The sequence below is a fragment of the Quercus robur genome, chromosome 3 (genome assembly GCF_932294415.1).
Source record: "Quercus robur chromosome 3, dhQueRobu3.1, whole genome shotgun sequence".
Classification (NCBI taxonomy): Eukaryota; Viridiplantae; Streptophyta; class Magnoliopsida; order Fagales; family Fagaceae; genus Quercus; species Quercus robur.
In genome coordinates this window covers 23,856,219-23,928,307 of record NC_065536.1, presented here as the reverse complement: position 1 = coordinate 23,928,307, position 72,089 = coordinate 23,856,219, and the positions used below count along the sequence as shown (strand labels likewise).

Genomic DNA, 72,089 nt, shown 5'->3' with positions numbered 1-72,089 from the left:
TTATTGTAAAAATATTGTGAAAATGTTGTGAACGTATCATTTCTCTTTCATTTTTTATTATGCCTATGCATTGGGGGCCTATATATTTCATCTCTTTGAAGTTAATTTGGTGCTGCTGCATAGAGTATCTGATTTATTGGTTGTTTGGAGGGATTAATTTGGTAAAACGCTTGTCCACTGTGTGGAATTTAGCTCCTTCATGTCTAATGTGGCTAGTGGGGGAGTGGAATACCCATACCATTGAAGCTGTTGAAGTTTTGGAAGTGTAGTTTAGGCTTCACTTCTAGGATTACTTTGTGAATGGTCAACTGTCCTGGGTCGCAGCGACAGTGGAACTGTCACTGAGTATGCTATTTGATATCCTTTAGTTGTAATTCTTTGGATACAAGTCTTTAGGCTATCGTGTGCTTTGTATTGTTCATGTGGTAGTTTTTTGTGAATATCATTTACTTATTAAAAAAACAAGGCATTAGATGGCTATACATCAACATGTCTGACACCACAATTTGTGTTCATTGGAGTACTTGTGAATGGAGTCTAATTATCTGGTTAGACAATTATCATAACATATCTTCTGTATGTATGATCAACCTGAACCCTCTTTGGCTGAACGTGAAGTATTTATGGTTGCTGTGTAGCTAATTACCATAGTGAGTTGCTGCTTCGAATTCCTGTAACACTATCTATTTAGAGTTCTGTAAGATTGAACTTTTAGGATTTTATTATATTAATTCCACACACCCCCCCCCCCCCCCCCCCCCCCAAAAAAAAAAAAAAGTTTCTGCCATTTAGGTCAGGATTTTGACCAGATTTGATTTAGGAAATATAGCTTGTGGTTGTTTGGGCTTTTAGTTTACAGAAGAGATCTAAGTTGCTTTTTGGGGGTGTGACACATTTGACTTTGAGAAATTTTAGCTTTAAAGCTTTTCCTTATTGGTCAGTTGCCTTTGTAGTTGCAATTGCATTGATTTTTCTAGTGTGATTGCATGGTTTTTCTTTCATTCTCTTCCTGCTCCCCTCCTTTTTTCTCCTTTCATTTTCTCTTGTTCTTTTCCTGCTTTTTAAAAGTTCAATTCTGTTCTACTTCCAGAACATAAAAAGAACTGCTTAGACATCCCCATCAAACTCTAAATATTTTCTCAAAGCCTTTCTGTTTTAACCATTCATGCATAAGCTATTCAACAGCAAGCCAAGCCATTCGTCTCTCATTTTAGTCCAAGTTTTGGTGAATCCTGTATCAGATTGGTATTGTAGCAGAAATCTTGAGGTGTTAGACACTGTACAGAAATATGGGTGAATTACTTGAGGCCTTGGAGGAATCCAATGTAGATTATGAAGTTCCCAAGAAGAGAAAATTGGCTTTGAAATGTGAATGTGGGGGCATATTACAGGTTTTTTTTGACAAGTAATAAAGTTTTATTAAAAAAGAGAATTTCTTCATGTCCACAATGATGTACATAAAGTCTCTACAGAAATTGCAAAGAATCAATTGGAGAAGCTAAGAGATTTGTGAAACTCAAAATTGGAATTACAATGTGAAAATCCCCAAGCCGAAAACCACTCAAACAAGGTTTGAATCAGTAAGGATCTCAATTGATCTAGGGAGCTCTCAGTATCCTTAAGCGTGCAGGAATTGCTTTCTTTCCACGCTAATCACATCAAACATGAAGGTGCTACATTCCAAATTTCCGAACAGTGCTTCCTAAACTAATTCCTCTACTCAAAGAAAAGGGATGATACTGTTAGAGGTATTACCCACTGAACCCCAAACATGTACTTCATTCCACAAAGCATAAGGAACATCATAATGAAGCAATAGATGGTTCACCATTTCCCCACTGCACTGATACAAGCATCACCGATTTACTAAAGATAAGCCCTTCTTGGCAAGGTTTTCAATAGTAAGAATTTACCTCAAGCTGGAGTCCACAGAAAGAAAGCTGCCCTCTTGGGGGGCCTTGACTTGCCATATACCCTTGCTCTTCTGGGGGAAATTAATGCCATTAGCATTGCGGATAGCTTTATAGAAAGAACAAATATCAAACTTCCACTCCCTACTAGACACCATTTCATCTTATCACCCCCCTGGTAGGCACCTATGCCTAGGAGTGAATATGGTTTAAGAAGGAATTCACCATCTCCACCTCCCAATCATGAAAATCCATTTGAAAGCATACATTCCAGCTGGTAACCTCCCCATCCAATTGAGAATCTAATAGATCAAAGACTGAGGCTTCCCTATCAATTGTGTAGGCTTCCCTATCTTTTAGGGGCTGCTCCTGTTTTTTTTTTAGCTGTTTTTTTTTAGTTCTTTTTTCCTTTGTTCACTACCGTGAACCCTTTGTGTTTTTCTTGATTCTCTTTTATTAATAATATTCTCTTCTTACTTATCAAAAAAAAAAAAAAAAAGATGACTACACCATTGATCATACTAGGACCTTACATGAGCACCATCACCTACCTCAAAAGCCACATGCTGGAAAAAAAAGTGTCCCATCCTTCTCTAATACTGCTTCATAGGCTACATCCATGTGATTCTCTACCTGGTTTTGTAATCCATCCATCCCATTTGTCCCCATATTTCTAGGCCATAACTCGGCTCCACATATGATTAACTTCATGCCCAAAACGCCATAACCATTTCCCCAACAATGCTTGATTGAAATTCCCAATCTTCCCAATCCCTAAGCCACCAACGTCAATAGGAAAACATACCTTATCCCACACCACCAATGAGTATTTGAATACCTCCTCTGAAGCACCCCACAAGAAACTGCCTAAATCCTTTCTAATCTTTTCATCCATTGATTTTGGAATAGTAAAGAACAAGGGGTAATACGCATGTAAGCTCGAAAGCATTTAATCTTCTCCATTATAGGATTCCATACAATAATAGCCTTGAAAGATGCCCCCGAAGGCATTGCCAAATAAGTCATTGGCAAAGAGCCAATTCTACAACATAAAATATCCGTCAATTCAGCCATATTATCTACCTGGCCTACTGGGACCACTTCAAGGCAAATCAATACCATTCTGATATACAGAAGCTGCTCCCTAGAGGCATCTCAAAAAGAGAATGGTGCAAATAAGAGATGTGAGACACTTAACCCCTAGAGGCATCACTTCTATTGGATGTTTGGATGATATATGTTTTTTGAAGGAGTGATATTTATATCAACCTGACTATCACAGCAAAGTCGTATATGTTACTAACTTTTGGTCATGGAGACATGCAGCGGTCTTCTCATCTTGGAAGTCCTCTAGCTGCTGTGTATTCAACTAGTGCAAGTGACTGTGCAAGTTGAGGAGTGTGCCAGAAATTGCCATTGATGCAGGAAGCACAAAGAAAATTTTATTTCAATTTTGCTTTATTTCTTTTTGGAAGTCAATTGTATTTTTATTTTAGGTATTAGTAGTTAATTAGGTTCATTATTATTTTTATTTAACTTCTCAGAGTATAATTTTTGTAATTCAATAATTGGAATTTCCCAAGTCAATAACAATTAGGGTTTCCTATTGTCAGTTAGAACTTGGAATAATCCTAGGGGTTCAAGTGATAACCTGATGGTAATGGCATCTTTTGTGGTGCCATGTGTATAATTTGAATCCGTACCCATGAATTGGTCTAATTTCCATCATCAGTTACGACTTAGAAGAAGAACCTAGGATGTGAAAGCCCTTATTTAGTTCACAGCTGAGTGCGTGTTTGAAACAAGCTTGTTTGGCTTTTTGCTGATTTTCTTTTGCTGAAAGTGGGCTAGAGTAAGCTTGTACTTTGAAAAAGTGAGAAAAAAGTTAGGTTTTAAAAAGCTTGACTTAAGCACAGAAAAGGCTAAATGAAGCTAAATGCTAAAAGCAAAAGCTTGTACACAAAAGGACACTAAATTGCTGTGAAGGACACCAAGTTATAGTTTTATGAATGATAACTTGATTAATTATAATATTACCCACTTTCAATCTTAATTCATGATATGGTTAAAAGTAATAATAAGAAGACAACAACCACAACAGCAATAATTTACAATCATTTCCTCAGATGAGAAAGGCTACTTGACCGGAGTAGGGCTTACAACCACAATCTTAGGCTTAATATGCGTTTTTTGTTTATATTCATTTTATTTAAAAATTTTCAAAGTGCCTTCTGTTTCTAGTATCATTGAGCACTAGCTTTTGTTGTGCCTCATTGCTAGTTATGGAACAATAGATTATGAGCACTATGCAACGTTTTTTTTTTTTGGTGTAGGGATGCATTTGTTCAGTATTGGGTCATTGGAAATAAGTTGACAATGGATATAGCAACCCAAATGTATACCATCTTGAAGCAACCGGATATCAAATTCCTTACTCAGGTAATTTGTTTTGTTGTATATCTCTATTTATTCTCCTTTTTTTCTTCTTTCTTTTTTTTTTTTTTTCTTTTTTTTTTTAAATTCAAAATGTGAGATACATTTGCAACATAGTATCTTGACAGTTGCATTCATTAACTACTTTATTATTTTTTGTATTAAATAATTATCAGATTTTTTATTGATGTTTTGTGACTTATTACCATAATCCCTATTTCTCCATTGTTTAAGAATTTCCAACTTGACAACAGGATGACTTCAAACCTGTTCTTCGTGAACTTTTAGCAACTCATCCAGGGTTGGAGTTCTTACAGAGCACACCAGAGTTTCAGGAAAGATATGGTTCGTTCTCAACCTATTAGTCAGCTTTAGATGTTTCTTGAGTTCGATGCTGTCATAGACGTTTTTTTAGTTTTATCTAAAAAGGTATCATCCTCCCATTATAATATGTCGGCCATTGCAGTTTCTCCTCCATCTCAATAAAATTTTATTATATGTATGCGCGCGTGTGTTGGCCTTCAGGTTCAGATATTTTTTTTATTATTAGCTGGTCCAATTGTGTATAGATTGATGGCACTCAAATTATCTAAGTCTTCAATTTGTATTCTATGTTTACATTTCATAGATGGTGTTAGACTGTTAGTTCAGTGTGTCTTCTCTCTGAGGTTTTATTTTTATTTTTTTAATGTTTTATAATCTTCATATTAGAAGTAGTAACTTTTTCAAAAATATTAGATTGTTAAAAAATGAAGACTACTCTTTGCATCAACCCCTCGAACTCTCAAAAAATTAAAATTAGACTTCTTTTGATGACCAATCTAGGAGGCAGACACTTTAAGAGGCTAACCACGTAAGTGTTTGATACATATTGAACATGGCCAGTTATAACTTGGAGTCTTGGACATGGCAGCAATTTTTTTAATGATTTTCTTTAAATAAAACAATGAAATGGATACTTTTGGGAGATGGTGCAACATATGCATTTAATCAGAGCATCCACAGTGTCATCGAGTGGGATGAACAATACTGATGGAGGCACTAGCAGAGCCCACCTCATCAATATCTCTTTCATGCACATTTTGAAGGGGCCTGTAGGAAATTCCTTTGCTGCCCACCAACAATGAAGGAAAGGTCATAGAATCTTGCAGATTGCTGTAATGCCATAAACCTCAGTATATTGAACTCCTGATCAGGGACTGATGAAATTTACTTACCACAGGGAGAGAGAATGAGAAATGAAGTCAATCTAGTTGTTGCTCTATGATCAGCAATCATTCTAGCCTTTTTTTTTTGCCTGTGTTATGGTGCAAGGAGTTTCTTGTGGCAAGGCCGATACTGCCATTTCTACCTAGAATGGTAGCTTTTGAGAAGATCAATTGTTGAATGTGAGAATCTGTTAAGATTTGGTTAAGATATTCTGTAATTACAACAGATAATGGTGTTTCTGGTTGATTTCAAGACAACCGGGTCTCCTAAGAAAGATGGAAGAGATTAGAGATGAATAAGAGAACAAATGTAGTGTTTGGAATTTTTTTTTTTTCAATGCCTTCTCTTACTGTTACAATCAGACTTATACCCTCAAGCTCAACTAAGACTAACTACGGTAACTAACTCTGTTGTAGCTAACTTTGATCCCCTTTGCCAGCTAGCATAGGTATATGTAACTAACTACCAACAACTTCCAAGCCATGTGCTTAATACAATACCAGCACGTCCAATACAATTCCCATCTAACTACTAGGCCAATTATACAACTTGGCAGCTATTACAAAATGTTAACCAATATTCTGACAGTATCACCTATAGCTTGTAAGAATTCCCAAGGAATTATGGCTTGCTATTTTATGGGGATATTAGCTTCATATTGGTTCATTTGGATGGGAATTTTTAAGGAGGAATTGGTTTTCAGTTTTTAGCGGAAGTGGCTTGAATAATGAAAAGTACTGATTATTTCTATATATGACATGCATGGATGGATTTAAGACTTATTAATATGTGGGTTTGAAATGATTAAGTGATGATGTTAATTCAAATTCATAATGCAAGTGATTTTGTTGGGGGTAAAACCCTTAAGCTCAAATCCATTATTTTTTTTTTCAAAATACTTATAAAGAAATTTATACTAGCAATTGTTTATTTAAATCACTTGATTTTAAATTCTTAAATCCAATTGTAACCTATATGTTGGCTTTCATATTTTATCCAAATTGCTTTAGCTTTTTATAAAATGTTACCTTAGAAAACCTTTTGATTTTTGCTTGATTTATAGTTAAGCTGTTGGTTTATAAGTAGCTAATATTTGTTATTTCCATACAATCAATTCCTTTTGATGTGTTATGGGTTTGTGTCCTAAATTTCTTTGACCTTTTTTTTTTTTTTTTTTTTTTTGGGGTGGGGGGGTTGGTTTATGAAACCCTATTAGAGTCACTCATGGCTGTAGTTTATTAGGATGGGATGAGATTGATTTGTGCAACACATTAACTCTGATATTGGCTATGGTTTTGGCATGATGGTGGGTATGGAGATCTGTCTTTAAGGGGGTGGCTTTTCTTGTTTTGTATGCTAGCTCCACTGATAGAGATTCTTAAGTGGAATCCTCGTTGGTGAGATGGGGAGGGGTGTGGGGGACAAAGAAGTTGGGACATAAGATTCCACTGGGACTAATGACTAGGCATTAGAGTTGGTGGATTCATTCCTTCATCTTTTAGATTCTCATACCCCTGTAAAAAGGGTGGTGACCAAGTGAAATGGAGGTTAAAGAGGAGTGAGAGTTTAGTGTTTGTTCATATTAAGGGGATCAAGTGCTGTCCTTTTTCCTTGGAAAGGCATTTGGGGTGTTAAGGCTCCATGGAGGGTATCCTTTTATGTTTGGACAATGGCATGGGGGAAGATTCTTACTAAGAGGGTATATGATTGTGAGTTGGTGTTGTTTGTGTCGGTGTAGTGGGAAGGTGGTGGATCATCTATTGATACACTGCATGATTACTTTGAAGTTATGGAGCGTTGTTTTTAGGTCATTTGGGCTTTAGTGGGTTTATCGGAAGAGGTCATAGATCTATATTCGGTTGGAATAATTGGTTTGGAAAGCATTTGTTGGATATATGGAATATAGTTCCGTTATGTCTGATGTGGACTGTATGGAGGGAATGAAATTTGCGAGCTTTTGAAGATATGGTAAGTACAAGGATGCAATTGTTAGCATCTTTCACCACTTCTTTATATGAGTGGTCTTGCACTTGGGGCTTCACAACTAGCCATTCTATTGTCTTTTATACGAGGAGTCATTATCATTGTATATGTAATTCTTTCGTGATGTAATTTTTTAGGAGTTCTTGTTCATGAAGTAGTCTCTTTTTTATAAAGTTATTCTTACTTATAAAAGAAAGTATGATGCTCATAGAAAAAAAAAAAAAACAGTTTACATAGGCTGAGATAGAATCTTTGCATGAGGCTGACTGTTAGACTAGTCCACTTGAAGTCCTGTGCCTAAATTATTTTTGATAAGAAAATGTATTTATTCCACCTTAAGTTTAATGTCCCAATAGCAAGCTCATGCTGCTAAACTCGGTTCCTAAATTATTTTGGCGTCTAAATTTGAGTTCTATTTGCTCTAGTGCAAAGATGTGATTGTTTCTTACTTGATGCAACTTTTTAACTTAAAATATTATTGCAATGGGCCAGCTGAAACTGTAATATACAGAATATTTTACTACATAAATAGATCGGGGAATGGTCAACTTACACTCAGGGAGCTGAAACGTGGAAACTTAATTGATGCAATGCAACACGCAGATGAGGAAGAAGACATCAATAAAGTTTTGAGGTATACCAATTGAAGGCCTGTCTTAGTTTGTCATCAAATAACTTATGGATAAATAGGGATATTAATCATAGGACCAAACTTATGTACAATACTTTAGGTGTTGCTCCTTAGGTTCTCCTCTTATGATTTTGCCACGTGACCACTTAACTAAAAAATACACTTTTATTTTATGAGAAAAATGCTACATGGCAGAATTTTAAGAGGGGAACTTAAGGAATAGCATCTAAGTACTGTCCCTAAGTTTTTTCCTTAATCATAAATTACATTTCACAAAATCAGGAATATATTTTTGGAATCATTTAGTGCACAATATTAGATAAATTTTTAAACATTTTTTGCCCTTTTTTTTCTTTCTTATCTCATCCTTTACAGGTACTTCTCGTATGAACATTTTTATGTTATATACTGCAAGTTTTGGGAGCTGGATACGGATCATGATTTTTTGATCGACAAAGAGAACCTTATCAGATATGGTAACCATGCGCTTACCTACCGGATTGTTGATAGAATATTTTCTCAGGTTTGTGTCAATTGGTGTTCTTGCTTTACATCACTTTACCTGCTGTTTATGGGAAGAAAAGTTTTCTTCCATCGAATGCTTCCGGTTTCTCTCTTATTCTCTTTGTTTATTTTTTTCAATTATCTCATTTTGTTGAAGCTTTGACTAGTCTCTTTTGCTTATTTCTTTTAATACCTTCTCAGGTTTCAAGGAAGTTCACTAGTAAGGTTGAGGGGAAGATGGGGTATGAAGATTTTGTGTACTTCATACTGTCAGAGGAGGATAAATCATCTGAACCTAGTCTCGAGTATTGGTAGGTTTGCACTTCTTATTTGCACCAGTCGCTAGTTTGCATGCTCAAATTTTATATCTAGGCGAGTGTAATCATGAGTAAGGAAGCAAATATGAAATGGGACATCTAAGTGGAGCATATAATGCTGATTTGCATGATTGGCAGCGAAAGGAAAGTTTGGTTGAATTCTTGCAATGTTAAGAAAGTCCTTGAATCAAGTATATCAGTACAAAGTTTGATTTCCCAAGGGCTAAATTTAACTTATGTGTGAAAAAGGTTATAAAGAGCTATGACGAAAGTTCATACTATCAGTTTGAAGTTCAATTTTGTAAGCATTTGGTCTTTTCTTCTTAGAGAATGGAAAAAGACAAATTGAGTGTGCAAGATGGGATGGAAAATTAATTACAATACTGTGAACAGCACATTAGTCACTGCTTACCCAGACTATGCGAATGTTATCTAATGCAATTTTGTTTGAACTTTTCTGTTAAAATATATGTTGTAGAGTTCTAGTGGAGATTTTTGTGTTATTTAGCCTAAAATCTTAGCATTTTTTTTTTTTATTATAAAAAAGAACCTTTATCAGGCTTCAGTTTTAAAATGCAGAAGTATGAGTTCTGTAAGCTATGATTATTACCCATCTTCCAAAGAATGGGAGAGGCAGCTATAGTACTTGAATGTTAGAGCAACCTGAGTGGCATCCCTTCTTCCTCTTTTATAGAGTTTCTAGACTTTTTGAATCTTTGTTTGTATTGGGAGTAGCTAAGATGACACATTGTGGATTTGAACTCTCTCCTTTTTTGAATAAAATTATCTTACTTATTGATAAAAAATTTTAATTCCTGGTTCTCATGTTATCCTGAATTTGCATTGTACTTGCCAAAAGCAGTTTGGAAATTATTGCTTTTTGGTGCCATATTTATGTCAATTTTCTTTTTAAATTCGCTTCTAATAGAAGTTGCTTCAGAACTAATTTTTTATGCAATAAAACCTGTCTTTACATTGTCTTAAAGATATACATTTTCTTCATGTTTGCTCAGAATCACCTATACAATATATATCTTTTTGGAGGGGATAGGTAGAGAAAGAGATCTTTTGATTTCTTTTTGAACCTTCAAAACATTTTCTTTCATGGATGACCACTCTGAAATTTTTTGATATCTTTACAGAGTTTATTATGCTATCAGTTGCGATGTATTTGTGACATTAAATTGTCTTTTACAGGTTCAAATGCATAGACCTGGATGGAAATGGGATTCTGACACGGAATGAGCTGCAATTCTTCTATGAGGAGCAGTTGCATCGAATGGAATGCATGGCCCAAGAGCCTGTGCTCTTTGAGGATATATTGTGCCAAATAATTGACATGATTGGACCTGAGGTTCACTTTTTCCTCTTTTCTTCTTTTACTGATGGTTTTGTTTCCCTTTCTTGAATGTTAGGGTTTGTGTGGGAACATTTTCTAAGAGAAACAACTTCTAATAACCATTAATATTTTATTGCATACCAATGCCCTGATTTCTAACGTCCTTCTTATAGAGTACATGTGATGCTCCACAATGTCCCAGAACTCTCTCTCTTGTCCCTTTATTTGGGCCTGGGGCTTTTGGGAAATTATTGCAATTACAATTTTTGTAAAAATAGTGCAGATTTCTTTTGAAATCATCTCTTGAAGACTTGATTCTTGAGCTTGAAACCGTGTCTTGAAGACATGATTTTAAGGCTGATCTGACTAAGTCGTGTTAAGAAAAAAATAAAATAAAAGCTCAAACAGTTTTTGTCCTCCCAAACACAAACCTACATGTACCCCTTATCTTCCTCATCATGAGACCCATTCTATTTCTTTCCCAAACACAAATCTACCCCTGCCCACCACTGTTGGATTGCCCCCAGCTAAATGAATTAAGGGGCAAATGAGGTTGCCATTACCATGGGTTCTTCTCGAACTGCTTCACATCGCAGTAGAGAGCAAATTATAAATACAATACTGTACTTGTACCGGCCAGTTATATGGTGCATTTAACCACTTGGAATGTACTGCTTTAAACACTGGTTTGTTTCAGCCACTACTAGCTGTTTCTGTCGATTTCCACTGATGTACAATCATATCTTTCTCTTTTTCTCTTTTTGTTTTTGGGATATGATAGCTTATGGTGAACTCAGTTTGCCATTAGTAGCCAATGTTCCTTGAATATATCTTCAAAGGCATCATTAACTGGAGATTATTTTACTGTGCCTGACATGAAATTTTCATGACTGCAGAATGAGAGCTATATCACACTGCATGACCTGAAAGGTTGTAGACTTTCGGGAAGCGTATTCAATATCCTTTTCAACCTTAATAAATTTATGGCCTTTGAAACTCGTGATCCATTTCTCATTCGTCAGGTACTTGAAATGTTTCTAGTTTTTAATCATTGCTTGATGATACATTAGGATAAAAGTGTGATTCTGTATTGCTTGCCATTTTTTGTGATAGAAAGATGTTGTGATGTGAACAGGAACGAGAAAATCCAACATTGACAGAGTGGGATCGCTTTGCACATAGAGAATACATCAGGCTTTCAATGGAGGAAGATGTTGAAGATGCCTCTAATGGAAGTGCAGAAGTTTGGGATGAATCACTTGAGGCTCCTTTCTGAGTTTAATTAGGTAGGCTATGTCAGTTTCTATGACGATTCCTTTATATATATTTAAGGAGGTGTGCACATGAGATAATTTTAACATTAGTGTTAAGTCAGTTGAATTTTAAATTAAAATTTCTGGCGTGCAGATATACATGTAAACATGCATAAATGCGTGCATGTGATTATTCAAGTTGGCTATTGTATATGTCATGGTTTCTTGCTGGTAGGGTTTAGAATCCTGGTGATGGAAATATGTAGTCCACTATATATATGAAATATTATGTACTGCTTATTTCATGCCCTCGTAGCATGGAAAGTAATTTGGGTTCCGACACATAGTTGGTTCTCTAAAACCAGTGGTAAGACTTTATCATGTTGGATGACTTGACTGGTCTCATTTTCCTCAGTTCTCTCTCTCACTGTAATCTTGAGTTCTGTAGTGTAGATTCGTTGGTGGAAGACAAATATTGCTGATTTAAGAACTGACGCTAAAAATATTGCTAATGGTGCTGATTTTTTTGGCCTATACAAATTGTTAAGTAACTGTTATTCTAATGGTGGTGCTTTACTCTGTACACGTGACAACTTGCATAAGGTTTTTTCATTACTGAGATGCTAGTATGGCATGTGTGTAATATTGCTCACCTTAAGTAAATAGGTAATAATAAGGGTAATATAGTAATAATGTCCTCACTATGCGCTCTCCCATGTAGCTATTGCTTTCTTTGCACTTAAAGGTGGACTCAGAAAGTTAAAAGTGGAGTGCAAATTCTGGAGTTGTGTGGCCCTCATAACAAGTTATGCCTTTATTATTACTCTTATTTTTCCCTGTTTTTCCAATTACTTAATTAGAAGTTAACCCTAAATGTATTTGTTCTTGTTAACTACAGGTTCTAACGAGGAAGCTCCGAATTCTTCTTAAATTGGCCATCCATCAAAGAAACTGTTTTACTCAGGATTATTTCTTAAATGGACTATGCAGACACTTGACCTTATCAGATGGACATTCTGGGCTTGGCTGTGTGGAATGAATTTTTGTTGTGCTGGAGTTGAAAATATTCAGATCTTTGTGTGCATTGAACTGACAAACATTGGGGAGAGTTACAAAGGAAAATTCCTTTACATCATACCAAGATGTCTCATGGAGGTGATTATATAATCCCAGGTTGACGTAGTTCAGGACATTAAGTGTATTTGATTATTTTCCTTATTTTAATTATGTTAAGTTGTAAGTTATCATTCATGTCTTTCCTCCCAAGTTAGTGGATGGTTCTTTCAATACTTCCATTTGTATGGTAATGTGCTGGTCAGTGTCATAGCAATTTTGGCTTTCACTCTGGTTATTTTTAAATTTGATTCAGTCAATTTCTGTGTGTTTGCTGATCTATGATATGTGTATAAGAAAAAGGAATCACCTAGTAGTTTAATGATCATTTATTAATTAATGGCACAAAAAAAAGGGAGAGAGAGACTGTCTTCTATGATGGCAATCTCCAAACGAGTTAAAGATCATTTGTACAAGGAGCAGCAGGTAGTGTAGATTTTGACCATCATTTGATTGAACAAAATCTCAGGATTTGATTTGACTTGACTTGATTGATCGAAAGATGTTTGACTGCCCTTCGACATTGACTCGATCAATTGAGGATCAGGTTGATGTGTTTTAATTTCCAGAAGTTGGTTGTGCTTGAAATTTTGTACCCTATTTGCGTAAGTATACTGTTTATATCGTTATGCAACTTCCAAGAGGCTGGAGAGGCTATTTATCGTGGACCTTGGAAAGAAAATCTAAGCCTAATAGTCTCGTACAAGGCAGTTAGTTCCAGAGTGAAAAATTAAGCGAAAGTTTTTTTAACATGGTGTTTGTTGCCTTAGAGCTTATCAAGCTTGAAATCATAGCACCTAGCGTGTTATTAAACCTCTAGAAGTCAAGGTTTTGGTCATGGACTTGAATACATCATCTGTGAAGGTGCTCATGTATAAAAGAAAGGTTTTAGAGTTGTAGAGGGTTTTTGCAGTAAGTTTATCTACATAGTAGAGTCTAGGATTAAAGCTTTTAATTTAGATGGTAAAACTTCTCTTGATATAATGGATTGTTTCATTGGGGTTTGTTACCCTCGTAGTTGTTTTTTCTTTGAAAACATTTTCAACTGTTTACATTGTCCCCGTATCACTGTTTCTTGATTATTGTTTTGCTCATCTGTTTTACAGTTTTGGTGCCTTGCTGGTTTTGTTCATTAAATTAATATAATTGGAATCACATAACTAAGTTAATTGATTAACTCGCTGCTGCTTAATCGTTTTGGCGTCAAAATTGTTCTTTTCACTTTATGTTATCTCAATATAGTTTTGTAGCCTAAAACTTCAAAGGTAAGTTGAAAGCAAGAATCTCAAACAATTTCACCTGCCAGAATGAACTCCCAATTGGTGAAGCTGAACCCTCGTCCTTTATATGCAACAACCAATCCTAGCAATCAACCGTATGTTCTTTACAAAAATTTACTGAATCTATAGACTGAAAGAACATAGGGCCTAACTTTACCACAAACATTTTCTTACCTGTTAGTTGTCTAACCACATTAAGGGTGTGTTTGTTTTGAGATATTTTAGAGAGGATGGAGAATTTAGGAGAGAAAAGTGGAGAGAAAGAAGTTTTAATGGGTGTCTGGTTGGAAGGGAGAGTGGGAAAAAATGTGATGGAGCCCAGGTGTTTTCTCCTTGAACCACCAAAAAGTTCTCTCTCCAAAATAGGGAGAAAACTGGGGGGAGAAGCTCACTAACATGAGCTGCCCAAAATGCCCCGACACATTCTTCTTTGCTAACATTTTTTGTTTCTTCTTTGTCACTAATCTATGCACATTCATGTTGTTTTGGATTTTTTGTTTTATCTCACTTTTTTTCTTTTTCTTTCTTTTGTTTTTATTACTTTTCTTCCATAGTTCCTTTCTCCCTTTGTTTTTCTTTCTCTGTTACTAATCTGTACACGTTCATGTTATTTTGGGCTTTTTTTTCATCTCATTTTTTCTTTTTTCCTTCTTTTGTTTTTATCACTTTCTTCTATAGATCCTTGCTTCTTGTTGTTGTGTTGTGTTGTGTTTTTTTTTTTTTTTTTTACCAGTTTTTGGATCTAGGCTGTGCCTTTGAAATAATAATTAAAAAAAAAAGTGAAATGTCCATACATAATTTTTTAAATAAATAAATATGTATAAAAAATTGTATTGCCTTTTGTTTTATTTAATAGGGACATAATTGTAAATTTATACCAATTTCATTTTTCATAGTTTTCTATCTCTCCACTTTTCCATCCTCTCAACCAAACACATATGAGAGAAAACTGAATATTTTCTATACTCTCACTTTTCCAACCCTCCAACCAAACGGACCCTAAATGTCAAAATCACCTTTTGTGTGTGTGTGTGTTGCATTGAACCAATTCAAATGAACTCCAAATGGGATTGAAGAACTTGGTTTGAAAGAACAACTTGCCAGGAGGGTAGCTCAACTTGTTGACACTTCTTGGTGTTCCCAACGAAGACATCCATGGTTCAAATCCTTCATTTCCCATTATAACTATCAATTTATCAAAAGAATTAGGTTCTAAAGTAATACACATCCAAAGAAGCAAATGTTCCCCAGAAGCACCACCACATCAATCCCAAAATCAGACCCAATTCTTGATTTTTTTTAATATCAAACACAAAATTAGATGTATCTGAGTAGAAACCAATTCTAGGTCAACCTTGGTCCCTTAATTGTGCTTTCATATTACTTAAGGTGAATCTCAAGATGCTTCAACTAATTTGAAGTGATTATCTAACTTTGCAGACTAGGTTTGTGATCTGGAAATACTTACTTAATAGGACTTTGAGAAATACGCGAGTTAACAATGATCTTTGAGAAATACGCGAGTTAACAATGATCTTTGAGAAATACGCGAGTTAACAATGATAATGAGAAATCCTAAATAATTAAGTTATAAGCCTAAATTATCGAGCTTAAGTTATCAGGCCTAAGTTAATAGAAATAATTCAAAGTGCATCAACTTGAAATCAATCATCTCAAAGTAAACTATTCTAGAGGAAATCATCTCCAAATAAAGTAAATTGTAGGAAATGTAAATGGTTTAAATCAAAGTGATAACTCCAACAATATATTGATTCAGAATAAGCAGTAAATCAGAAAACAACTAATGATTGCATCAAACTACTTTAATACTTGATTGAATAGTAAAATGAGTACAAAGGAAATACACTTTAATATACACTAGTTTGATTTGCCTACAAACTACTTGATCTCTAATTCAGTGATCTTAGACTTGCTCGGTGTCTTCTATTGTAGAATGAGCCTCCTTTTATAGGCATGGATGATAGTTATTTTTAGCTCACAACTACTCCACAAAATAGAGGGGGGGGTGGTTATTTGTAGTAATTAATTACCAGATTTTTCATTTATTGACTAGTGTCTTCTAGTTGCTATAACCTTTGACAAGTGTTCCAGTCTCCTCATATGATACACGAGTGTCTTTCCACATGGCATAACTCATAAGCAAGAGAAAGGGTGGTTACTTCTAAATGCTAATAACTTCCTGTAACTCTTTGTGGTTAGGGGAAATATCAATGGGTTTTTAACTCTGATCAAATCCCACAATATTTCTTTTGAGCTTCTTAGTTAATTTGGAACCACGTGCAACAGATTTGGCTGGCAAATGAGAATGAAAGAGGTTGATAAAGGATAGAGAAGAGTAGAGGGGGGAGCTAAGGAAAAATAAATAAAATTAAAGAGGGTAAATTACATTTTTAACCCTATAGTTTTAAGGGTGTAACAAATTAAACCCTTTAATTTCAAAAGTAATAAATTAAACATTAATAGTTTTCAAAAATTAACAAAGTAATTCTTGAAGTTTCCAATGGTAAGAAATTTAACCTCACCCTTTTGAGTGGAATTATATTGTATTTAGAATTTAATATAAGGTTTAATTTGTTACACACCTAAATTAAAGGGTTTAAGATGTAATTTTTCCAAATAAAAAAGAAGATAAGTGGCTATGTGTCCAAATGAATTAGTGCATTATATTAAAACTACCTTAGCACCGATAGTCAGGTAAGACATAAATAACGGAAGTTATGCTAAAAAATTAAGCTGCTACCTTTCAAAAATTTGAGGGATTGAAATCAAACGTTTTAAATTTTGAGGGACTAATTTCAAACTAAATTCAAATTTAGGATCCCAAATTATAATTTACTCTAAAATCAAATTACACTCCATATACTACCATTTATGGGCATCAATTTGAAATCTGATACACCCATACACACACGTCACCATCATGTGTTCTCAAATCAACTAAAATATGCACTGGTTGCTGCAGCCGTGTGCACAAAGTTGGTACTTTGAATTTTTATTTAAATATAGAATTATTTTAAAATGGTGAATTATGATATTGATAGATTATAACTTAAATGAATTTATTTCTTAATGCTAGGGTTATATTTTATATGTATTGACTCATCCTTTGACGAAACACAATTTACTTGTAATTGGGTAGATCTAAGTTGGGTTTAATGTATCAACAAGTGTGTGTAGTTTACTTTAAAAGTGGTATAATTAAAGACATGAAAATTGATCCAAGAAACAAATGAAGAAAAGTTGTTTCCTTAAAGCTAGACACTAGAGGTTTAGTGTTTGGGGGGGGGGGGGGGGGGGGGGAGTGGGGGGTGCTCAGCACAAGCTCAATTTATCGAGACTTACAAATTTAGAATTCTCAGATCTAAATTTTGGCCCATAATGACTTGAATGATTAGGGTTTCTCTCTCTACAACTATAGTCATATAAAAGACTCATTTTAAAAGTCATCAAGTACGGAAATTGAGACTAAGAACTCATATACTCTATGAGAAGTTACTGCGTTTATGCGTCTTAGTGTTTTGTAACCAAGTACTTCCTGATCTTCAACGTCTTGAAGTGAAAAAATTTGCAGCCAACAACAATCAATCAAGTTGCTAGAGTTAGTCACATATTGGGATCCGTACATGAGAAGAAATCTACTACAAGATCAAGTCCGATGGGGTATTGGAGCGAAAGTTCAACTATAAGTTGGTATTTTGGATTAGGCTAGGGTAGTGGTAAAATTTCTCATACTTGTAACCTCTTGATTGTTAATAGTGGATTTTTGAGAGTGGTGACTTGAAATTCACCCGGTGAGGTTTTTGCCTTGCGAAAGGTTTTCCACATTCATCAATAAATTACCGTGTCAATTTAATTTCCACTGCACTTAGTTTATTTGGTGATTTGTTAGTGCCTCCACAATTTGCATGTAATTTGACCTAATTAATCAACTTGGGTAATTGAATTAATTAACCGTGGTCAATCTATAACCCAACAAGTGGTATAAGAGTGGGCACACTTTGATTAGATTTTAATCTCTGTTGTGTGATCCATTGACCCTCGTTGTCATGGAAACTATTGATTTTTTTGATTTGCATGATCTTATGTTGAATGATGATGATATTCAAGATGCCTATTGTAAGCTTTATAAATTTTGTTTGAAATTTCTTAAAAGTTCTACAAAATTAAAAGCTAAATTTAAAAAGTTCAAACTTGAAAAAGATGAATTGATTGCAAAATTGGATGAAGCCAATAATTTGAAAGAGAATTTAAAAAATCAATTTTCATATTAGGTAGACAAAATTAAGAGTTTGGAAGAGCAACTAGTTTAATCTAAAACTGAAGTTGACAAATTAACTAGTGCCAAGCTTGTTATTGAGCCAAACTCTAAAGAAAAATATTTTTATATTCCTCCATTTAAAAGGAAATAATGAAGAGTTGAAGGCTAATTCTACTAGGATAGACAAAGGCAAAAAACCTGATATTGACATTGAAGTTTCTAAACTTGTCTAAAACTTCTCTTAGGTTGAATGAAAAATATGAATTTGTCTCCACTTGTCATTATTGTCATATTGTTGGTCATATTAGGCCAAATTGTCCTAAGTTAAGGTCTCTATCAACCTCCAAGATTAGAACTCCTTCTAGGAAGCCTAGTAGTTCTAAAACCACTCATGTTTGTCATCATTGTGGTGCTTTCGGTCACACTAGCCTTAACTGTTTTAAACTATTTCCTCATAAACAAGTCTCTAACAGGTCTCATCCTTTGTCTAAAGGCTATATACCTATTCTTGGTGAGTTATTAAAAATTTTGAGTTTTTTAACTCAATTTCAGGGGAATTCTAATTCTTCTATGTCCTTTAGTGGTCAAACTAGGACACGTGTCTTTTTATCTTCACGTTCAAAGACTCGTGCTGTATAGGTGATAAAGGATCTTAAGACTTAATTGTCTTTTTGTTTGTCGTCTACTTTAATTCTTTCTATCTAAAGTATGACTTTCATGCTTGATTTCTTATCTGTTTTTGGAATCATACTTTCATATATTCTATTGTTTTTGTATTTACTTATTTTTGCACATGCATTTTTTATTTCTTTTATTGCTTTCAAGAAAAGAAGAATAAAAAAAAAATTGAAAAAAATACAAAAACAGTGTGTGTTTGTGTATATTGGTACTTGTGTACCTTGAATGGCCAATGAAACCAGGTTTCTTAAACTTTGTATTTTTTGTAGTTTAGATAAGCATCTTCATGCACAACTAAGTAATGTGAGCTTTGTGGCTCGTTGTGTGATTTGTATGATTTGGTTAATCTTTAATCATTCATATCTATATCACTCTTTTTGACGAGAATGACAAAAAAAAATCCTACGAGAAAGGCATAAATAACCATCTCACCACTAAAACTCGTCAATCATGAAACATATGTGTGCAATTCATAAAAGCCATGCACAATAAGGTGTAGCACTTGCACAGCAAGAAAAAAAATGGTTGGGTAACATAAATGGGTATTTCTTTTCTCTTTCTTATATGCCTAGGCATGATATGCCTTTTTATACTTAAAGGAAAAATGTGCAAAAAACATGAAAAAACAAAAAGAATCAAAATGCTTTTATATAAGTTTGCAAGTGTGTTTTTAAGAGATGTGGGAGTTATATGATGTACCTTAAAGGTAATGGGCTCCATCAAACAGTTATGATCGTGTGTTAATGATTCTTGATTCTCTTATATCATTATTTTCATATGATGAAAAACTTGTGCTTTCTTGCAAAAGTTTCACACACAACACGCAACTCTTTGCCACTCTTGATACTATTGTACAGGTACAATGTGATTTGGCCATCACAAGGAATACATGTGGTTGTATAAGCTTACTAAACTATCTTAACTTGTTTTTGAAAATAAAATTGGTTAGACTTGTTTAGTGTTTGAGATCCTAGAATGCTTTGCATTAGTTTTGTTATGTTTGAATGCTTAACATGCTTCTATGATGGTTTGGTATGGTATTTATCTTGTTTGCATTCATATCATGATGTATTTTCTCCCTTGAAAATTCATGTTTCTGTGCTTCTCGATACTAGCTCGATAGCAGTCTCAACACCTCTCGATACCTCTCGACATAAGTCTCTTCTATCGAGGTTTTCTAGGTTTTTCTCGATACCTCTTGACACATAGCCTGATAAATCAAGCCAAATTTCTAAACTCACTGTCTGCTTGATATCTGCTCAACACCTACCTCAATACATTGAAGTTTTTAGCCGTCGACGCCTTATCGACTCCTTATCGACTCCTCTCGATACGTCGAGCTTTTATTCTCGACACCTCCTCGATACCTTCTCGATCTATCGAGATGCCTGTTTCTATAAATACTTGAGGGTCAACCCAGTTTTGTTCAAACTCAAACATCTCGACATTTCTCTCTTCTTTCTCAATCCAAAACCTTATTCCTCTCTAAAATCCTTCTTTCCTTCAAGTTTTCGGCCTATTTCAAGCTCAAATCAATTGGTGTAATATGACCCCTTGGTTCCCTATTTACCAAAATGGAGTAAGTCACTGAACTAATGCATTCCATAATCCAGCCAATCCAAGTAGGATGAAAACCCTTTTTTTTCCATAATTCGTTGGAGAAAAATCCATTCCAATCTATCATATACCTTGCTTATATCTAGCTTCAGCGCCATATGTCCTATCTTCCCAGTTTTCTTCATCTTCATATGATGGAGAGTCTCAAAGGCCCCTAAAATGTTGCTTGAAATAGCTTTATCATAGTGAAAAGCACTTTGAGATTTAGAAATAATCTGAGGTAACACTCTTTTTAATCTGTTAGTTAAAACTTTAGAAACAAGTTTATAGAGAATATTACACAAAGCTATAGGGCGAAACTCAGTAACAAATTCTAGACTTTTGACTTTAGGAATAAGAGTAATAAAAGTATGGTTCAAACTTGGCAAAATTGTTTTGGAATTTAGGCAAGAGAGAACTACCTTAACAATATCATCTCCAATGTTATCCCAATAATGTTGGGAAAAAATAGGAGGCATGCCGTCTGGACCAAGAGCCTTTAAGGGGGCAATTTGTTTCAAAGCCAGTTCCACATCAGCCTTGGTAAATTCCCCAATCAGATTTGAATTCATATCATCATCCACCTTGGTAAATTCCCCATTTGTTTTACATGTGGCATGAATCTTAATAGTAGTTTGTTATAATAGAAATTTAATTATTTACTTTTTAGAGTAATAGTTTACTTTAGTTGTTGTTGTTAGTATTATTCTTGTTGAGTAATGCTACAGACACAAACTATTTTACAATATTTTTACAAAATATTGATGTGGCCATCCTATTATTGGTTTTCATCTAGGTCCATCATTAATATCATTTTTTTCATTTACTAATAATCATTCACCACATCAGGAGTTTGTAAATTTTTTTGTAAAATAGTTTGTATTTCTAATATTATTCTATTCCTATTATTATACATGAGCAATTCCAATATCATTAACTGTATTTGTATTATACTCCTGTTATTAAGTTATTAAATGAAAGTAACTATGAGATAGGAAGAAAACTTTTTTTTTGAAAAAGAGATGATTCAATTAGGGGTGACAATATTTGATATGACCCACAAACACGTCATGGAATTAACAGGTTAGTGTTTAATGCTAACGAGTTTCATGTCAAATTTATGTCAATCCAAAACTGATCCAACAAATAAACAGATCCAATTCGTGTTTACACACGAAACACACAATAACTCATCGTCTAACCCGAATTGCTAGTGACCAATTTTGCCAATATACTCTTTCTAACCCTACTGTATAATCATCTCTTTCTCCCTCTCTTCTACTTGGCCTTTGGGGGAGGGATGATACATGTCTTAGCAGACTATACTGATTATTTAGTGGACTGGGCCATCTATGTTGTACAGAACAAAAACTTGGGATATTCTAAGCCGCAGTTGGGCCCAGTTAGAAAGGACCCAGCACAAACAATTTTTTCATAGTTATTTCACTTTCTGGTTTTTTTTTCTTTTCCCTGCGGTCTGTGAACATAGAAAATGACTTGCATGTATTCCTTACTTAATTTTCTTCACACATATGGCAATGGCATATATGTTTTGCATTAACACCCTACAACCCCACCAATGTGACCGCTAAATATCCCATCATTCATAATAAATCCTTGACTCAGAAGAGTGATGTTCTTATGAAAATCTTATAAAAGTCACATCCTTTCAATGTCTTTAGGCTTCTAATGCAGTTAATTGCAGTTATATGTAATTTTCATAGCACCAGTGTCATTGAAAGAGATGACTATGTTTTCCTTGCCGACAATAACTACGTATATAAAGATGAATTTTGAATAACTCTTTTTCCTTTTTTTTTTTTTTTTTTAGTTTAGTTTATTTATTTATATATTGTGCGATTGGTTTATCTTTTTGTTAAAAACGTATTTGTTTAATTGTTCAAAATTAATAGAATTACTATAGTTCAATTTAGAAGAAGTAAGGTTTTGAAAACTTTTATATAGCCAAATAACTTAGAAAGCTAATAATCCTATCAGGATGTTTGGCAAACAAAATATGGGAAACATCTTAATAAAATTTTGGATAATCAATTTTTTTTGGCCAAAATAATCCCTTTTTTATTTCCTATATTTTCCTTCTTCTTTTTTTTTTTTTTTTTTTGGATAAGAAGTAATGGAATCATCTAGTAGCTTAATTCGCTATAGTCTTTCTAATTTTTATTATCCTTTTTTTTTTTTTTTGAGAGTCTATGACATGAACTAAGGGATTTCAACTATTTAAAAATATAGAATGGTAAATGTACAACTTTTTACTGCTTTATTTATTTAAAATAATAATAATAATAATAATAATAAACATGAGAGTAGATTTAACAAAAGGACATCAAATATTTACCATCATATATGATCCACATTGAAAGCTATTTTGAATTGTGTTTTCTTCAATTCTTTTCATAAAAATAATCACTGTGCCCTCGGTAAGAAGAACCTAGATTTAAATCTTCACTATTTGTAAGAAAAAATAATATGAAAGAGATAAGTTATTCCAATTGACCCAATAGGAAGTAGCTCTATATTGTTTTGAAGATTTGCAATTACCCATTGTTCCCCACCTACAAGAATTGTCATCACTTTATGTGGATCGCAATCTTATGATAAATGGTGACAGTTTCCATCGTACCTAGCTCCATAGATGTAATTGGTTAGAAATATTTGATGGTGACTTTGTACTGAAAATATATTACAAGAAAAATTTGAACCACCAGTACCACCAAAGATCTTTATGAAGGAGATACAGAGCAAAATGCCATTTTATAAGTGTTGGGGTTTTCATTCTGAGAAAGCAAAAACAAAAGGTTGTGACTTTTGTGAGCCTTAGCCACATGGGGCGAGGGGACCATGGACTGATCAAGCGTTCAATGCGTGCGTTAGCCACGCAAAAAGGGTCAGCCCACATAGGTATAGTAAGCAAAAAGGGACAGAATATCAGCATATACTGATCACTTCCAATCAAATCATATGGGCCTCAATAAATGGTCCACTGCGTCCTTACAAAATCCAGTAAACGGTATCCATTAAGCACACATTTTTCTGAAAAAAATTGTATCTTTTTTATCAATTTATGTTACTTTTTCAATTTATAGATACTATTTTAGGATATTTTTACTTTTTCTGACAAATATTTTTTGTTTTTTTCTGCCCTTAACCAGCACCAAGCGGTGCTGGTTAACATTCTCCTTTGTAAAATATGGCATTAGCCATGTATGTACGTAGCCAGGGACATACTTTACAATTACATCAATACCAAAAATAAATTGGTACAATCACATACCTAGTGGGTTTCCTTTGTCCTTAAACAACCAAGGGAGAAATTTGGACTTAACATTTTTTTTTTTAAGAGAATTTCAACCTATAGCATCTATTTTTGATAATATCTTTTTTTCATTAGATCAAGACATCAATCGGTTTTTACTTTTAAGTGTAGATGCGGGGATTGAACCCCAAATCTTTTATACAACCATCAGAGGTAGAGTTACTATCTTGGTTGCAAATGAAATTGAGATAAGGTCTGAGAATTTATATTGGATTAGGACATATGCCATCTCTGTCCTTGCAATTTAAAGTCATCCTGAAGATGTTCCACATATTAAGCTAACAATATGAAATTTAAAGAAAAAATTGAAGTAATCAAACTCAGAAAATTTTGAAAAGAAAAATAATTAATATAGGGAGAGAGGTAAACCGCAAACGGTAAACCAGTCTTCCCAACAAATTCCTAACCCAATGCATTTTATAATTAAAACCTCCAATCTAAATCCATCCTATATAATGGCTTGTCTGGTAAGAGTTTTTAAATAAAGTTTTTGTTTTGCAATCCATAAAATGGTGAGTCCCACATTTGAATTTATTGTTTGGCTAATATTTTCTAAATACAATTTTCAAAAAACTGTATCTTATTTTCCTAATTTAAAACAAGATTTTGAAAACGGATAAGGGGGTGTTTTTAGGATACAAAAAATGTTTTTAATGATATAGTTGTAAATAAATTGAAAACAATGGACCCAACAATTTATCCAAACTCTTCTTTATCTCTTAAATTAAAGAGCTTATCTTTATCACAAAAAGAATTCTCACACTTCAAATTTGAAACTCATCATTAAAAAAAAAAAAAAAGTACATGATGACTATCCCCTTATCATTATCAAAAAAAAAAAAATAATAATAATAATAATTTACAGATTCTACACATTAATTTTTATAAATATTTTTAAAAAAAATCTCAAAAATAGAAATTGTCTCCTAAACAATTATTTTTTGTTTTTAGTATTTTGAAAATTGTTCTTAAAAGTGAGAGTCAAACACATATAATATAAAAATTATTATCTGAAAACTATTTTTAAGTTCAATTTTTTGAAAATTGTTTTTATTCTGTTTTGAAAATAAAAACAAAAATCCTCCTACCAATCAAGCCCTAAAATTTCAAAGAATAAATAAATAAATCCATCTTGTATAAAAAAGGGGGGAGGGGTGTGAATGACACTTTTACAATCTTTGATGCTAAGTGTGAGTTTGGGTTAGGATGTGTTGATGGCCATTTTGGAAGCTCAAGTGGAAATGAGAAGCCTAGCAACACAGACAAAAAAGAGTTGGCAAATGGATAGAAAAAACCATTAAGCCTAAGCGGTAGGAATAATGGATCACAGGCCCATGAGATAAACAAATGGGCCTTGAGGAGGTAAATGGGTTTAAAGGGGCCCGGAAAGAGAGAAAAAGCAAACCATGGGCAGTATATGATGTGGAAAAGTGAGAATGGGCCACGGTAAGCCTAAAGTAATGAAAGTAAAGAAAGTAAGGGGTTGATAACAAGCCCATGAACCCCAAGGATGAGAGATAATGCAATTGGGCCAGGGAAGTCCAAAGAATTCAGTAAAAACCCATGGGAATGCAAAGTTAAGAAAATGGCCGAGGAAGCCCAAGGAAAGCAAACGGGCCCTAGACGCCCAAGGGAAAACAAATGGAATACAAGAGCTCGCCAGTGATATAATAAAAGAACCAATGGTCGTACTAGGCCATTAGGAGAAGAATAAATGGCAGACCCAAAGAGGTCCAGCAGGATTGAGGCAAACAACTTCGCAGCAAGAATGATAAAGTGATATGGCAGGAGATGGTAGCAGGAAAAAGGGTGAGCTGAAGAAAAGCAAAGTCCACTGTCAAGTAAGGCCCAGCCCCTAAGTAGGGCTAGCCATAAAGGAAAAGGGGAACCAGAAAATAATCAAAAACCGACGGTAGATTGTGCAGGCCAACCACGGCAAACACATGAGCAGCAGGCCGATTTTGGACATACATGAAAGAGAGGCACACGCAAAGCCCAGACCTCACCAGCCTATACCCAGCCAATACTGGACACGGTGAGGTCATGGGTCAGAGGTAAGAGGGCATGGTTTGGCGGTGGGGAGAGGGAAAAAACCTATTTTGAGGTTCCTGTTAGGACTCTTTTGGGGGAAATGTCCTGCTGGGATGACATACCACCCAAAGGAGCAAAACTGAGTTGAAACCAGTAGGTGCATGCCATGAGGGATAGGGAGAAAGAAGGCACCCACACCATAGCAGGAAAGAGTGCCATGGCAGACAAACAAACAAAATAGGGAGTGACACACAGACAGACCAGTAGTGGTCGGCAAGTATACCTAGACTAGATAAAAGTGGTTAAAGGCTAAAATAGTAAAATTCGGTTACGGCATGCACTATAAAGAGGCCCTTGCCATGTACAGGAGGGGACGACACAAGCACCATGATATTAGAAATTTGAAAAACCAGGAAATAGAAAACAAGTATTAAAGAAGTAGAAAGAAAAAAGATAAAAAAGAGGAATATTAAAAAAGAAGGAAAGAAAAAGATAGAGTGTTAGAGCGGCAGACATGCACCAATATGTTGATTCCCTCTCTCCCTCTCAAAATCCTGCTCTCTACCGAAAACAAAGAGTCCTCTTGTGTACCAACCATTCAGGTTCGCTTCCCTCAAAGTGATTAATTTTCACGGCAGGATCTCCCTGAGAGATTATTCACTTTGAGAAAAGGCGTTCTTCCCTCTCTGATTTTGGTCTTGCGGATCAGATTTAATTTGATTTATTTCCTCTTTCAATCAACCCATATACTACCCACTTGTTTCCCTTACTTTTCTTATAAAATAATTGTTGTTTAACTGTGATTATCTTTTCTTTAGTAGGGATTATTTGTTTACCTTAATAAAGATGTCAAAGTATTTTATTTTATCTTGTTATTATCATATCTGCCTGCCGCAACTCATCTAAAACAGTTCTGTCCGTCGTAAGCGTGCTCCTAGCAGACGAGGCATAGTTTGCGCACAAGTCGGACCAAATTGAGTTGCAGTTGGACCAGTCTCAACTCCCTTACTCAGAATGTTTAGGCCCAGTATCGAGAGGCAGCTCAACCCGCTTTAACCAAAAAGGCCCACCATAGGATGAAAAATAAAAATTACTTCACTATTTAGCTTATTTTTACTACTATTCATAAGTCTCACTGCACTTTTGGCACTATTTATAGGTTCCACTATACTATTTCAACTAACTTTTACCTTTATCTACAGTATTTTCAGTAATAATTTTTCAATTTCAGCAAAATAAGCAGTATCCAAACACACCCTAAGTTGATAGTACTTTCTCTTCCGGTAGGAAAGTGAAGAAAAAAAAAACCAAATTTCAAATATTCCTTTCTCACTTGTAAACAATAAATAAATAAATAAAATCCAAGTTTAGAACTTAATAATTAATAGATGATATTCAAGTAATTGTGTGATGAGGAAATTATTGATAGAGAAAAAAAGAATGATATATATATATATATATAGACATAATTTTTACTAACACATAATTATTTTTTACAATTTTTGTTGTATGTTGAATGGATTGTAATTGGAGAAATATTACTTTCATTAGATCTTGTACTAACACTAATTTTATCAAATACCAATCATATTAGATAATATTAGTGGTTGTGAAAAAAAGTTATAAAAAAATAATGTATCTCTAAATTTATTGATAAAGTATTGAAAAAAGAAATATCCTAAAAATAGATTGACATTTAAGCTTAATTAGCAAACATATTGTGTGATGAGAAAATTATAAATAGAGGAAAAAAGAATGAGATATATATATGAAGTTATACTAACACATAAATTTTTTTACAATTTTTGTTGTATGTTGACATGGCTTGTAATTGGAGAAATATTACTTTCATTAGATCATGTACTAACTCTACTTTTATCAAATACCAATCATATTAAACAATATCAGTGGTTGTGGAAAAAAAAAAAGTTATAAAAAAATAATGTATCTCTAAACTTATTGATAAGTATTGAAAAAAAAGAAATATCCTTTTTTTTTAGAATAAAAAGAAATCCTAATAGGTTGACATTTAAGCATAATTAGCAAACATAATGTTTGCAATGAATTAGAAATAGTCTTACCTACCCCAGTTGTTTTTTTAAGAAGAAGATGAAGAAAACCTAGTACCTACCCCAGTTTTCAAACTTTTAAATGAATAATGTGTTGTCACCTTTCATTATCTCTCTCAGAGGGGGAAAAAAGTATGCCACTATTTACTCATTTTGGGAGATACAATTATTTGCTATGTATAATTCCAAACAATTACTATTTGAGAAAACCATTGCACAGGTGATCCCTTTCTTTTTCTGTGATATGCAGAGTTCTCATATAACATTACAACCCCTTATTGTGAACTCAAACTTTCAGCAAATCACATCATACAGCCAGAAAAATTGACTTTCTAGAGCAAACCTCCATGAACATAGGATGGCATCTTCTATAGCTAATTCTGGTCAACCAAATAGAAATTTCTACATGAGAAGAGAGACTAGCCAGCACAGATTTTGACTGTTGAAAAACAAAATAGATGAGCAGTGATCTCTCTTTGTCATTGACCCTCAAATTGCAATCAAAGAAATTGGAAAACCATGATTGTTGATTGCTTATTGTCATAAGTAGACTATACCACCAACTTCCCTTTTCCAATTTTTTTTTTTAAGTAATAAAAAGACATCATCCCTAACTACCCAACTGTAGAAAAAGTGCTGGGCATGTATTAGAAATTTAGAACCAGTCAACCAGACTGGGACACAGCATTATAACAAGAATAAAACAAATACAATGATCCTTTCTTAGAATACAGATATCTAACAAACTACACTTTTAGCAGTAGCTTCAAGCAACAGGCTAATGCTTTCATGGGATAATTAAAAACCAACAAAATCATTGTATAAAGTGCAACCTACTTAAGTTTATCAAAAAAAAAAAAAAAAAAAAAAAAAAAAAAAAGTGCAACCTACTTAATCTTTTAATAATAAACTCTTTTTTTTTTTTTTTTGGGAGAGGGGGGGACTATGTGAGAATGGGGTAGATTGAAAAATTGGCAAATTACTAAACAAGAAAGTACTGTATTACCATGTTTTGAACCCTGACTAGACTATATACGGCTTAGTTAATTTTAGGTTCATCTAACAATTAGGTCCAATTATTAATGTGATTAAATAATTAATTTAAGCATGAATAATAGCATGTAAAAACAACTCACACATAGTCAAAACAAAACCATAACAAATGGATGAGAAAACCTGAGAATTGAACAAAAAACTTCTCTGCAGCCACACCACTGAAAACAATTCACTAGAATAAATATTTATTTTATAACTTCTGTAAATTTTGTTTGAGCCAATGTCCTGTGAGTGTTCCGCGAACTTGTTGCCTTAACAACTTTTCAAAATGCTATCATGTACCATTTCAGCAAACAATAGCCAATTTAGCTTGACCAAAATATTGACTTGTACAACTTTAATTTTAGCTCTTGAAAGTTGAAACCCCAACCTAATTAAAATTAGACTCATAAAATACAAATTACAAAATAATTGAATGTTTTAATTGCGAGAAAAAAAAAAAAAAAAAAAAAAAAAAGTCAACACACTAAGATCCTAACATATATGTTTATCTTTCCAAAAAAAAAAAAGAACAGTCCTTCTCATTTTGAAGTCGACAACTGAAGCTACACCGTTATAATAAACAAGGAATTGGTTCTACAAAACCACTTCTTTTTTTTGGAATATAATTAACCCCAATGAGTTCACCTTTTCCTTTTCTTTTTTTTTTCTTTTTTTTTGGCTGAGATCCAATGACTAACACTTGCAAGTGGCTGCTCCAAGATATATTTTTAGGGAGGTCAGTAAGAAGATGCATTTTGGGTGAAAAAATTATTCTTGTGATCTACGTGATTTTCTTATTATAAATTTGTCCATAGTAGGTACTAGCAAGAGAATAAAAGATTGAAGCGTTGCATTCACAAAATTTTCACAATATTTTTTCAAAAAATCTTAAGTGATAAGTTGTTATTAGTTCTAATTTAAACCCACCATTGAAATTACTTTTTGTCTATCAAATAACAATCTATCATTTAGAATTTATTGTAAAAGTGTTGTGAACATAGCATTTCTCATATAAGATAAATTATAAGTTCATTGCATATTGTTTCTTAATACAATAAACATACTAATTATTATTGCTAAGATTAAATCTTTGAAATCATCTATTATTTTTAAATACAATAAACTTTTTAATTATTGTTGTTAAGTGAACTTCAAGTGAGATTTTTTTTTTTTTTTTGGATTTAAGATGAACAAATTTATATTTTTGTTGATAGGCTTACTATTTTTTTCCCCATATTTTAGATCAAATTGGTTTGTTATGGGTTTTTTTGTATTTAAAAAGACCAAGATATTGTCAAGATGATCATATTTAAGTTTATTCAGTTGGGCTTAAAAAAAATTAGGTTCAAGGATTCAAAATTTTATTTTAAGAATGTCAAATAAAAAAAATTATATATAAATTTTTTTTTTTTGGGCCCAGCTTAGGGTTTACATTTGAATCCCCTAGACTATACCTAGAGCCGCCCATGAACGCTTGCTAGTGAAAGTCACGACTTAATTCTATTCTACCCTTCCATCATTATATATACATTATGCATACATACATATATGTTAATTATATACCAATATGTACAATGTGTGTGCCACATTAACTGAAATCGTGGGTCAAAATATGATTTCAGTTAAATTGTGAAATCGTGTGTTCAAGACACGATTTCACCATTTCAAATTTATAACTAAAATCATACTTAAATACATGATTTTCAAGTGTTGTTTGTGCCCTTTACGGTGCGCAACAACAATTTCATATATATATATATATATATATATATATAGAGATAAGGGAATATTTACATGCCCCAAGGTACAAGCTTACAAGCCAACCCGATTTCACGTGGGGCTTCGGTGGCTCCTACTAGATGGGTGTAATTGGGTGATGTAAACTACATATCAATTTAGCAAACGTAACTTGGTCCAAAAATACTGTATTAAATAAATAGAAAGATAGCAACTTAGTGAACTGTCGGTGGTGGCCTAGTGCCCCCATTTTAGCAAAACATTTATGAACAAACAAAGCAAAACCGACCAAAAATAAATAATGATTTGCTATCGAAACATAGGAGGAAAAGATGGGGTAAAGCTTTAAAGAATTCTTCATCTTCTCCTTTATATACTAGCCTCATAGTGCGTGTGATGAAGTTGTTTTTTGTTTTTTATTTTGAGTTTAGTGTTATAATTTTTAAAAGTAAAATAGAGATAGTGTCTTAATTTTTAGGATCTTTCTTCAAATGAGTTTTTTTTTCTTTTTTTTTTTGTGCTTTCTAATTAGTTATTTGTACTTGAGTTAATGACTGATATGAATGAAAGAAATTATTTGAAACTAAAACTCTTTATTCTTATTTTTCCAACTCTCATGTAGATGCATTGGAATTCAAATAGGAGAAGTTATCTGTCTAAAAATATATAGTACATAAAATGAGTATTTTTTTATTTATTTAAGAAAGAAGTAAGGTAAGCTGGAATAATGTTTAAAAGTGAGATAAAGATAATGTCATAATTTTTAAGATCTTTCTCTACGTGAGAATTGATAAAAGTTTGAAATTTTGATATTAAAATAAAAAGTGGTAATTAGATAGGAGAAGAGAAAAGAAAAAGACTAAAACTTAGAAACTTTTTTAAAAAATTGTAAATTATTCTTTTAACCAGTTTGTATTTTTAAATTAAAAATTATTTAACTAAAAGATAAGGATATTTTAGAGAATTTAAGAATTTGTGTGGGAATATTTTAGTACGCAAAATGAAGAAACCAAATAAGAAATTCTATACTCTCAAAAAAAAAAAAAAATTATTATTAGTAGTATAGATATTTGGGCTTGAAAAAACACCATTCACCACCAGTTTTAAAGATACCAACAAAAAATAATCATTTTGATTATAGAAGATTCAAATAAGGGGAAAAAAATAGAATATTCAAATTTACTGTACTATTCTCCAATCCCATAAAATTGAATTGATGTTATATCATAGAAAGGTTCTAGGACTTCAAACAATTCAACAATTTTTTATTTTTTTTGAAAAGAACAATTCCACAAATTTTGATGTGATAGACTATGAGTAGTAACTTATCACTTACACATGGACCGTCACTTTTTTTCACTACTCACATTCTACCACATCACAGCATTGGCAAAAAAATTGTGTAATAATTTATAGGACTAAATTTTTTTTTTCTTTTGTATAAATAATGCCACAAAGTCCAAGAACTTTAAAGATACTAACGATACCATCAATTGATCAGGCTCGTAAAAAAATTGAAGTTTTTTTTTTTTTTTTTTTTTTCATTTTTAGGAGAAATTACACATAGCCCCTAAACTATACTCTCTTTTACAATTACCCTCATAAACTATCAAAATACACACTTACACCCCTAAATTATACACCTTATACAATTATCTCCAAAACTATGAGAATAATCCAACATAACATAATTTGGGGCCAAGGTGAAAATTTTATGTGGGGTTTTTTATATATAAATATTAATTAAATAAAATTATTTAATACTAATCAAATCAAAGTTAATTTGATACATTAAATACATCATTTAATTAGTAATTCTAACTAAAACTAATGTTAAATTCATATCGAGAATTGAATATCATAGTTGAAGCATAAATTTTAACAAAAAGGAAAAAAAATATAATTACTTTATTTTGGATATATGATAATACATAGTTAAGTAAATTTGTAATCTAAGTTTTAAGAGAAATAGATAGATATTATTTGGTGTGTGGCTTTGTAGGAGAATAGTTTACAAAAATTAAAGTCTCAAATTATTAGGAGACATTAATTAATTAATGATCTAACACATTAGCAACTATTTTTTGAAACATATTAGGGTTTCAATTGGGCTAGTTTCCTATTAGTCTCATATTTTGAAAGCCTTGTTAGAAAGAAAAAAAAAATTGCTAAAGATACCACAAAATGTTCACAATATAATGTGACAATAATTGTGATTAATGAACTTCAATAAAGTAAATAATGAAAAATTGATTTTTTTTTTTTTTTTTTTTGTGATTGGTGATATGTCAGTTTGTAAGACTATAGTAAATTTGTGGTATTCTTAGCATCACTAATAAAAAAAAGCACAACCATTTGAAAAAAAAAATCACATTTTTTTATAAAATTTTGGGCCTTTTACAATGGGGGTAGAGCATTTTTCTAGGGGGTAAAATTTTTTTGTGGTGGGAGCCTTAGGCCTAAGCCTTGAGCCGGTTCTACCCCTAAAATATGAGAATACATACGTCAGCCCCTTACACTATACTACTTTTACATTTACCCCCTAAACTATGATAACACATACTTACTTCCCTAAATTATTATTGGTATTATGGGATGCAAAGTGTTACAAACTTACATGGATAATAGTTTAGGGGGAATATATGTAAAAGGGTATAGTTTAGGGATGTAAAATATAATTTTCCCAAACCGTAATATAAGTAAGGACTGTAAATTTTTGAAATTTTTGTATAATGAAGAAACAAATTTTTTTTTTAAAAGGATGCTTGAAAAGTGATTGTAGGGGCCTAAATCAGCGGCCCAACCCCAGTTAGATGGGTAGGACCCAATACAATTAATTTGTAGAATAGGTTATCAAGGCCAACCTTTTAAGCCTTGTTGGTTTCGTTAAACAATTTAAAAAGAGATCAAATGTTTAGGTATTAGCTTTGTGAGAGAATAATGATAAGAAAGACAAAGAATTCTGTATTAATTCTTCGTCGAGCCTGTCCAAGGGATCATTAGTGCATATCATATTCCCTTCTCAGTTACAAAGTTTTTTATTACACTTTATATTTCTCTCTCTCCCATTTTTTTTTATCCCCGATTTTGGAGGAATCCATTTTCCTTATATAGCTACATGAATTGCATCTCAATCCTCTACTTGGATAGCCACTAATCTTCACTTGGATGCTTGTCCCATTAGGGCCTTGTTGGAGGTGGTAGAATATGCTGCAAACTATGAGGGCACTATTCAAGGGTCATTTTGCCATTAATGCAGCTAGCTGAGTTGGTGTAGTACATTAAATGCAGAGGTGATGAATATTTTATCTGGAAGCTTCCCCCTTTTCTTCACTTGCACGTCTCTCCTTCCCTCCTCTGCTCCCAGCCTTGTGGACTTGATGGTCAATCTCTAGTCCGCTGAGGAGTACTTGTCCCTTGTGCTCCTCGGGCGTACATACTACTCTCCTCGGTTTCTCAGACAACCTTATCCAAATTGATCTGGGCCTATCCTGACATATAGTTGAGACGTATTGTCTCTTGGGCAAGTTTTATTCTATGATTCTCCCTCTTCGGCTCCTTACTCGCCACAGTGATAATTTCCATTTCTAATTCTTATTTTTTTTAACAACTAATTCCATTTCTAATTCCTATGAAATGAACATACACTCTAAGAATTCATACAAAACAAGAGTGTTTCACCTACACTTTCCTTTCCTGACGCATATCAACTAAGTGTGTACTTGGTTTAATGAGGTTGTTTTTCCTGACAAACTTGCATTGAAGAACCAAGGTTGGTTTTCCAAAATTTTGTACATTGTTCAAATGGATTAGGCAAATCATATAGTCAGTTATCTTAGGTTTCATGGGATCGATTATTGGGTTTGAGATAATTAGTTAAGCACCTATGAGATTCAGACATCATTCACCCTAAAAATGCAAGGGAAAAGTTTTGCTACATCATTGTATACAGTAATTACTGTATATAAGGGTATGTGATAGTAAAAAGAAAGAGACGAGTGTCTAAAGTTTACCTGATTATGTGCATTATGTAGCAGTAAAAAGATAGAGACAAGTGTCTAAAGTCCACCTGATCATGTGCATTGCACATGACCCTTGAACACATATCCCTTTTTTTTTGCTGCCACATACCTCTGTATGCAGCAAAACCTTTCCCAAAAAGTAATAAAAATAAAAAGTAAAGTATTTTACAATCTGTACAAACCACGTGAATCAAGAACAATCTACACAAGGATTAAGCATCAATTCTATATATTACAAACTCAAGTTATATGGTTAATGATTTTCTAGTTTTTTTTTTTTAATTTTTTTTTTCTAAAGAGGGGTTGAGATCTGAGAGAGAAATATAAAATGAGCAATAGAGAAAACGAAATGAACAGTATAAGAAAATATAGCAATTTGAAGCATTTCAAAATTTCATTCTCTCTCACTCTCTGTCTTAAACTATTCATTTTTCTCTTTAGAGAAATTGCTAATACTAGGGTTTTAAAAGAATGTAGAAATATTAGAGATGAATTTGAAATGAGTTGTAGAGAAAATTATGTGAACAATATAAGAATGATTTATTGAATTTCAATTTTTCATTAAACTCTCTTTCTCATTACAATTTACACAACTAACTAGAATGTTCCAATTTTTGTCAAAACAAAGTCTCAAGGGTCATTACTCAAAACAAATAAAATAATAATAAATCTAAAACATATATATTTTTAATTTATTAATAGCGCGACATATGTTTGAAAATTTTCCCAGCCCAAATCAGACAGGATCCGTTATGGATACTCAATAGATTATATTAGGTTAACCATATGAATCCTCTCTCCATTCCTATCTAAAATCATGCTCTCTATTATCCTCCCTAATTAACATTTCTTTATTTATTTTTAACCTTCTTCTTCCTCTTTTTTGTTCTCTCAACTTAGATCAACTCACTTTTTCTTATTGTTTGAGTACTTGCTCTCCTTAGTCGCCTATAAACATGAACAAATTAATAACATCTACCTCCCAAATAAAGTTTTATTTTTTAAAAAACTTATCAACTTGCAAAATTTCTTAAGAATTTAATAATTTAATCACATTGTCAACCTATCAAGGAATGAAAATATTCCTTTTTCCACACTCATTGTAAGCATTTGCATTAGTCTATGCAAAAAAAAAATGGTTTAAATGCAAAATTTTGACCAATCAACCTAAAAAAATGACATACATCAATTTATGTAAAGTTACACATTTTTAAGAATAAAGATAGAAAGTGAATGGTGATTGTGAAATAAAATAGATAATCTAAAATAGGTATTTTTGAAAAGTAGTTATATAAAAAAAAAATTTTAATTTTTTATATTAGACATGTACTTTTTCACAAATTGGTACAAATGTCAAAATCCTTAAATTTTGGCAAACAAGTAATTTCCAAAAAAGAAGAAAAAAGTAGTAGAAAGTAGAAAGTAGAAAGTAAAACTAGTGGTAATGTTTACTCCTAGTCTAGGCCTCTAAAAATTCTAACACTGCACCGAGAAGTAATAAACAACCGACGACTCACTCAACTCATTGAGAAACATTCAACAATGAACAAACAAAACAAAACCAAAAGAAAAAACCCGCAACAACTTCATTTTTTTCTTTGTTTTTTTCTTTTTCACCGAGACAGTAAAAACATTTTCATTAACTGCAAGCCATGGCATTTTAGGTAATATTCTCCAAAAACGGAGGGTAAATTACTTTTCTCTCTCTATAACAGAAGCAGAGAAAAAGCAAAAGTGACGAGACTCCACCTGAAAGAAAAATTACAGAGACACAGCGAGAGAGAGAGACAGAGAGAAAGATCTGAGTCGGCTGAGACCGAGTTAAAAGAGAGACTGAGTTGGAGAGACCGAGTTGACAGAAAGCTCTGTGTTGTGGTGTCAGAAATTAATGGTTGCTGTCGATGTTTTTGAAGAAAGTTCGTACAGTACAACACACAAAAAGGACACGAAGAGCAGAGAAGAGAAGAGGAGAGAGTTACGGAGCGATAGAGAGAAGATCCTAACCGTTGGATTAGATCCCAATCTCTGATACTCAACACCAACCGTCCGATTTTGCCTCTCTCTCTCTCTCTCTCTCTCTCTCTCTCTCTAGCTTAGCTCAGATTTTTTGGAGGTCAAGTGGAGAGAGAAAGAAAGCTTCACTGAAAACCGATCGCTCTCAAAATTCAACCTCTCTATATCTATCTAGCTCTCTCTCTCTGAGGTACTTTCTTGCATTCTTGTTCTACTTTTTCAATTTTAGTTTAAGGGAAAATAAGGAAGTGAAATTTTTTGTTTGGTTGCTCGGAAAATGAGGAAAAGAAAATAAAGTGATACTTTTTTGGGATCCTTTCTTTTTCTGTGCTTTTATTAATTGAAAAATGAAAAAAATCGGCTATTTTTGGGCTTAGTTGAGTGGTAAAGTTTCCGATTTTGTTTAAACAATCTTTTTAGGTTCTGAATTTCTATTTCTGTCGTTTTCCGCTACTTTCTTAGTAACCAAACAGGGAGAGATTTGGACTTTTTTTGTTGTTGGTGAAAGTAATTTTATAATCTTTAGTTTAGCTTTTCAAGGTTGATTTGAGCTGATTTTTTTTTGTTTGTTTGAATATATGTTTGTTTTTTTGTATAGGTTCGAGCTCCGTGACAGCTTTACTGTACTGTGATGGAGCTCAAGATCAAGCTGTGTAAATTGGTTTTTGAGTTTGAGTTACAAAATCCATGGAGATTTTCGCTATGCTAAAGAAATTTTGGGTAAGATTTGAATTTTCTACTGTTTGTTTAGCCATTTGAGGAATCTCTGCAAATATGAGATAATTTGAAGCAAAAAAAAGGGGCTAAGATAGTAAAAGAACCCTAGAATTTGTTGGGTGTTCTTGAAACCCTAGAATTTTAGCTCTGTGGCTTGAGTTTTCAGCAGAAATGGAAAGAACCATATAGTTGAAGAATTATTAAGAGAGGGAGAGAAAGTGTGTCAGAGAGATAGCAAGAAAAAGAATCAATGGAAGACTTTTCGAAATATGCTCATAGTTCAGCTCATTTGGCTGTGGCACGCCGTGACTATGCTGCCTTAAGGAACATTGTTTCTACCCTCCCTCGTGTTGCCAAGGCTGGGGAAGTTAACACTGAAGAGGAGTCTCTGGCTGCTGAGGTCCAGGCTGATGCCATTTCGGCTGTTATTGATCGCCGTGATGTTCCGGGTCGTGAGACTCCTTTGCACCTTGCGGTGCGCCTCCGGGACCCTGTATCAGCAGAGATTTTGATGGCAGCTGGTGCGGATTGGAGTCTCCAAAATGAGAATGGTTGGAGTGCTCTTCAAGAGGCGGTGTGCAATAGAGAGGAGTCAATTGCGATGATTATAGCAAGGCATTACCAGCCTCTTGCTTGGGCAAAATGGTGTCGGAGATTGCCACGTATTGTTGCCTCAGCAACTCGTATTCGTGATTTTTATATGGAGATAACTTTCCATTTTGAGAGCACGGTCATTCCATTTATTGGCCGTATTGCCCCTTCGGATACTTACCGCATTTGGAAGCGTGGTTCCAATCTCCGTGCTGATATGACTCTTGCTGGTTTTGATGGGTTTCGGATTCAAAGATCTGATCAAACATTTTTGTTTCTTGGAGAAGGTTACTCTTCAGAGGATGGTAATGTAAATTTGCAACCAGGTTCTTTGATTGTTCTTGCCCATAAGGAGAAGGAAATCACAAATGCTTTGGAAGGAGCTGGTGCTCAGCCAACAGAAGCTGAAGTTGCCCATGAAGTGGCATTGATGTCTCAGACAAATATGTATAGGCCAGGCATTGATGTTACTCAAGCTGAGCTTATTTCCCATTTGAATTGGAGGCGACAGGAAAGAACTGAGATGGTTGGGAATTGGAAGGCCAAAGTTTATGATATGCTTCATGTGATGGTGAGTGTTAAGTCAAGGCGGGTTCCAGGTGCCATGACTGATGAGGAACTTTTCTCTGTGGATGATGAAGAAAGGACGGCAAATGGTGAAAACAATGATGAGTATGATGATGTATTGACAGCTGAGGAAAGGATGCAACTGGATTCTGCACTTCGGATGGGGAACTCGGATGGTCCTTGTGAGGATGACGAACATGGGGTTGTTGAATACCAAGAAAATGGTGAAGCCAATGGTGTTAGTAAGGATAAGAAAAGTTGGTTTGGTTGGAACAAGAAAGGTTCAAAGAATGCTGGTGATGACCCTGAGGATTCAAAGATTTTAAAGAAGTTTTCAAAGTTGGCCCCAGAAGGTAGCAATCATAAAGCACTGGATCATCAAAAATCAACTTCTGAATTTCCCAAGGAGGATATGGGGGATAGTAAGAGGGGAAAGGATAAAAGCAGTAAAAAGAAAAAGAAGAAAGGGCCCACTAGTGAAACTAAGCATGAAAGCGAGTACAAAAAGGGTTTGAGACCTGTATTGTGGCTGACACCAGACTTCCCTTTGAAAACAGATGAGCTCCTGCCTCTACTTGACATCTTAGCGAACAAGGTCAAGGCTGTTAGGAGACTCAGGGAGCTTTTGACTACTAAGCTTCCTCATGGCACATTTCCTGTCAAGGTAATCCAAGACATCTCCTTTACTCATGTTATTACTGATACACCATCTTTACCAAACATTTTTTTTGTCAGTAAGGTTGATTTTCCATTATAACCATTGTACATGCTTGAATCACTTTTCTGCTTTTATTATGATTAATCTCCTTAATGCACTTCTTTGCCTGCCTCCATTGGTTTTCCTTTCTATTGGGATTGATTCGAAAAACCATTTTTTTGGTGGGGGGTGGGGGGGATATCTCTTTTGCGGTTTTAAAAAAGGGTCATTGAGAAACAGTAAGTTGCAGTCCTTTTTGTTTCTGATGCAGTGTTTATGGAGAGAGAGGACTGTCCACACTTTTTGAGGATCATGAATCATTTGTTCTAAATTTGAAGCTATTGTTTTAATGTTCACTTTTGGACTGGATGGCTGCTACTGGTTGCTTCAGTTTTATTCATTATTTGACTTATTATTAGATTTTCGAAATTTTACAGGTTAGGGTTTGTGTGTGCTTGTGCGTGTGCAAGTGTTTGTATTATGGTATTTCTCTCTTATACTTGTGTACTTGAGCCCCATTGTTGACATGTTATAGTCAATTATTTTTTTTTGATAAGTAGACATGTTATAGTCAATTATTACCTTATGGAAAAGAAAAAATGATGGAAAACATATTATGTCTCAAATGAACTTTGAAACTGGAGTTTCTGGCCTGAGAGTTTTCTTTCCATTAGCTGAACCACCAAATCATAATTTGCTGAAAACATATTGGAATTTTAGTCCATTTCTCTAGAACTGCAATCCTTACAGGCATCATTAATGATTAATCCTGTTGAATTTTATCTTGTTCTCATATGCCACTGGAGTAATCTTAAGTTTGTTAAGGCAAAAGTACATGTCAGGGAAAGACTGAACTGAAATAGGAAAAATAGGATGGTCTTGTTGAAATACTTTTTGACTGCTGCGATACAGCTTTCATACAAGTCTTTTTTTCTTTTTTTGGGGGAGAGAGGGGGGGGGGGGGGGTGTGTTTGTTTGAAACTAAAAAGAGTTGGAGAAAATACAGAATATTGTTGCACTCTCAATGAAGATATAAGGTAGATTTTCAATGTAGTCGATCTATTTGGAAGTGTATCAAGGTGAGTTTCTTGTTTGATCTTTTTCTCAAAATTTGAAATATGTTTTACTCATTTTGTTGAGGATTTATTGCTAAAGCATTGACCGAGTGAGGTCACAGCATTAAGATATCAACAAACTCATTTTCCAATTTTAATCAAAAAGAGAGGAAAAAAAAGGGGAAAGAGGGAAATAATGGACTTATAGATATGTAATTAAGGAATTCCTTGTGAGTTTGCCTATGTGGTATGGATGTTATAGTTTCTTCTGAAGAATGGGGCAGTAAAACTGTGAGCATTCATATAACTTGGGTAACCCCTTTATGGCATACTTAAAGGAATCATATGTAGGGGGGTGGGTTGTGTAAGTACTAAATAACAACTATTATAATAGAAAAAGAGGAAATCTATACATACAAGCAATATGCAAAAATTGAAAGATAAGAATAGATTTTAGTACTGGTCTCTAAACTTGAAGAACTGTGTTCTGGTTTAGGTTCCATGTCATATGCTATTGTCTATTTAATTGTTTACCAGGAGGTTTATGTAGGATGTTTGAAGGACTATATAATTAATGGGTTTGGGTGCATTTGCTAGCTACAATTTATTGTAGTTTCGTGTGTAGTTTTGGGCTTACTTTTAGGTTGCTTTATGGCATGGCTTGGTAATACACTTAATTGGTGTGGCTTATCCCGGGGCTTCTCTTGCTTGGCCTTATGCTTAGAACTAGTTCTGAAATATCCAAGTTGGATTTGAACCTATAATATATCATAGATGATGTGTGTCCAGTCCTACCTCAAGAACACCCTCCCCTCCACCCTCCACCCTCCACACTGCCCATCCACACGGAAAAAGAAGAAAGCAGTCAGAAGGAATCCTCAGTTTTTGAATGAGGAACAAGTAACTAGGAGGTACCTAGGCTGAACAAAAACACCCTTTCATGGAATTTTAGACACACACACACACACACATATATATATATACGTTGTGTGTGTAACCAGATTGTGGGATTTGTATGAACCTATCTTAATTTTACACTCAAACATGTTCTCTAAAGTTTACTTAACAGTGTTTAGTTCGCTAAATAATGCTACTCTTGCTGTCAATCTTGGTAACATTTTCTGGTTGTATAGTTCCTATTGTATGTGTGAATATAACACTGATAATTTAGTTGTACTGATGATTTCAATGCAAGGTGTTTTTTTTTTTTCCAGGATAAAAAAAATTGCAGTCTTCAATTACTGTAATTCAGAAACCTTCCTTATTATGATCCTAATTGCTGTTGCAAATGATACCTTCTAGGAGCAAGTTTGGTAGCCCACTACTAGCATAAAATTGATGTATAGTATACCCACCACCCACATGATAAGATAATAATGATGGCTTGGAAATGTATAGAAATTATTGTATGGCTTAATATATAGTATACCCTCTCTAATGCCTACCTTTTTTGTTATTCTTATTTATTTATTTATTTATTTGTTGGGGTGGTTGGGGTGGGTGTAGGGGGTGGCTTGGAGGGTTGGGATGATATGAACAATATATTGTCAAGTCAATCAAGTGACCTAATAACCAATCAGATTTTGTCATCACACAATCAGTTTTAGTTTATCAATGTTCACCATCATTCCTCATCATTTGTTGTAATCCTTGCTTTTTTTTCTAAATATTCACTTTGTTGATGCAATTAGGATGATTTGATCAATTTATTTTTGAGCTTAAAATTTAAAAATTACCTTGAAAGGGATAAAATAAGGAAAAGAAAATTTTGAGGGATCACAACTCGAGCAAACACATTCAAAGAGGGATAAAAAGACAAGAAAAGTTATCAAATTCTAAAGTTTTCCTTTTATGGAGTGGGCCTGACTGTGGAATTAAAAATTAATGAAACCCATTTCCATAAAGACGAGTCAGATGGTTTAAGGATTGTGTTTGTCTCTAAGCAATAAATGATTCTTATTGAAGTCACTACCTCTATTTGTGTATGACTTTTACCTTCTCATGGTGACTCAAGGTTGCCTATTCTATACTTTGGCTTTAACTTTGCTGCATTTTGCACAAACTCATTTATTTTACAAGCAACTCTAGATGACATTATGGGCCAACACTTTTCAGGTTATAATCCACCCATTAATAACTCATAATCAGTGTAGCAAATGATGACCGAGGTTTCTATGTAGATTTTAGTGAGGATAAATTGCTCTCCACTACTAAGTCTATTGATCCCATTCCTCATAGTTATATCCGAATTTTGTTTTTCGCTTTTTATTGATATTATGTTGATCATTCATTGCTCTAAAACTGAATATTGTATGTAATAACTATGTCTAGACTATTTTGCATTCTAGCTTCTGCTTATGGATATAATTGTAACATCTTATTTCTCTTCTGTAGGTTGCAATACCAATTGTCCCCACTATTAGAGTCCTTGTTACTTTCACAAAATTTGAAGAGCTTCAGCCATCAGAGGAATTTTCAACCCCTCTCTCCAGCCCAGCTCATTTCCAGGATGCCAAGTCCAAGGACTCAGAAGGCTCTGTGTCATGGATTTCATGGATGAGAGGGAGTCGTGGTGGGCAATCTAGTGACAGTGACAGTCACCGGTATAAGGATGAGGTCGACCCTTTCCTCATACCATCAGACTACACTTGGGTTGATGCAAATGAGAAGAAGCGCCGCTTGAAAGCAAAGAAAGCCAAGAGCAAGAAACATAGGAAACAGGCAGCAGCAAGAAACGGGGAAGGGACAACACATCAGGCCAGTGAAGAAGTTGAAGAATAATTATGTTAAAATCTCTCTGGCACTTCCCCACTTGCAGGTCCATTGCGACGGAGAGGGAGGTTTATAACTCCTGCGCGCACCCAGACCTTCAATTTTCCCTCTGGATAATTTGGTTGGTGGATGATTGGTAGGCAATCAATTTGTTGTTCTTTAAGAAGAGCCTTGTCTTCATGATCAGTTATTGTATTGTTATGGGAAGTGAGATTATAGAGAAGCAGGGTCTTCTCGTTTCTCTGATAGTTTGTTTTCATTCTAATTTTTCGTAGACGCCAATCTTGTATCTAAGTCATTAACAGTTTCACATTTTTTTTTTGTGATTGGTCTTTATCTCTCTCAATTCTAGCTCAAAGTAATAACTATTCGTTCCAGCTCACTTTATTTTTTAAGGAAAATTTAATGGAAATATTTTCACTCTTTAAGGAGTAATTGTATGATTTTGTTACAAGTAGATCACCCTTCACGATATGGTGTCTGTTATTGAGAGTATATTGTATCAGTTGAATGGCAATGGACAAAATCAGAAGGATGCAATCAGAATCTGGTTGTCCTGGCCAATGAATTATTAAGCGTGAATTCCTTCATCCCTAGTAATAATATGTTCATCTAAAATAATATGAATGTGTTCTTTAGGATTGTAGAGTGGGGATAGGGATGTCAAAAAGATCATGTGAAGGCACATCAAAAAGGGCATCAAGCGTAACTCTTGGGCCATTATTTATAGGCAACGAGATTCTCTATATTAAAAGTAGAGCTAATGTCATAATTAGGTGAAACGTCTTCGGTAAATCCATGTCAAATCAAAATTTGTTTGTCAGCCAAAGAACCGAAAAGCTCTGAATTACTCGTTTTCTGGTACTGGTAGGAACAATATACTCATCTAAATTATTGGAATGGCATTTCTGGGATTGATTTTCTAAAATTTGGAGAGAGAGGCTTGGGGATGTAATTCTAATTCCATGACAAGAAATAAAAACCTGACATTTTCATCAGAAAAATAATGGCACATGGTTGAGGTGGACTAGATAATATAATGGTGACCATTCAGTTTTGGTTGGAAAGCTCATGAGGCTTCTTTGAACAATTTGTACTGTGACAATTCAATTGCAAAAAGTAGAGAGGAAGCCGACCCTGGTTAATTTGTTAGTGTATTAACTGCACAAAAAATAGTAACAATAATAACAGAAGACTATAACAGTTGAATGTAATATATATGTACTCATTTTATTTAGAACCTTCGTGTACATCAAGAGTATATACAAACTTGTTTCTCAAAAAAAAAAGAGTATATACAAACACATCATCATGCCAAAAAATGACTGCCCATATACAGAACAAAAACTGTTCAACCATTGCCCAAATTTACATACCAATCTAACGGACAGGATTAGCTAAATCTCTACCAGAATCGATCTTTGTTCACACTTAAGTATCCAGCCATTACTTTTCCCCCAGTATTCCTCATTCCATCTATAAGGAAACACCAAGTGGAACCTAAAGCTCCAATGAAAAAGTCAGCTTCCGTTGCCATTAAGAAATTGACGAGGGGATAATTTGTGCTAGTCTCCCTACCAAGGCTCGATTCATAACTGGCCATTGTCATGTTTCCCACTTGCCGTGTCACATTTGTGTAGTAAAAGTTCCAATTAGAATAGCTTTTGGATTTGTCAATAACTTCCTGGATTGAAGTTCGAGTGTTAATATATGATTTAGAGCATAAACTCGAGTTAAGATAAAGAAAAGTAGATGCAACAATTGTAAACCTGCATTTCAGTTGAAAGCCAAATGCCATTGAGGTGTGGGAAGCGCTTCCTAATGCGGTCAGCAAGATGCATGTACTCTTCAAATTCAACTACCTTCATTTCGCATGCTTTGTCTCCCATTCTTACATGCATGCTTAGCAGTGGCCTAGGGATCCATGGTTTATGACTTGACCATACATAATCTTCAATATCAGAATTTGGCTTGTTTGTAAACTCCTGCAACAAGAGGGTTCTCATAAGGCTTTAGTGCTTAATTATTTGATTTAAACTTCTATATTTATATGATGGAACTCCACCAGTAAAAAGGTTAAAAAGCTCATTCTACCACCAAGATAAGATGAGAGAGAGAGAGAGAGAGAGAGAGAGAGAGCTTTCAAATTCCACTACAATTTGAAATTGGAGAATGATGCCTAAATTTCTTCCCTTCTTTTCTCTAAACCGATAAGTAATGCACAAGGGCTTAAGATCAACAAACCTTTGGCCATTCCTTGCCAAGACTTTTCAGAACTAATTTTGCAGCTTCCTTTCCAAATGCAGCATGGTGGGCAACATTTAATAAGCCACACATGTACTCTGATTGAAATCTCATCAAGTAGCGCACTGCCTGCCAACAATGTTGACAGAATTATAGTCATTAGGTTTCACAATGTTAATTCCTTTTACAACTATAATAAGTCCATGAGTATAGGAGATTCCATGGTTCATCTTGGCAAACCATAAAAACTGAAAATATCAATCCTTTCCAGAAGAAATTTAAGATGTACCTGTGACCTCCACCACCTGCGATCCATCTTGCGATGATAAGCAATCAAGCTCCCATTTATTTCTGTTGTTGGTTGCAAATAAGCCCAAGGATCACCCCATAACCTGCACTAACAATTGACATTAATGAAATGAAACTTGGATCTGAGAGCAGGTTAATTTAAATGCTTAGATATGCAGTAGCTTGCCTAGGAGTCCGTCCAGTCCATATTTCCTTTGAACTGTAATTTTCTTTTGCAGTTATGATTCCTCTTTTCCATGCCTCATCACTCCCCAAAAGATCAAATGCACGGTCTCGGCATTCTTGAGATGTTTCTGGAAAGAAATAGCAAGACCAGCTGGCGTGGGAGGAACCTACAGAGAACACTTGGTATGTATTACTATCAAGGGTTTGTTAAATATTAGCATTATACACCATGTTGAATATGCTAGTATGGATGCGGAAGCGAAAACATAAAGTATAGAACACAATAACACACGAGGGTTACGTGGTTCAGCCTAACGGCCTACATCCACGGAAGAAACCCTAAAGGGCTACATCAATAATATATTATAGTATAGTACAAACCCTGTGTTACAATGAATCAAAACATGTGTATATATAGTAGACTAAACCCTAGACTAATAGACTTCCAGTACAAGTAGAAGACTTGGCTTGCACACAAAGTAGAATTAGGCTTAGGCCTATGCTAATGGGCTAATATATCTCTAATAGGGTTAAACGTTACACTATCCACTTGTATCCTCACACTAACTAGACAAAGCTTTATCTACCAAACTTTCACAAATTACAAAAGCATACTATGACTCTTATTTACAAGAACTTCACACCTCCCTACTTTTCTTCTTACTAAAGTGAAATCACCTTTCTTATATAAGAACTATTGCACCTCCTTACTATTTCACTTATTAATGTAGATTCAAAAAACAATGAAAAAGCCTCCAAACCTACCACCTCATAGACAAGACCCTACAGTGCAAATATCATGTTGATGCATTTCCTGAAACTGACTAGAATATATGACATAATATAAATCACAGGATATTGTCATGATTAGATGATTATTATCTCCTTAGTTGAACACTAATTTTAAAAATTTCCCAAAAATTTTAATACTGTAAATCTAATCATCCAAAGCTATAAACACTTAGTTCTTCTAAGAGGAAAACAATTATCATTAGATTTCAACTTTTTATACATAGATCTTCTAAGACGAAAGTAATTACCATAAGATTTTCAACCATCCACCCAAAACATGAACAAAAAAACATAAAATCAACTTGGATATCATTCTTAATAAAGATGGTTGCCTAGAAAGGTATATGATTAATTATATGAATCACTACTGTTTATACCTTTACATCCATCATGGTCAGCCCGATTATAGTAGTTGGTAACAAGGACCCTTTTCTCATTAATTGCAATAGCAAGAAGACCACACATTCCAGCAAGCTGTGCTCCAATACCAAATCCGGGTAATCTCTCCCAGTCAGCTACAAGAAATTTTACATTTGGATCCCTGCAGTTCAATGGATGCTGATGCAGCCATATGTCCCGTTGCACCTTTCTAGTGTAGGGATAGTTTTCTTCATCTGACCCTGTAATCTGCAAATTTAAGTCATAAATTAAAAGGTCATCATTGCCTTTTTGCTTATGGGCCATAAACTGACTGATCAGACATGTTTATTCCATGGTTATATGAGAAGTCTGGAACTAAGAGATGATCAATGGGTGATTAATTTTCATTTTGCAAAGCCCTGAAATGAATGTATTAGTCGAAAATCGGCATTGAGAATATTTACCTAGGGGAAAAGATTTTGATGTGAACTCATTTCAGATTAATAAAATGATTTAACTAATAGTGTTTCCACAACATTCGGTAAATAATATATATGTATACTTTAACAACATCATGTGCTTTATGATTACAATGATTTTATTGGAACTTGTGTGTGTGATCAAGAACCCAATTAAAGTTTAATTGATTCTGTCTATTGTGAGGAAGAAACTAAAATGGAACCAAACGGATCGCCTACATCTTCAACTACTAAGAAACAAAAGACACATGATTTTGCATGTTTTATTAAATCAGAAAAAACAAAATGCACATTTTTTATATCCATGTGATAAATGACGTAGAACTGTGTATTAGTTGTGAAAAAGGTGCATGGATTATGAACATTAATCTACAGGGTCAATTTCATAGATATTACCTAATCACTATCCATTTTGGCATGGGACTTTTGTTGTAATCTAAATTATGCAGGCCATGCGTATCTAATAATGAGCCTTGTAGAAAATTTATATTGAATATTATACCTCTTTATGCTTACATGTGAGATTCAATGTAAGTACAAATATTACTTCAATCAATATTATTACTTGTTTAGTCGATAAAAATGTGCTTGACTATGATATAAAATTGAAGTCAAACAAGTATTTTGGTCCCTAAACTATCCGTAAGTTCAATTTCATTCTTCAACTATCGATTGCATCAATTTAATATTCCAACTCCCAAATTATCAAAACGACTTCACATTACCCTTTCCACCATTTTCCATCAATTGTTAAAATGGTACAAATGATGACTTCAAAGTCTTTTGTCTCGTATTGGTGAGGATTAAAGTTAACTACAAGTCAAATTACTCTATTTATTAAGAAATTTTGTAGAAATTACTCTATTTCTAAGAGAATTGAGGACAAGGATAACATTTAACTATTTTCAGAACTTTAAAGACTAAATTGACACAATTAACAATCTAGTTATGAAAATGAACTCTGATGCATAGTTTAGGAACTAAAATTGTAGTTTAACCTAGATTTTAGTTTTTTTTTTTTTTAATAGAAAGAAAAGGATTATTATTTAAATTTAGCATTTTTGCTCAGTAAAAACAGGGTTATTGTTAAAAATAAGAATTGATTGTTTAAATTTCTGGTGCTTTTCTTGTCATGAATTGCTTGATTACAAAAATAAATCAAATACATATACAACATTCAAAAATTCATAAGTTCACACATATTAGAAAAAATCATATATTACAAATGCATGCTTAAATGTACTAATGTAGAAGATTTCTAAAGTAATATTCAAAGTTATGTAGAAGATTTCTAAAGTAATATTCAAAGTTAAAACTTTGCTATGAAATTGTGTATCATAGTTCATAGAAACATACCCAAGGAGGGTAAGCACCTTCAGATATAACCTGATGCCTAAAGTATGTCATCTGCTCATTAGTTGTAGCTGCTGGGTTCATGTCTAACACTCCCTTCCACCCAGTCCAAGGAGGAAAACTCTCATTCCCAGGACGCCTATCGAGCCGCTCATTTACTTGTGTTCTCAACTTGCAGTTTTCCAAATGAGGGGCATTTGGCACATTGGATCTGCTTAGTCTCAGCTGCTTCAAGTATTCACTTTCTTCATCTACTGATTTAGTCAGCTTGGCACTCCAAGCTGAATACAACAGGGAGACTCTCTCATCATCTGTCCTTTCTTTAACACTTCGTGAATCCACCTCTAGTCTCTCTGTTTCCTTTGGTTTAAAATTGCAATCTGTACTCGTAACAATATCTTTAACCCCAAAAATGAAAAATGAAAAGTTGTAAGTATGACATTAGTGTAAATTATTAGTAATCAAGAATGAGCATTCTTCAAAGCAAATTAATGACCAAACTCATTAAATTAGTTCCATATAGTTTGCTTCTTCATTATTACTTATCTAGAAACCAAAAGTATGATTTAGATTAAATTATTAAATACTACATCAAAAAGTAGGTACTACTGGCTTCTATTGGAAGTATATAAAGGAAAGTTAGTGGGTGGACTTTATTAAACTAGAGTCTAGACTATGATCTAGCAACTTCAGTCAAAGTCAATTATGGAAGTGAAAACCAAATGTATTTAACAAGCTAATTCTACCTTTAGCTTGCGTCTAATACACCCTTTAATCATTCTCATTCATGAACTTCCACCTGAATACCGACTTTCCTAATTGCCAACTTCTGACTAAACTTTTTGCAAACAGCGAGAATTGAAATTAATTATCAAAATAAATTCAGCCAAATAATAATTTCCTAAATCTTTATTGCTCCTGAAAATTTGTTATTAAAAGATCAGCCCAAAATAAATAAATAAATAAATAAATAAGAACAAGAACAAGAACAAGAATTATCAAAGAAACCAAGAAAATTTCACTTACTGAAAATTTCTGAACCTGAATTCCTTGGTGAGGCACCCGGGGACATGGTTGATAATGAAAACCCACCAAACTCAAAGGAACCAAATGAAGTGAGAGCAGCCAGGAACAAAGAGGTGAGGCAGACTCCACAGAGAAAACCCACCACACAAATTTGGCATGGAAATGAACTCCCCATCTGCAAAGCCTTTTGTGAAAGAACTTTCTCAAGAGACTTCTGGCTTGATATCTCCATACTTTCCTCTAACCTTTTTCCCAAGTAATACTAAATTTGGGAACAGAGTACCCCAAACAGCTTTGGTGATCTTCTAAACTTTTATGGAATGCCAACTAACTCATAACTACACTCACATGAAACCATCCTCAACTTTTTCTGCTTATGCCTATGAGATCATTCATAACCAACAATTCTTGAAAATGGGCTTATCTTCAAATACTCCAAGAACCAACCAAAATCACAGAATTGTCAATCTCAACCATCAACTCATCTTAAACTCTGTGGTCCAACTCTATCTTCCTTACAACTGCAAAATAAATGATAATCCTAATTAGATATCACAATTCACAAGAATATGTTTACTTCAAAACTAAATAAATAAGAAGAAGAGAGAAACCAGCATTAAGGGGGAAAAAAGCAACAAATTTAAATTTACAGGGGACAAAAAAATAATAATAAAAAATTTAAACAAGTCAATTAACTTTCAAGAAAAATAATTTACAGAAAACTCTGCAGAATGAGAAGAAAATAAAAAAGTCTACATACATACACAGACCCATTACAATTTTATAAACAATTATGCAAAAAAATTTGTTCTTGAATGAATTGAAATAAGCATAAGTACAACCATGTCAAACATAAAATTGGGCTTGCAATAACTTTTAAAGGGGAAAAGGACAAATAAGCAACACATGCACTCTTTTTTTCCTTTTTTTTTTTTCTCTACTCTGAAAATCATGGAGAGAAAGTGGAGCCAACAACAGATGGACTTATTATCAAACATTAAGGATTGCATGAAGAAACTTACTAAAGAGGACAACCATGCAGTCTAAGAGAAGATAAGAATCCACAAAAGCAATCACCCAAAAGCACTAAAAACAGTAAGGTTGGTTTTGCTTTAATATAATTTAATAGTAACAGTGTAAAAAAAAAGAATTACAACCAAACAAAACCAATAAGAAACACAGTACAATCACTGTTATAAAGAGAGAGAGAGAGAGAGGACATTGGGAAGGTGACCATACTCACTTTCTCAAGAAACAAGCAGACACATCAACCTCTGAAGATTTACAGTATGTAACATCATTCAATTGGGGTTTGGGTTTTAGATATTTGTGCATGTGGTGCAGTCTCTACTTGTGTTGTGTCAAGAGTAGAATTAGGTAAGATGATTATACAATACAAGTTGCTGTGCACAACTACACACTAAAATAGAGAAATGGAGTCACTTGGTGCAGTTAGAATATAGTGCTTTACCATTGGACCCCAGTGTTCTTTATTTTTAGTTACTGGACCCCACCTATCACTACTATTAGAAAGTAATAATTAACCGCTGTCCATTCCAAACTCTTATGTTGATTAATCTCATATTTGAGTTGAGGTTAGTCACGTGCCGACAGCCAAAAAAAAAATTAAAAAACAAGAGAAGGGTTGCTTTTATAATATTTTCACACCGTTTACGCAACAAATTTTAAATGGTAAGTTATTTTGGGTTTATATTTGAATTTAGTTCTGAAATTATTTTTTTCCCTATTAGTAATAGCAATTAACATCTTATCACTTAAAAATATTGTAAAAATATTATGAAAATATTGTAAAGATAACATTTTTCAAAAAAACTAAAAAACCATCGCATATCTTTGTTGAGATGGTCACTCTACAAGTATAAGTGTTTGTAGAGTGTAGGGAGTAAGGATCGGGTTCATGTCTCTAAAATGAAGCTTCACACATATATACAAAATGTTTGATTTTGACAGACACAAACGATGATTTTAAATTAATTGATAAATTAGCAACATCAAGTAAGATTTTATCGGTTAAAATTTGTTGTGAATTTTAAATTAATTGATAGATTACTAATAGCAAGTAACATTTTATTTTTAAAATTTATTATAGAAATATTAAGAAAATAGAGGGAAAATAGCATTTTTCAAAAAGCTAAAAAGAAGAAACAAAATATTTGATTTTGATCGGAACAAATGAGGATTTTAAATGATGAGTTGATAGATTTGATAAGAATAAAAGTGGGATTAGTTGGGGTATTAACTATTTATGTGTTCTACATAACATTTTGCTTTTGGTGTGCGTTAATGGTCACTCTCTTTCACTGATGACACGTGTAAATGAGACCTCCACATGCAGTAGTGTCTTGCTTTCAGTGGTTGACACGTGTAAATTACGACATTCCACACTCGTTATGGTAGTAAAGTCCTTTTGGGATTGGAAGGGAGAATAAATAAGGATAAAAAATATAAATTAGGAAAGGTGGGAAAACGTGGGAAGGATAAATAAATAGATAAGAAAAGATTTATTTATTTTTTTTTTTATCACCATTATTGTTTAAGACAGCTATGAAATTTTCGGTATATCTAGACTTATTGTTTCTTTTTTTAAGATTTATTGTTTTATTTAATATCAAACTTCGTACATTTTTTTAAGTGTTGCTATATAGATGCATTGATCAATCAAATCAAAAGCTGACTTTAATTGTATCTTAGATTTAATTAATAAATGAATATCATAACACCTAACGCATTTGAACCACACTTTTGCACTTTATTTAATACATTTTATCATTCTAATTATACATCATATTACATTTTGCACTTTAAATTATATTCATATTATACTATGTACCATAAATTATGATATTTGTTACACTTTGCACCATGGTATCAAGTTTGCTGTTAATTTGGATGAAAATTTAAAATTTATAGTGCAAAGTATAATAAAAAGTATAAATTAAGGTAGTAAAGTGTAATTTCTCATTTGTTTTTAAAGGATTAAGAAGAGAGACAATTGGATCTTTTCATGTGATGTTATACTTTTCCATCCAAGTTAACAGCAATTTTGACGTTAGTATGCAAAGTGTAACAAGAGTTATAGTTTAAGGTGCAAAACATGTATTCAAAAAGTTAAGATGCAAAGTGTAATCATGAGTAAAGTTTAGGATGACAAAATATAATTTCACCTTATTTTATCTCATTGGATAAAGAAAAAAAAGTGAGAAGAAGAATAAAAAATAAAAAAAACCTTCTACCAATTTTATTATAAAAAAAAAAAATCAATATGATATAATAATAAATGCTATGGGTGAGACATTAATAATGTAATAAATAAAATTTTAAATTATTTTTTTTGTTGTATTTAAAAGTTTACACATTAATTTTAAAGATTTATATAAGAAAATTTATATAAAATTTACTATTTTTTAGTAGTTTAAGATTTTGAGATAATTATTAAATTATTATGGTATCATAATAGGAGATCTTGAGTTTGATCACTATCTCTACTATACCTCTCATTTAAATTGTTAAAAATTTCATATATTGAGTCTCACTTATTTAAGGGGAGTTTAAGCTCATACGTGAGGAGAGTATTCAAATTATGGTTAAATTCATCATTTCCTAATATTTTTGACCTTATAAAACAATTAGTAACTTATCATAGTAGCTATATTATAATTCGACGATGAAATATCAACTTGAGTTTTAATTAAAATTTTACCCTCGAATAAAAAAAATATTTATTTATTTTGGTTTATTCATCATATATATATCTCTAGTAAGTAAAAACTGATGAATAAGTTTTGCTAAAAATTTATAACAAAAACAATTCGGAAAGCTAAATTTTAAATCCTACTATAATTTAAGGAATGCAACACATGTAACCACATATAAGTATAGAGAATTTTTTATGTGAATTTGGTAAACTTTTTTTTTTCCCCTGAATAACCAAAAAAAAAAAAACTCAACAACTAGAGAGAGACACTATCTCCAATTGAAGAGGTCAAAACATAATGCAAGATGTTGGAGATGAGAATCTTTTTTCTTATATAGATTAGAAAAAACAGCCCAACTGGCTATCGCATGAGCAAGGAAATTACCTAATCTCCTAACGTATACGTGTGAGTGTGACCTTTCAGAAAGCAAGAAGAAAAAAAGAATGCAACAAAAATAAAATATCTACTATAATAGTAACTGTAGATGTAGACCAGTTGGGCACCACAATAGAACAAGTAAGAGGTTCAAATTAATAATATTTCAAGCAACCCCTATTAGAATAATAGTCATAAGCTCCTCAAAAAATAAAAAATAAAAATAAAAATAACAGTCATAAAATAAATAAATAAATAAATAAAACCCTTTTTTTACTTCAGACCTCAAAGGATCCGTTGAATATTCCAAAGATTTAGTCCAAACAAAATGCAACTCTAGCTTTTGATCATTAACATAAACAGAAGCTAAAGTAGCCGAAGAGCTTGTCACATGTACATCAAAAGTTATCTTAACTAAACCAGAGGAGGACACATGACAGTCCAATTAGTTAACATTAAATATTACATAGGAATTATGTAGGGTCATATCATTTTATAATATAAGCATATAAAAGTAATAAAAGTTTTTAGTATTCTACTATTACTCTAAAAGAAAAGAAAATTATGGTTCGGCAAAATACTTTTCTTGCAATTTCTCACCATTATTGAGTAGTGAGTGTTCAAGTTTGGCTTGAGCTTGAACTCAATTTTATTCATTAGTCAAACCGAGCTCAAGATCGATATCAAGTTTTTGAGTTTGAGATACAAAACAAGTATATTATCAAATTCATATCAACCCTATTTTAGTTTGGATGAGTAATCTCAACTTCCAATTAATTAAAGACTTAATAAGACATGAATTTAATTGTATGGCTCATCAAACTTATTACCGAGTCCATAAATTAGTATAGACTCAACTTATTTTGTCTTGAGCCCTACTATTCATAATCCTATTCATGAATATCTTTTTTATTTGAACTTGACTCATTTGCTACTAAACAAAACAAAAATTAAAAATTATTAATTTATTTATAAACAAACAAATATAAATAAACTAATAATAAAATTAAGTATAAACTATTTATAAATAACTTGATTCATTTATTGATTGGTTGGATGATAGAAGCCCCTTGAGAAAAAAGAAAATTGATGTAAATGTTGATAGGCATGGTTGTCAAAATCTCGATCCGGATCCTACAATCCTACGATTTTAAAATCCCACTTGTCAAAAACGATCTGAATCTTTCAAGAATCTTTGCGATTGTTCAGGATCAGTAGGATTGTACGATTTTAACGATCCCAAACGACATTTGTTTTTTGTAATCTTCTTTAACTTGACAGAAGGCTCAATTGAACGTAAATGAAAAATAAAATCCCCATAGACTATGTTTTTCCACTCTAATGTAGGGAGAGTGTCATTTGGACCAAAATAAAATAAAATAAAATATTCCAATAGAATGTTACGTTTTGAGATTTTTAGCCTCTTTAAATGATGCTTACAAATGAATATAGTGATATATAGTAATTATATCAATGAATGTATAATTTATGTCATTATTTAACATACCAAGGTGTATTTTTTGTTTTTCTCAAATAATATAAGATCTTACGATTTACGATCTGATTCTACGATTCACAATCTCACTAATCTCCCACGATCCTATGTAAGATCCCGATTTTGACAACCTTGTTGACATGTACTAATTAAGAAGATGTAGGATACCCTAGTTTTGTTATAGGAGTAATGTTGAGACCACCAAATTGACATAATTTTGTGCCATAACTTACTATGTAACGAATTATAATTGGTAAAAATTTGTCCTCACATAACTCATTATCACATTTTTGTTAATTACAACTCATCACGTGACGAATTATGATACAAAGTTGTTGCCAATTCGGTCCGCGATCCTAACATAACTTTTTGTTATAGAGCGAGTGGATGTCGATCTTGATGGTGATGGTGAGTGCAATGACAATGCACTAGTTGGTCACAAGAAATGAATAATTGGATGTACTTTCTTGTAAGTTTGCCCAGAAGGCTTTCTTATCTTTAAGGCTTTAACTGGCAAGGAGGGAAGCATCATGGGAAAATTTCTTTTCTCTCTTTTTTTTTTTTTTTTTTTGGCTAATAAAATAATAAAGGAAAGGAAATTAGCTTTGTTAAAAGTTGTGATGAAGGCGTTTAGCAAAAAAAAAAAAAAAAAAAAGTTGTGATGAAGACCTTTTGTATCTATAAATCAGGAGTCAGGACCCATAATAAGAGAGCTGACCAATGAGAATCAAATGTAAAAGCACAAAATTCGAGGCATAGATCGGGTGGTCGACTCATTCTCCAGCATTTCTCCTATACTCTCGGCTTTGTAGGAGGTGGAGTCGGCCGTCAGTTCGGATATGGGAAGCAAAAAATATGATAAATATACAATTAATATGAGTGCACATACATCGATATACACTGATTATTGCAGTTTCAAAAAAAAAATATACACCGATTATTGCTTCACTACATTTATTCCTAAGTTTTTTTTTTTTTTTTTTTTTTTTTTTTTGAGAGAATATCCCTAAGTTATTCTGCTAAAAAAATAGAGATAAGTTATGTTAAATTCCCAACCCCATTTCCCTTGGGTGTCTTTAGTTTTGCCATGTGTCTAAATATGGTTGGTCTACTCGGATTTCATTGCTCTCGTCCTGCAGGAATAGTGAAGAAGGCTAGCAATGCGCCCTCTAGAGGGTGTTTGGTCATTGATTTCAAAACATATTGTTTAGTGTTTAAACACTAAACAATATTGTTCAAAAACAAAAAAAATATGTTTGGTCATTGATTTCAAAAAGTATTGTTTAAAAAATATTGCTCAAAACATATGTTTCAAACAATAGTTTTTGAAATCAGCTTGGGACTGATTTTGAACAACAAAAACCATTGCTGAGTAGCATTTTTGTAATTAAGTTGAACAGTACCGGTCAGCTTTTTCACCCACACTGAACAGTACCGGCAGCATTTAAACAATATTTTATATTTTTTTTGTACTTTGCTGATTTAAAAAATATTTATTTTATACTTTATTCAGCTTTTTTTTACCATCTAACACACACATACCAAACACATATTTTATGTTTTTGAACACTGAAACATGTTATTTAAACCATGATACCAAACACATTTTTTTTGTTTTATAAACACTAAAAACATATATTTCAATAACACTTTTTAAACTACAATTTTCACATCTTTTTAAACAATAATTTTTGAACTCTATAACCAAACGGGCCGACATAACACTTTTTTTTTTTTTTGGAGAAAGGGAGAGAATTTTAACCTATAACGTTCACTTTTGATGATAATTCTTTTATCATTAGACCAAAATACTGATCAGTTTTTGATGTAGGTGAAAATTGAACTTCAGATCTCTTATTCAACCATCAGAAACTTTACTAATTGAGCTAATTAGAACCTACTAATATGACATAGCACTTGATGAGCCTATAAGAGAATCGAAAACATTATGACTAGCTCACAAAACTTAGAAAAATCATGATATTAGTCTTAGAATATGTTGGATATATATAAGTGAGTAAAGTTTCACATTGAATAAAAATAATAAAAATGAGTGATTGATATAACATAGACATAGTCGAGCCTAAATTTATAAGCGAGCATTAGTGATTTGAGCTCGTGTAACAGAAGTTAAGCCAATTTTATATAAAATAATAACATTAAGAATTTTAATTTTGGATTATAGTTAAGTGTGTGTTTGGGTATTGATTATAGGCTAACTTATTACTTCTTCTTTTTTCCTACTATTTGCGAATCTCACATCACGTGAGTTCCTTACTTATTTTATTTAGTCATTACATTTTATTTATAGTACTTTCAACAAAAAAAAGTTAATAAATTATTTATAAATGGACACTAAATGTCATGAAATGATCCAACACCAAGAACAAAACAATAGATTGAGTTGTTAAAACCATGGGTGTGTTACAAGACACTTTAAGGATGTTGGATATAGGATACTCAATACACATTGGCACTTCCACTAATAACATTGTGGAAATATGGGCGGTAAGACATGGCTTTCATTTGGCTTGGGAATTAGGCTTAAATATATAAATCTAAATATTAATCGTGAACTTGTTATTAATTGGATAACAACATGCTTTGTGATGGAACTAGAAATTGCAATTTTGATATGTTATTGCAGGACCTTGTTCGCTGGAGAATGGACCATCTTTCTACATCACGAATATCATGAAGTGATTGGAGTGATGAATGGGTTCGAAAAGAGGGGAAGAGACTAAGAGAGTAACAATGCAACATTGAAGAATATGATGTCCTCCCTTTGTGTACAGTAACCACGTATTAGACATTTTGATATAAGAACTCCACGAGAGTGCCATAAGGACTAAGATGATGTACTAGTGCTTTTTAATATTGATAAATAAATTTCCTTTTTCTACCCCAAAAAAAAATCACCAAACTGCCAAGCAACTTTTCAAGAAAGCTTTTTTCATTAGTGTTTTAGTAATAAAAATAGCTAAACAAACCAGAAAAGATGATAATGTAATCTTGACTATAGAAAGGATAAGAATCACCAAAACAGCTTATCACAACACCCAAAAAAAAGTGTTGGCTCTCTCTCTCTCTCTCTCAAGATGTGGGGTTTCTCTTGATCTTGATAGAAATATAAATAGATAATTTGTTTCCAAAATCTTTTATTTTTTTGGGTCCGACCATTTCCAAAACCAAATTTGATTTTGAGCAAAGCTAATAGAGGAAAAATAAATTAGAGAATAACCATGTTCATATCACATCTTTTTTTTTCTTTTCTTTTTTTAAATTTTATACCCAAAACATAACTTTATAAAGTTTATAAATCGGATAATAAATAAAATTCGATTAATACGAAAATTTACATACACATTAAAAACAAAGGAAAAATATAATTCAACAATATATTTACTTATTTGGTCTCCACAACAAGCTGACCAAAATTTATTTATTTATTTTGGTCTCTGCAACAAGTTGACCAAAATTTATTTATTTTTTTGAGAAAGATTTATTTATTTGGTGTCCGCAACAAGCTGACCAGCCTCTCAACGCAATATTGATCAGTTATAGTACCTAGATAATTTCTGTTCAATGTTTCCTCTCCTGAAAGCTTTATCTTTTTCTCTTTATACTTACCAAAAAGAAAAAAAGAACAAAAAAATTTAAACAAAATAGAGAAAGAAAATTGTGGCCCATGCCAATAAGGAGCTATTCTTTACTTGCTTAGCACTTGTAGGTCCGAGAAGGCCTATTATATCACTACTTGTATTATCACATCATTATCATTACAACTGTCTTTCCCAATATCCTTTTTTTTTTTTTGGTTTTGTTTTGTTTTGTTTTTAAGCTTCAATGAACTTTCCTTGTCTCTAGAGTAAGGAAAGAGAAAAAAGTGCAGTGAGTAAAAAGCTTCTTTTGGTAGACTACTAGAATATGTTTAAAAATCAATTGAGGTATAATTGAGAAGCACGATTAGTTGGAATAATTGGCGCGACTTTCTGATGTGGGGTATAATTGTATAATGCAATGCTTTTTATTATCACCAATTTTTTTTTAATAGCAACAATGCAAAATTTATTCTCTAAAAGTTTCACCAGAATTAATTTTATAATATTTTATAAAATAAAATAATTATTTTTATTTATTTCAAAATAAAAAAAAACAGTTAATTCCATATCTGTGCAAATAGATTTGGTTTCTGTGTGAGGAACAACAATCTCATATGGGTTTGTCTCAAGGATTTGTTCAATGAATTTGGTGTCACACACTAAATAGTGACAATCAACCTCAAGGATGCACCCTCATCATCTTCTCCGGCAGTGGCCTTGATGGTGTATGGACCCTCATGCTCTCTATCCTCCTCATTCACATCTTTAATCCCATGTTGATTTTCAGACTTCTCTACATCTCCAATCCCATGTTGGATGCTGTTGTGGTGAGACTTCTTCAAATATGAAGTTGCAAATGCTCCAACCATCAAAGTTCCAATCGTGTAAACATTGTCCCTGCATAACTTAAAAGTTAAAACCCCCTAATTGCATTATGACATGAGATCATTTGTGCACTAATGGTGTTTGCCACCACTCGAACTGATATGCCGCAACTCCTGAACTCATAGGTGTGATGGGTCATAAGGATTTCCTACCACTAGATCACATTCTCATCTAGTTGCTTTTTATTTTGTTTAATACATAAAAACGAACCAATATTACATATAGTTGTTAGTTTGGAAAAAGGATCACTCCAATTCAATCCTCTAATTTCCTTCAATTTTTAACTAGATGTAAAACAAGTACCATGCTTTTTGTATGCCACATGTCTTTCATTTAAATAAAAATTGAAGAGAATTGAAAATTTCAATGAAAGAGGATCTTATCCTAGTTAGCTTTCCAAAAGGGAAATAATTATTACATAGACTGTTTTACAAAGTTTTATACACGCACGAAAAACAACTGAAATGCATTGTATAAAGTTGTGTAATATAATTTGTGTAATAAACACAACTCTTTCAAAAAATTAGAAATACAAGATGTCTCAAGTTATGAAAATGGTTATATTCTTAGCCTAGGGGTGTGTGCGGTTCGGTCGACTCGATTTTTTCTCAAATTTATTACTGAACTGATAGAGATCGGTTTTTTAATAATTGAAATCGATGCACATTGACCATGGTTGGTTTTTCAATCTATAGCGGTGCAGTTTTTGTGGTCGGTTTAATCGGTTTGAACATTAAAAAAAAAAAAAAAACTTTTTTTTTAATTAAAAAAATTGGGCTTCAAGCCCACTATCGATACACAACATGTTCAAGACTTCACGCAAAATGTTCAATTGAAAAAATTCTCACACATCAACCTGGTCATAGTTCACACAAAAAAAAAAAAAAAAACCCAGTCCATCTATACAAACTTCTTTTTTAAAAACCCTGTTCACAATTCACACATAAAACTGCTTTTTTTTTTTTTTTTTTTTTTTTATAATTAAAAAAATTGGGCTTCAAGCCCAATATCTATACACGACATGTTCAAGACGTCACGCAAAATGTTCAATTGACAAAATTTTCACATCACCCATTCACAATTCACTCATAAAACAAAAAACCCTGTCCATCTACACACATAAACAGCTCCTTGCCCAAATAACTCAACTTGAAAACAATTGATATATAAGCAAATGAGATTGAGATCCCGTGCAATACCCTAGGTATTGCACCGGGTGCAATAGCACAAATCTCAGCCGTATATTTGATCCAAAACTCATTATTTTGACACGTAAGAGATCCGGCTTAGCAATCCGTGTGCTTTCAATTTCTCCCGCTTACTCTTTTTCGTTTCAGCTACCAAATCAGAATTTCAGTAAAACTCTCTCTCTTCTCTCTTTCTTTCCCACTTCAACTGGGTTTCTCTTTCTCTCTCCCCTAACGCTCACTCTCTCAAAAAAGTTGATACTTTTGGGTTTGATCTAGAGAGTGACGTGAGATTGAGAGACAGAGAAAGAGATTTTGGTTAGAAGAAGCCACCATCGGAGGTGGTGGTGAGTGGTGGTTGTGATGAGCCATAGTGAGGCTGACTTGGGCTTGTTTCAGAGACCACCGACAGGTAGTTTTCCCTTTTACCTCTCATTTTTTTTCATTAATTTTTTTTTTAATAAACTCTGTTTGGTTGCTGAGTAAATAACGGTGTCACAATTTTGTTGATTGATTTATTGCAGCTGAGTTTAATTCTATTTTCTTTTTATTTTTAATGTTTTTGGTTTCTATCTTAGGAATTGAAATCAAGTCTTATACTGCCTGCATTTTTTTCAATTGTTTAGAAATGCCTAAATCCTTGTAATTTGTATTCAATTGGCTTCATCATTAGGAATTTAAAGTCTTCTTGTAGACGTGTTGTTAAAATGGCATGCTTATTATTGTGTTGAATGATCCATATTGAGTGTAACTCCTTAGATATAGAAGAAATTAAATGAGTAGCACAAGTGATCAAATTTCGTAATTATACAAAATTTACTTTTTCTGATTTTCAATTGTCATGGCATCCCTAGAAACTGAAACAGATGCATATCAATAGCCATGAAGTTTGTTATTTATAATTTCTATAATGAAATTGGTTCTTTAAATTAGTCTTTTGGGATTAATTTGTAGTCACTTTGGTTACATTTTTTGTTTTTAATAACTTGTAGTACTTCCACAACTCAACTGAAAACCATCACAGCTCAATACTGTGCTTTGGGTATGGTTGAATATGTTGTGATTAAATTTTTTTTTGATGGTGAGCTTGTGTGGTTATTGCTTTTATTTGGATTTGAAACCAATGAATGGTGGTTGGATGGGCGTTTTTAGATTTAGGTTGATTTCAAAATGGGTTTCTATTTATGTGCTTTATTGTGTAAAAACATGTCATGGTGCACAAGTTGTTGAGTGTGAGTGAAATTTGTGTTTCATGAGTGTGCTTATAATAGTGTAAAAAAAATGCAGTAGGTGAGTACAAATCTAAAAATCTGGATCTATAAAGGGTAAAGTAATGTGTATTAATCTTCTCGTTGTTTTTTCCCCTTTGCTTTGATTTTTGTTATTGCCTTGCTTCTTTGTTGTTGTTGTCGCCTTTGAGTCTTTTGTTACCGCCTTACTAGTACCTCTTTAGCAATTTTAGGAGTTTTTTTTTTCTTCGACATTAACTAGAAATTTTGTTGCTTGGTCATGAGGTATTCTAAAAATCCTTATGACAATTTTCTCTTTTGTCCTAAGTTTTCTTAAGTACGTGTTATTTCCTAAATTTGGATTTACCATACACTATGCAGCAATGTATTATTCTGGTAGGACAATATATTTGGCCTGTTGTAGTTCATTTTATACATATAAACTATGGCTCTTGACAAATGAACTTGTGAGGAACTTTTTTGCTGTCTTGAATTGTTACTAATCATACTTTATAAGTTCAGCCCAAATTTTAGGTAATAAATTACATATTTTTATATGTTTGTTAGTGCATGCCCAAAATATTTTGGGTTCTTGGTTCAAAATCATCTTTCAAAATTTAGTGATTTTATTTTTCTTTTAATAAAACTTTAAGTTGCAGAACTGAAAGAGTAAATTAAATTAAACTGAAAGAGAAAAATTGTTTGGTGTTGTTTATGTGGTGCCAAATTGCAACGAGTTGTAGAACTTGTTTTCTTTTTACTATGATAATGAATTGTTGACAACTTATGTTCTTTTTTCTATGGTAATGAATTTATCAATGATTCATATAATTAAAAAAATAATGTTCTTTACTATTGTGGACCTGTGGTAGATATGTGACCAGTAAGTTCAAATTATTGACGTTAATGATTGTAGCCAAAATAAAAAATAAAAATTCTATGGTTAGCGTACTAATTTTAATTTGTTTTTCAACATTGCAGGATGACATAGAAGCCAAGCCTACTCAACCTACCGTAGAGTTGGATTCGTTCATGAATTTTTTTTTTTTGGAGAAATTGTTCATGTAATTTTAAATATAAAGAACATGACTCATATGTATTTCATATGTATTTTGGTTGGGATCAGAGTAGTTATTGATCCTTAGGAGTTAGGACACTCTTTCTATCTTAAGCAAATGCGAGCCCAGTCCAATAAAAACCAATGTGCCCGGTCCAATAAAAACCACAACTTTACTTTGCATCTCACTGTCTTTTGCCGCTTTTGTTCCAAAGTTTGCCTTTTAAGTCTCTTCAATTCACTTTACATGCAATTCTGTTTCTCGAGTTTCTTTATTTTCAATTAGTTAAATCCATTTTAAGCTCTGGTTCTCTTGTATTTTCAATGAAAGCTCAAAGCTTGGTTTCTGGGTTTTGCTCAAACCCAACAACCCCATCAATTTCAAACACCAAAAAATCATTCTTTCAGGCACCAACTCCTTCTTCAGCATATTTTTCACAATCCCGCAAATGGGTATCCTTTAAAATCCAACATTCAGCTCTACAAAGGGTGTGGTATAATAAGCAGAATGGTGTAGAAGAAGTAAAGGATGGTACTTCTCATGGGAACGATTTGGAAAATGGGGTCAGAAGGAAAAAGCTTGCAGTTTTCGTCTCAGGTGGAGGGTCGAACTTCAAGTCCATTCATGAAGCTTCTCTTGGAGGATCAGTTCATGGAGATATCGTTGTTTTGGTCACAAATAAACGAGGTTTTCTCTCTATCTTTATGTACCTTTTTTTATTTATTTAATTGTTGTGTCTGCAATTTAATTGATAAATTATGTTTTGTTTTAGGAGTTAATAATAACTTGTTCATGATTAGTTGACCACTTATCTTTATCTCTGTGATTTATGCATTTAATTGAAATCCTAAAGTATCAGAATGAAATCTCATAGTATCATATATATTTGTATGCTATTCATGCATTATGCATATATCTAAGTTTAAAATGTCTTTAAGTTGAGATTCTTTATTTTACTCACTCTCTCTTGAACATGGTCTGCTTGTTAGTTTTGTTTTAGCCCCTTTTTGATTATGGTAGACATGGGGTAGGCTTTTGGTTAGCAGATGATTTCTTGTGCTACCTTGTTATAATTTTCAATGTGGTATCATTGTCAGATAGTATCAAATGTCACAGGTGCAATTGAGCCTTGTGGATTAGATTGTCATACATACTTTTAAACCAAATGAGAAAGTTTTGAATCATTTAACATGGATCTATTGGCTACTCAAGGAGTGAATTCTGTTTTGTTTTTTTTTTTGGGAAAGCAAGCAGCTATGTCATTATAATCTGAGACTTTCTACCCATGGTTGTTGTATAATTCCCTCAATAGGTATTTGGGCAAGTTCTTTTAAATATGCTTCCATCAACTTGATTGGCGCTGGTTATGGATTTTATACCATTAAAACTTATGCTTTTAGAGGGAAGATGTGCATTGCCTGGTAATTTATGGTGCTTGTTATGTTTGATGAGAGCATAAAGTAGCTTAGGCATTGGGTAATTATAATGCAACAGTTGCTTGTGGCTTTTTCAGAAAGTTTTCTGTCTTGTACATGATTCTGTTGGCTCCTCAAGGAGTGAATTCTGTTTGATTTTATTTTTCTTTTTGAAAGCAAGCATCTCTGGCATTGAAATCTGAGATTTGCTATGAATGGTTGATGTTTAATTGCCTCTATAGGTACTTGGGCAAGTTCTTTTAGATGTACTTCCATCAAATTGATTGCCACTGGCTAGGGATTTTGGACCATTATAACTTATGCTTGTAAAGGGAAGATGTGCATTGCCTGCTAATTTATCGTGCTTATTATGTTTGATGAGAACAGAAAATAGCTCAGGCATTGGAAAACTATCATGCACAAAAATTTGCTTGTGTCTTTTTCAGGCCAAAATTGGGAATTAAGCCCATTTTCCCAACTATATAGTAAGTAGGCACGGTCTCAAAAGTATATTTTTTACTAACATCTTGAGTCTCAAAAACTTGGTTTCCATGGTCTGATCACGTCTGATGTGGCATTTTTTCCATGTGGCGTGCACCTAGAAATCAAGTCTCTAAGACTCGATTTATAAACCAAAAAAATTTTAAGTCTCAAGTCTCTCATGTACAAGCCATTCCCAAAAATACCAAAAAAAAAATTTAAGAAATCCCACAAACACAACAATCCCAGCACAATAAAACATATTCGCTCTTTATTCAACAATGAAACAATTTTTCTGGGTTTTTCTATTTTGACTAAAAACTGAACTTGAAAACCCAAATCAGATCAGAGAGAGAAAGAATCCGAGGAGACCCAAATTAGATCGAAGAGAAAGACCTAGATTAGATAGGAGAGAGAGCTCACCTCACCTCGCCGGGTTGACGCCTGGGTCGCGCGGTGTGGGTCTAACATGGTGGTGCGGTGGTGGTGTGGTTTGGCTGGATCGGGCGGCTGTGGGTTCTTTGGTTTTTGGTCTGATGAGAAGGTGGGGTGGGGTGGGTAGGGGTGGGGTGGGGTGGGGTGAATGGTTTGTAGTGTAAGGAGGCTGAATATGCTGGGTTAAAGGATGGGCTTATAAATTGAGTCTTAGAGACTTGATTTCCAGGTGGTCACCATGTGGAAAAAATGCCACATCAGACGTGATCAGATCATGGAAATCGAGTCTTTGAAACTCATTTACAGCCCTAAATCGAGTCTTTTAAACTTGAGATGTTAGTAAAAAATATAGTTTGAAAATAGTGTCTACTAATTATATTGTTTGGCAAAAGGTGTTAATTTCCAATTTTGGCCGTCTTTTTCATATCCATTGATATGTGTTCTTTTCCTGAGTGGCAGGCTGTGGAGGTTCAGTGTATGCAAGAGACAATGGCATCCCAGTTGTTTTGTTCCCCAAAACAAAAGATGAACCTGATGGATTAGCTCCAAATGACCTTGTAGCTGAGCTTAGGTTAGGCTTTTCTTCCCAAAAAAAAGAGGCACATTTATCTGCAATTCTCTCTTTTTATTATTATTATTTTTTATCTTGGAATTTTTGAATGTTGAACTATTTTTTAGTAGATCCACTAGTAAGAATGTTTTTCAATTTTGCTTAGCTAGGAGTTTCTGATGCATATATCCAACTTGGTTTAATTGTTGTCATAACACCTTTGGCATTATTTGGAAATCACAAAATATTAGTATTAGTGGAAAAACTATTCAATAGAGGAAAATACCATCTTAAGCGATTTTCATTGTGTGAAAGAAGTGTATTGGACCAATCACTAATGATAACATCCCTTGATGCCAATCATTGAAAATTGAGATGCACCCTAGGTATGTTGAGCTCTCAATTCCTAGTTGTTCATCTGGGCATCATTTTCTGTGTTGTTGCCACATACCTTGATCTTCTCTGTCTAAATTGCGTACTCTAGGCGCAGTTGTTTGTGCATGCTTACATACTACTGGTTTTCTCATTTTCTGCCAGTTATATTTTTTGTTTGTTACAGTTGACTTTTCATTAGATGTCTAAGTTACTTTTTTTGATTATCTTTGGTTTGTTTGATGTCTGTTGTCTCAAGCTCATTAATAATTCACACTAACAGTCTAAATGAAATTATGCTTTCTTGGGGCATGCAGATCTCATGTAGACTCATCCTAGAAGATTTGTAAATTCTGCCTGGTATTAGAATAATGTAATTACTCCAAAGCACTTAATCTAATCCTCTCACATTATATGCAGATTCTAGTTGATATTTAGTGTTGCCCAAATAATTTAGAATGCATCTGTTTGATTCTTGATTGGTGTTTTGGAAGTACAAAAATACTGAAAAGAAAAAAGTATAAGAAATCTTGTCATGTAAAAACAATCTGTACAAGTTGGTTGTGAATTACCTTCTTCTTCATTACCTGCATCTGGATGATGCCTGCTTTTGTTAAGTCATTTGTTTGCATTTCAGAGGCCATGGAAATATATCAATGGAGTAGTAATGTAGAGTTTCAGTATTCTTAACCTGGGAAGAACTTTTGAATGATATGCAGTGTCTCTGAAAAGCTCTTTCTGCAGTTACTTTATTAATTCATAATTTTTTGAAAGGTGACACAATATCTTTTCCAAAAAGGAAAAAAAAAAAAAAAAAAAGAAGAGGAAACATTGATGATTTCAAATAGTACAAATATTTATTAACATTTCATATTTTATCCCAATCAGGAAATTTGAGGTTGACTTTGTACTTCTAGCGGGATATCTAAAGCTTATACCGGTAGAGTTGATCCGAGCTTATCCAAGATCCATACTAAACATCCATCCATCACTCCTTCCAGCTTTTGGAGGCAAAGGCTATTATGGTATGAAGGTCCATAAGGCGGTCATTGCTTCTGGAGCAAGGTATCTTGCAGCATTTGATGTCTATGTATCTGAACCTTTTTTTTTTTTTTACCATAGTATATGTGAAAAGAATCCTAATTTTATGTTTTGTTTCTTTGTGCTTGATTAGATTCTCAGGTCCTACTATTCATTTTGTGGATGAGCACTATGACACAGGGCGAATCCTTGCTCAAAGTGTTGTCCCTGTGCTTGCCAAGGACACTGCAGAGGAGCTGGCAGCAAGAGTTCTTCAGGAGGTAATGATATTTTATATCACTCTTTTCCCTCTTCACTGGTTTTTTCTTTTTGGGGGACGGGGGTCTGTTTCATTCTTTTGAATGGTTGAACCACTAGATAGGTATTCTTTGCAATAAAGTTGAGAAGGGAACTGTGGGAGTCATGTGTTAACAACTTTTTATTATTATTTTTATTAAACTCAAATCAAGTACACAGGAGGTATACCTGAAAAGGGAGCTAAAGAAAAGAAAACAAGCCAAGAAAAACAAAAATAATTACCTAGTACATAGGGAATCCATAAACTCGAGGAATCCCTTGATCAAGAAAGATAAGAAATAAGTCGTCCATTTATGGAATAAGTTGTCCATTTATATAGGGTCTTCAGTACAAAAACTTCAACTTCACTATGCTGAATTATTGGCCTTCAAAACATCTTGCATTTCGTTCTTGCCAAATGCACCACATAAGACACAGGAGCCACTAACCCTCCCATATTTCTCAGACCAGCTGAAAAATAACTCTTACATTTAATCATATGTTCCCTACTACATTTACAAATGAATCACCATGCCATACATTTAGTGATATGTTAACAACGTTAATGTAGGGCAACAGGACCACAAAGGTCCAGTAGGAATATACTTACTGAATAACCTCTAAATTTGTCTATTTTGGTACCATATGATACAATAACCTCCAAACCCACAGAACCTTAACTGCTAGGCCTCTATCTTTGAAAGGTGGAGAAGTACAGCTGTTGAATGATTAAACTATAGAATTCTTGTTCTAGCAGTTACTTATCAAAAATGAAAGAGGAAAACAAAAATCCTTGTGACATCCTTTTGCTGAATATATTTTCTTTTAGGAGCATCGGCTTTATGTTGAGGTGACAACAGCACTGTGTGAAGAGCGGATAATTTGGAGGGAAGATGGTGTTCCTCTCATCCAGAGCAAGGAAAACCCCAGTGAGTACAGGTAGCAGAACCAACATCAGCAATTTCTGTTTTTGGTATGGCTCAGGTCTCCAAAATATGACTTTTGAGTTTTGCCCAAGTCTTCTACCCACCCAAAACTAGGCAGCACTCCTACCCAGCTAATTATGGGGGGAAATGAAGGAAAAAGAAAAGAGAGAACAAGAGTGTAGAAGCCATTTTTAACTAGCATAGTTTCTGTTCCATTGTGTAAGGCTGAATCGCCTTGCACTTGATTTTTGTCATGCAGTTAGGCTGATTTTGTATGAGTGTAACAGGCGGCTTTTATTACAGGCATCTGAGTTTAAATTCGAAACTTAATCATTAAAGATTTTCTGTTTCTCCTCTTTGAAGATGATTATGAAATTATTAGGGTGTTCACAATCTCATGTCCTTGGACTCCTTGCATAAGTTTGCCCAAAAAATTGTCATGAACAGAATGGTTTCCCCCGTGAATTTGGTTTTAAATTGGATGTATAATGGAAGCCAAGAGCCTCATGGCTTAGAGAACCTGGGGAAAAAAAGAAAAGAAAAAGAAAGAAAGATAGAGGACCTGTAAAAAAAAGAAAAGAAAGATATATTTGTATTATTGTCATTCATATCCCAACTCTCCATTTAATTGGTTCCTGAGGCAATTTTTTTTTTTTAATTTTTTTTTAATGGTAAAAACCATACCTATGATACTGTCTTACACAAAAATCTGTATTTGTTTTTAGCAATTAGCTCTAACTTCTTGAGTTGGTTTGTGTGGGTTGATGGGTTGGGTTGAATTGGATTTATATTTTAGTTGGTGTTGGGTTGGGTTCTTGTTGGTAGTTTTTTCAACTCATCTAACTCAACCCAATTCATTATATATAATTAATTTATCAGCCTTACTCAAATTATTAGTTGGATTTATTTTGGTATTTTATAAATTTAGGAATTTACAATATATTGGAATTGTAATACGGTGGTTTTTTTTTTTTTTTTTTTTTTTTTTTTTTTTTTTTTTTTTTAAAGCAATCAAATAATTAATAAAAGTCCAATTTTTTAATAAGACATGATACACGAAAGCAAAACCCACTAACCTAACTCAATCACGTGGGATTTTAAAGATGTGATGAGTTGGGATAAGTTGAAAATTTATTAACTTAACGAGTTTGGGTTGGATTGAAAAAAAAAAAAATTGTAGCACAATTGTCATTGAATTTGAGGAAAAAGATGATGATGATGATTATTATTATTATTATTATGGAGGAATGGAGTATTATAATCATTTGTTAATGGTTAATTGATCCTATTACATGATGATCCATCACACTTGCCAATGAATTTTGGGCTAATTGAGACATCCAACCTAAATGAAGTATATAAATTGGGATTCAATGGCCTAAGAAGAGTAATATGTTATGAACACAAGATCTTATTTAGAATGTGCCAATTAAGCCACAAAACTCTTGACTACAATTTATTTTCTTAATTATTGGAGTGGTAAATGTTGTAATTAGTTTACAATTAAAATGATTCAAGTGTCAAAAATCTTGTAATTTAGTAGCATTGACCAACCAATCTTCCTTACGAGAATAACCAATATTTAAATCCCCTCGCTTACTTGTTGTAAGGGTTAAAGATAAAAAGTTGGTGCCACTAATGAGCAAGGAAGAGGATACCATACTGTATTGGCTGGTATGTACTGTATCGATACGTGCACCAGTACCAAAACATCAACGTTTCGTACTGGTTAAATATTGCCCGTACTAGTCGATTTTGGGCATTTTGGCCAGCATCGGACATACGGGCCAGAACAGAAAAAATCCTTTTTTTTTTTTTTTTTTTTTTTTTTTAGTTTTGTAATTTTTGATTTTTTGTAAGGGCGAAATGGTAAATTCATTTCCTAATTCTAACTTAAACTACCCAGCCCCTTAATTTCATTTCCTAATTTTATTTTTGTATGCAATGAACAATTAAGTTTTTTATTTTTATTTTTAGTTGATGCTATAGTTTAAAACTATGAATAATTTGTTCTAAATTGATTTAATGTTTTATTATAAAATTTTATTTTTATTATATATATATATATATATATATATTTATAAATATAAAAAAATTGTGGTAAACCTGAAATAGTATATTGGTATTGACCAATACCGAAATATATTGTTCCACTAGCTAAATTGGTACAGACTCTGGTATGATATTGACTTCTTTACTAATGGGTTCATATAAAAATAATGTTATACCAATTGCAACTTATCATCTTGACAAATTGTTAAACTAATTGGGAAAAAGAAATTAACAGATGGTAAAGTAAATTGATTGAGACATGGAGAGTTCAAATCTAACTAAGGAGACCCAAAAAAAAAAAAAAAAAAAAAAACCCTTAAACTTGTCACAACACCTTATTGCCGATTTATCTAGAAAAAATAAACATAGTATTAAAAGAGTTTTAGATATCCCAAGAGTATTGTACCTCAAGTCATAATTCATGATATTTTTACGGAGAAGGCATTCCACATCTTCCTTTGTAAACAAAATATATATATATATATATATATATATATATTATTCACAACACCTTATTGCCCATTTATCTTAAAAATATATTAAAAGAGTTTTAGATATCTCAATAGTCTTAGTCTTTAGTCTTGTACCTCAAGTGATAATTATGTTCGTTTATCAAAAATAATAAAATATTGATAATTATGTTCTAATGTGAAGGAATTCCACCTCTTCACCACAAAGTTTTTCATAACTTCTTACCATAACTGTGACGTGATAGAGTGTGATTGGTGAAGAAAAAATAGTGGACCTATGTGTAAGTGATAGTTAACTATTCACAGTTTGCCACATTAGAGATGTTGAATAATTTGTGGTCCACACTACTCTCCATTGTGTTTAAAAAAAAAAAAAAAACACTTATTTTAGTTCTCTAATTTTGTTTTCTTTCATTTCAATCCTCCAAATTTCATATTTATCCAATTAAAGCCTTTTGATCAACTTTTGTTATATGTTTTTTTGAAAAAACAAATATGGAAAATACTTTTTAATCGTTAATTTAATTTCTTTTAATTTAAAAAATTTGAAGAAATTTTAAAAAATTAGAAGAAAATTTTAAAATTTTGAAAATTAACCACAAAAAGAAAGACTTAGGTACAATACTTAG

General features: G+C 33.1%; 4 protein-coding genes across 7 annotated transcripts in view; 3 read left to right on the top strand and 1 right to left on the bottom strand.

The window, feature by feature from the left end:
- The window catches only part of LOC126717542 (serine/threonine protein phosphatase 2A regulatory subunit B''beta-like), a 21,905-nt gene extending 8,953 nt beyond the window's left edge, over positions 1-12,952 (top strand). The window contains exons 5-13 of the mRNA XM_050419316.1: positions 4,244-4,349; positions 4,598-4,688; positions 8,028-8,169; positions 8,542-8,689; positions 8,872-8,981; positions 10,185-10,341; positions 11,223-11,348; positions 11,462-11,612; positions 12,478-12,952. Coding sequence (XP_050275273.1) covers positions 4,244-4,349; positions 4,598-4,688; positions 8,028-8,169; positions 8,542-8,689; positions 8,872-8,981; positions 10,185-10,341; positions 11,223-11,348; positions 11,462-11,602 — 1,021 coding nt within the window. The 3' untranslated portion in view covers positions 11,603-11,612; positions 12,478-12,952. The remainder of the gene's footprint in view (positions 1-4,243; positions 4,350-4,597; positions 4,689-8,027; positions 8,170-8,541; positions 8,690-8,871; positions 8,982-10,184; positions 10,342-11,222; positions 11,349-11,461; positions 11,613-12,477) is intronic.
- Positions 12,953-36,491: 23,539 nt separating this feature from the next.
- On the top strand, positions 36,492-43,603 carry LOC126717541 (uncharacterized). The gene is made up of 3 exons (XM_050419315.1): positions 36,492-36,959; positions 37,368-39,308; positions 42,791-43,603. Exons 2-3 carry the CDS (start codon positions 37,737-37,739, stop codon positions 43,175-43,177), a joined length of 1,959 nt encoding a protein of 652 aa, XP_050275272.1. The 5' UTR covers positions 36,492-36,959; positions 37,368-37,736; the 3' UTR covers positions 43,178-43,603.
- A 769-nt stretch (positions 43,604-44,372) lies between these two features.
- Positions 44,373-51,305, bottom strand: LOC126717539 (uncharacterized). 4 transcript variants are annotated; one of them, XM_050419310.1, is made up of 9 exons: positions 51,140-51,305; positions 49,897-50,417; positions 48,874-49,268; positions 47,056-47,305; positions 45,888-46,053; positions 45,702-45,804; positions 45,413-45,541; positions 44,938-45,153; positions 44,373-44,852 (listed from the first exon to the last, which is right to left on the bottom strand). In XM_050419310.1, exons 2-9 carry the CDS (start codon positions 50,126-50,128, stop codon positions 44,574-44,576), a joined length of 1,770 nt encoding a protein of 589 aa, XP_050275267.1. In that variant the 5' UTR covers positions 50,129-50,417; positions 51,140-51,305; the 3' UTR covers positions 44,373-44,573. The 4 variants fall into 4 exon arrangements, with proteins under 4 accessions (XP_050275267.1, XP_050275269.1, XP_050275270.1 ...); XM_050419312.1 differs by lacking the exon at positions 51,140-51,305 and adding an exon at positions 50,919-51,044; XM_050419313.1 differs by lacking the exon at positions 51,140-51,305 and adding an exon at positions 50,932-51,036.
- A 9,825-nt stretch (positions 51,306-61,130) lies between these two features.
- Positions 61,131-69,276, top strand: LOC126717538 (phosphoribosylglycinamide formyltransferase, chloroplastic-like). Its single transcript, XM_050419309.1, has 6 exons — positions 61,131-61,568; positions 63,367-64,130; positions 66,233-66,344; positions 67,584-67,760; positions 67,870-67,996; positions 68,842-69,276. The coding sequence occupies exons 2-6, from the start codon at positions 63,767-63,769 to the stop codon at positions 68,953-68,955; spliced, it is 894 nt and encodes a 297-aa protein (XP_050275266.1). The 5' UTR covers positions 61,131-61,568; positions 63,367-63,766; the 3' UTR covers positions 68,956-69,276.
- Positions 69,277-72,089: the final 2,813 nt, after the last annotated feature.

Coding starts and splice junctions, on each gene's coding strand:
- LOC126717541 (XM_050419315.1), top strand. CDS start 37,737: ATGGAAGACTTTTCGAAATATGCTCATAGTTCAGCTCATTTGGCTGTG. Junction 39,309..42,790: donor ATGGCACATTTCCTGTCAAG/GTAATCCAAGAC, acceptor TCTCTTCTGTAG/GTTGCAATACCAATTGTCCC.
- LOC126717539 (XM_050419310.1), bottom strand. CDS start 50,128: ATGGAGATATCAAGCCAGAAGTCTCTTGAGAAAGTTCTTTCACAAAAG. Junction 49,269..49,896: donor TTCAGGTTCAGAAATTTTCA/GTAAGTGAAATT, acceptor TTGGGGTTAAAG/ATATTGTTACGAGTACAGAT. Junction 46,054..47,055: donor TGACCATGATGGATGTAAAG/GTATAAACAGTA, acceptor TGTTCTCTGTAG/GTTCCTCCCACGCCAGCTGG.
- LOC126717538 (XM_050419309.1), top strand. CDS start 63,767: ATGAAAGCTCAAAGCTTGGTTTCTGGGTTTTGCTCAAACCCAACAACC. Junction 66,345..67,583: donor GACCTTGTAGCTGAGCTTAG/GTTAGGCTTTTC, acceptor TATCCCAATCAG/GAAATTTGAGGTTGACTTTG. Junction 67,761..67,869: donor GTCATTGCTTCTGGAGCAAG/GTATCTTGCAGC, acceptor GTGCTTGATTAG/ATTCTCAGGTCCTACTATTC.